The sequence below is a fragment of the Pyrus communis genome, chromosome 13, assembly GCF_963583255.1.
Source record: "Pyrus communis chromosome 13, drPyrComm1.1, whole genome shotgun sequence".
NCBI lineage: Eukaryota > Viridiplantae > Streptophyta > Magnoliopsida > Rosales > Rosaceae > Pyrus > Pyrus communis.
Genome location: NC_084815.1, coordinates 15,286,551 through 15,356,806, shown reverse-complemented (window position 1 = coordinate 15,356,806; position 70,256 = coordinate 15,286,551). Strand labels below are relative to the sequence as shown.

General features: G+C 39.2%; 4 protein-coding genes and 1 pseudogene across 4 annotated transcripts; 3 read left to right on the top strand and 2 right to left on the bottom strand.

Annotated features, from left to right (window-relative positions):
• Window positions 1-15,119: 15,119 nt before the first annotated feature.
• Window positions 15,120-17,220, top strand: LOC137712026 (myb-related protein 308-like). Its single transcript, XM_068451176.1, has 3 exons — window positions 15,120-15,252; window positions 15,389-15,518; window positions 16,437-17,220. The coding sequence occupies exons 1-3, from the start codon at window positions 15,120-15,122 to the stop codon at window positions 17,218-17,220; spliced, it is 1,047 nt and encodes a 348-aa protein (XP_068307277.1).
• Window positions 17,221-24,051: 6,831 nt separating this feature from the next.
• Window positions 24,052-26,184, top strand: LOC137712797 (small ribosomal subunit protein eS10z-like). The gene is made up of 5 exons (XM_068451959.1): window positions 24,052-24,165; window positions 24,295-24,343; window positions 24,519-24,795; window positions 25,320-25,452; window positions 25,878-26,184. Exons 1-5 carry the CDS (start codon window positions 24,163-24,165, stop codon window positions 25,956-25,958), a joined length of 543 nt encoding a protein of 180 aa, XP_068308060.1. The 5' UTR covers window positions 24,052-24,162; the 3' UTR covers window positions 25,959-26,184.
• Window positions 26,185-27,312: 1,128 nt separating this feature from the next.
• LOC137711851 (heat shock protein 83-like) lies at window positions 27,313-29,905 on the bottom strand (annotated as a pseudogene).
• A 2,555-nt stretch (window positions 29,906-32,460) lies between these two features.
• LOC137713163 (mitogen-activated protein kinase homolog MMK2-like) lies at window positions 32,461-36,379 on the top strand. Its single transcript, XM_068452429.1, has 6 exons — window positions 32,461-32,854; window positions 33,685-33,814; window positions 34,269-34,406; window positions 34,958-35,290; window positions 35,613-35,796; window positions 35,884-36,379. Exons 1-6 carry the CDS (start codon window positions 32,673-32,675, stop codon window positions 36,054-36,056), a joined length of 1,140 nt encoding a protein of 379 aa, XP_068308530.1. The 5' UTR covers window positions 32,461-32,672; the 3' UTR covers window positions 36,057-36,379.
• Window positions 36,380-36,793: 414 nt separating this feature from the next.
• On the bottom strand, window positions 36,794-39,611 carry LOC137713162 (probable polygalacturonase). Its single transcript, XM_068452428.1, has 5 exons — window positions 39,232-39,611; window positions 38,123-38,246; window positions 37,875-38,049; window positions 37,681-37,751; window positions 36,794-37,604 (listed from the first exon to the last, which is right to left on the bottom strand). The coding sequence occupies exons 1-5, from the start codon at window positions 39,586-39,588 to the stop codon at window positions 36,895-36,897; spliced, it is 1,437 nt and encodes a 478-aa protein (XP_068308529.1). The 5' UTR covers window positions 39,589-39,611; the 3' UTR covers window positions 36,794-36,894.
• Between the last annotated feature and the right edge of the window lie 30,645 nt (window positions 39,612-70,256).

Below are 70,256 nucleotides of genomic sequence, written 5' to 3'. Positions count from 1 at the left end.
AGTTAGTTGGTTACTGTGATGCTGACTATGCGGGAGATCATGACACCAGGAGATCAACAACTGGGTATGTGTTTAAGCTTGGTTCTGGAACCATCTCTTGGTGTAGCAAGAGACAGCCAACGGTATCTTTGTCAACCACAGAAGCAGAGTATAGAGCAGCAGCAATGGCAGCTTAAGAGAATGCATGGCTGGTACAGTTGATGAGTGATCTACATCAACCAGTAGATTATCCAGTACCATTGTACTGTGATAACCAATCGGCAATTCGCTTGGCGGAAAATCCAGTCTTTCATGCAAGAACTAAACATGTGGAAGTGCACTACCACTTTATCAGAGAAAAGGTTCTACAAGAAGAGATTGAGATGAGACAGATCAAGACGAATGATCAAGTTGCGGACTTGTTCACAAAAAGTTTAAGTACAGGCAAGCTCGAAAATTTTCGCTGTCTGCTCAGCACAGTGCAAAGAATGAGAGCTGACATTGAGGGGGAGTGTTGAGAATCAATGTCAATTGTAGGTGAAGTAGGTGGATGTTGTAGGTGAAGTAAGTGTGTGAGGTTGGTGAAGTAAGTGGAGGTTGTAGGTGAAGTAGGTGGATGTTGTAGGTGAAGTAAGTGTGTGGTGTAGCTTTCATTTGGTTTGCTATAAATACCCAAGTCCTCAAGCATTGTACATCATCCAAGGAAAAACAAGCCTAGAGCTAAATAAGAAAAGCTTTGCTAATTAGTTTGTTTTGTGAGCTTTCTTTAAGAGTGTGCTCTATTTTCTTCTTCTTGGGATCATTAGAGTTATCTTGGATACTCTTCTTATTCAACACTTAGGTCCAAGCGTCTTTCTCGGTTTGCAAGTGCAACGCATCTCTACTTGAATCCACATTTCACAAGCCAAATATGACCACGACCTGTTAAAACGTGCTCATATGCACGAACATAAACAAAGTTCAACACCAGTGGCTGCTAAACATTTTCTCTCTGCTCATTCTGGGGAATTATTATCTGATCCCACCGAATATCGTTGCTTGGTTGGTTGCCTTCAATATTTGACGCTTACTCGTCCAGATATCTCTTACAATGTCAATCATGTGGCCCAGTTCATGAGTTTCCACAGGCACCTCGTCTACTTTTGTAAAACGCATCCTACGATATACGTCAAAGGTTCCATAACTCATAGTTTATTTCTCCGCTCCCAACCTCCGTCCTCATAGATCATTGCCTATTCCGATGCGGATTGAGCAAGTTGTGTTGATACAAGATGGTCTACGATGGGTTCTTTGATATATCACGGAGGTAACTTGATCTCATGTATTCTAAAAGACAACCCACGGTATACAAACCAAGTGCAGAATCGGAATACCGAGCACTTTCCCATGCTTGTGCTGAAATGCTTTGGCTTTCCTACCACTTCTATGAATTGGGCACTTCCACTTCCTTTCCAGTCTATCTCTACTATGATAACATAAGTACAACCTACATGGCTACTAATCCAGTATTCCATGTCCGTGCACGTCACATAGAACTGGATTACCACTTTGTTCGTGAACGAGTAGTGTTGGACAGTTCATGATCGATTTCTACCATCAGTTGGTCAGCCTGCAGACTTGCTCACAAAAAGACTTCTTAAGGCACAACATCTGTTACTACGTTCCAAACTGGGCAGTCCTCCCACGCCCAGTTTGCAGGGGATGTTAAACAGAATTCCTAGTCAACCTTGGAGTCTATCCAACAGTTGAAAATCAGACGTAACAGATAGTCTGTTTTAGAGATAAGCATGTAATTCACCTTGACTAGGACTCTCTTGTATACATGTATATTTATACAATAAATAGCAATGAGAAGATTATCTCCTGCAAACATATTTTTCCCGCCTCTCACTATTCTTCCACCTTCTGCATTTCACTTTTCACAAATGTCATAACCTTGTATGGGTTTAGAATATCAGCATGCATGACTTCATATCTTTCTTTTTTTTTTTTTTTTTGGAGAAACAGTAGTATCTACGCTAAGGTGGTAGGGGAGTGCACGAAGCATTACAATGGGTTTGCCATAATAATGTGATTCACCTTTGTCCTTAGCGAGAATCAAACCTAAAAACTCTCACTTACAAATAAAGGGAAATACCATTAGACCGTAGTACTAAAATGCGATAGTGATTGATCTATTGATCATGGCATGTTGATCTGGCTAGGGTAACCTTTATTTCATTTTATTTACGCGTGCATGTGGGGAGTTGATCTTTATAAGATCCCAAAAGATTGTTCTTATTAATGAGCATAACTAGAATTAGAAACAATTTGTGGTTAGCCGGCCACCATGATAAAAGTATTGTTATGGAGATTGCCAAACCTTGTACATGATGTTTGTCATAACTCATAAATGAATAGCGTATATTCTAGTTATTTAGTGTATAGATTCCACCCTACGTGAATTAAGGACATGGGTTCAGTTATTGGAAAATTTTGATTAACATAACTCATACCTTAAATCATTCTTGCCATTGATACAATGAGTACATTTCTAGGCTTAACATATCGCATCCAATAACATACTGGACCCAACACATTTTAATTGGCTATAACCTATCCTATCCGTCCACCAAACGAATGCCTACAACAAATCCCTTTCTAACTGGAGGTGATAGTCTCTTTTCCCGATTCAGGGTCAACCAACCCTTCTTTATTCTTATCATTCCCTCTATTTCTCTATATAAATATTGAGCAACCCGCAATCAAATATGGTTTTTATGATGATTATCAATGACTTTCGTGATAAATGAAACCTTACTTTAGCCTTTGTAAGTTTGGATAATTAGCTTCCATAACTCTAAACCTCACAATTTACTTTTAACTTTTTAATGCTCAATTACTTGGATTTCTAGCCTTAGTTTAGGTTTTTAGTTCAAGTTGTCAAGAGAGGTCGCAAGCTCATATTATTCAAGTAACGAAGAACTTCAATCGCAGCAAGTTTTTTTTCTTTTGAGATTTAATTAGCCAACCGTCAATCCTTGGGTAACAAATGAGAGAGTGGCGGCTCAGATTTTGAAAAATGTTAACTAATAGTTATTAGATAATATAAATGCAACCGGTACCTTACAATGTCACAAATTGAAAGTTGGTTCAGAGGATTTCCTAAGGAAGATCTTGAGTTTCAGTCTCCCAGTCAATTTTGTTATAATTATTTAATTTCTATTTAAATAAAATTAATAAAATAAATAATATGAATATCGGTTTGGGCTGAACCGAAAGTTTGACTTTCATAATTCAATCCGAATCTGAGGCGAACGGTTTGGGATAAAAACCGGAAAAAAAAATTCAAGATAAATCAGGTCGATTTCGATTCAAATTGGGTCATGCCAATTATCTTATACTAGCCTCTCCGCACGCACTCACGTACATGCGAGAGGCATTTTTGCATCACGGGCGCTACACACCCCAAAGATATGTTGTTTTGATATTCTTATATCCTAATCAGCGTTAAAGAGCATATCTTTCAGCATACAACTACATTGACGGGTGTTACACATTTCTAAAGATCTTTTTATATTATGTCTAGTCCACATCTGTCATTTGGTATATGAAACTATTCAGCATTATACAAAAAGTTCAAAATTCTATCACCCATTTACATAAAAATTAAAACTCTATAAAAGATGCTAATTACACCATGTAGCAACTGTAAATTGACTACTCCCTTTGATGACATGCTTCAACATGAACCAAGGTTCTAGGCAGTTGCATCTTTTATATGCATGCCTCTTTTTCTCCATAGGCGAGTGAAGAAAAGCTTTCATTATCATATCTGTAATAGAAAAGAAATATGACATTCAAATGGTGTAGTAAAGGAATGCAAACAGTACAAAATGCAGAAAAAATATACCAAAATATAGTTTCATATAACAAATGACGAATGTGGGGTCGATATAATATAAAAAGATCTTTAACAATGTGTAATACCCATAATAAGAGGCTAAAAAGCTACAACATGACATGTAGTTTTGGCATAACGTAAAAGATCGTTTGGAAAAAATATCAATTGACAACAACGAAGAAAGCTAATGTATTTCTCGTTTATTCTTTATTTGTCCGTCTTCTCTCTCTCTTGCCTTTACGTTGGCTTCTTCAACCGTGTCATCCAATCTCAGTTCTCTATTGACAAATTTCACTGGGGCATAATAGTTAGACAAATTAAACAATGACAGCGATTTTATAAAAAAAATTCAGAAAACTGGAGGCAAAGGGATGAAACAAACTTACTCAGAAGAAATGAAAACTAATTTTCCTCTTTTTTCTGTCTTGTTTTTCGTTCTAATAAGCAATAGATGCAGCAGGGCAAAATTAAACACAATAAAGTTCACAGAGGCATAATATATCATTGCTAGAAAAGGAACCATTCGCTTTTAGGTTTACAATTTTTCCGTTAGTGTAACAGAAGCATTGAATTGGGAAGATCTAGAAACAAAATGCACACCCCAAATGTTAAAATCCGGAAATAACTTACATTTACTTCATCAATGATGACCAAACAAAAACCCTGAAGTTTGAATTGCAATAGAACCTAAAATGACTTTGAATTGCAATCGAACTCCATTAAAGATTCAACTAATTTAGCATCTTTAACTTTCCAAGTAATTGACTAAGCTCAGGTTGATGCAAAGATGAAAATATGTTGTAAATACACTCGCCCAAGATAATTAATTGTAAATGACACTATCCTAAGTTCCAAATTATATTCAAAATTTCAGTTGATTTAATGTTACTTTGTTTGACATATAGGCACTCGCACACAAAAGAATTAGGGTATATTGTTTACAATTTAGAAGATTGTAATTGACATATTGTGTGCTCTAACTATTGGTGTTTGTACTTTTCATGGTGGGAAACATGAATTTTATAGCTTGTGGTAAAATACAATATTACAAAAGGCCAGAGGAGATATTCGAATGAAAAGTTTCTTAAAATCATCAAAGAAGAACAACACAAATGTTAAAATTAAAATATAACTTTGTACATCGCACGTAGGGCCCGTGATTACAACCAATTTACACAAATCTTACAAAATTAATCATGTTTTAATTGAAAATTCTAAAACTGATCTCACTACGTAAACATAATTCATCTTTGTGAACTCAAATCCAGAATTATGTGAACAAATTCTTGCTTTAATGTAGCAAGACCAAAGAACTACCATGATCGAGCTTCATACCAAATTCCAAGAGAATTTAGATTCACAATTAAATTAGATTTTAAAACGCATAAATGAGTAATACTCACTCAAATTCAAAACATAACGTTCAACTCAAAACCAATATCTTCCCCTCCTCCCTATCTTTCTAGCAATCAAATTGAATAAATTCCTACATAACGGCTCCAACATTACTAATTAAAACAAAAACCTATTAGTAATACCGTATTAGCATACGTAGCTGAATCCTAAATAATTTTTTTCATAAAACTGGGTAATGTACCAAATCCGCAGCAGTTGATGATCAACCAAACAGGGGAAAGCAAACAACCCATCACCAAATTTCCCAAATCCAAATTACATAAATCATACAGTATATTGCTATACACTAACAAAAAGTTCCAATCTTTAATGTTCAGCAAAATGAATGCATAGCTGAAAGGTTAACAACAAATTCATAACGTTGTTTCATACCTTATTGAAATTGAGATCAGTAGGCCAGTAATGGAGGAACTTGTAGAAGTAGTCGAACGTTTCCAAAGACGACCCAAATGAAATAAGGCCCCCATTTGTGGTTCTCAATTTCCTTCAACTTCCAAAAAAAAACTTTGACCGAAATTGAACTCGGATGTCAACTGGGATAACATTATAGTTAAACGAATGATGATTAAGTCAAACAATTTACTACATGGGTAGGGTCTGTAACAATCCGTCCCGGATTTTACGTAAGAAAATGAGTATTTTTATATTTTCACTAAGTTTAGAAGATACTTTCCTTTTTAAAATTGTTTTTGAACCTTAATTGGTGAGCCCAAAGGGCCCACCCCCTGTTTTGTCCCCCAGTTCCTTCCCTTTCCCTTTTTTTTTATTTCTTCTTACTCTCTCTTTCTTTCTTTCTCTTTGTCTTCCTCTCCCTCCCTCCGAGCAGAACACACACACACCCATGTCCACACCTATAGCTCTTTTCTAACCCCGTGGTTGTGTTTTGGACGTCAAATCACGAAGAAACCACCCCGGAGACATTTCCCAGTTTTCCGGCGAGCACCGCCCCTTTCGAGGAAATTTCCGGCCAAACCACGGCGAGTTGGCCCGCGTGCAAGATATCAATCTCTTCGTCTCGCTGATTACTACAACTTTCCTTTTTGTTTCACCCAATTTCATTGAGTATTGAAGAAGTTATGCTCATTTGAATCTTACCCAGTTCCGGCGGACACCCGTGACTTCCAGGCTGTTTTCCGGCCAACTCCGACCACGATGACGGGAACCAAGGGTATATTTCGATTCCTTACCTTCGGGGCTTCAATTTGGTATATTGAATGACATGTTTTGGTTGAGTTTTGAGCTCCAACGGAGTTTGGGAATTCTCCGGCCGAAATCCGGCCTTCTCCCTCATTGGAATCCGGCGAACCACCCAAACCCAAGGCATTTGGGCCTTTCCTGCCAAGCCTAAAACCTTTTTTAATTGGGCCATTGGGCCGTGAGGTTCAAGCCCAAACCCAACCCACCTAAAACCTAAACCCATTTACCCTAACCCAAACCCTAAAGCCCAAACCCATGACCCTAACCCGTTGATCCGTGACCCTGACCCGTGACTTTGACCCGATCTGACCGTTGACCCGGTCAACGATCAGCGTTGACTTTAACTTGGACCGGTCAACGATCAGCGTTGACTTTGACCGTTGACTTTTTTGGGTTTTCGTGCGGGACCCCTCCTAGGCTAATTTCGATGTTCTGAACCCGTTTCCGATGTCCGTTTTCCCAAATTTAATCGTTCAAGTAGAGTTTGACTAAGTGTACCCTTTATGTGCTTAGGGGCGATTATCTGTGGCGTTTCCTTCTTCGCTAGATGGCGTGGCTTTTCGACGGCGAAGTACTGTGAGTGGACCCCTTCTAAAAATGCATGTTTTGATAGTATAAATGCATACATGAAAATCATGATTTGATGATTATATTTTATGAAACGTTTTACGAGATAACATGCTTATTGAGGCTAGTTTGAATTATTACTATTTTTCCTATAACCCATGTTCTTATAGAATATCTGATGGATGACGATATGATATTTAGAAAATGTTTAGAACACCTCTTTATAGTATAGATGATGGATGACTTTATACTATGAAGTTGATTTTCAATATATGTATGTTCATTGGTTTTGTACTTACCTAGTGGTCCTTTCAGCTACGGGACGTAGGGATAGATCCGGTCCGTCCCAGGCGACGGTTTGGTGTTGGCATAGGGCCTGGAGTGTGTTTTCCTCTGACTGTCTGCTCAGAGACGGGGAGCCGACAAGGGGCCTGAAGTGTATTTTCCTCTAACTGTCTGCTCAGAGACGGGGAGCCGGCATGGAGCCTGAAGTGTTATATCGGACATTCACTAGTGTTTATTGTTTATGCGAATTATGATTTGAGACATTGCACGACTTGCTAGGTTTCGGAAAACCTATGTTTATCATTATAAATGTGTTTTCATAAAACCTGGGGGTTAGTATGTTGATAACTGTTTTATTATATATATATATATATATATATCAACTTGGTTCACTCATGTTTGTTTTGCGCCCCCTTCAGGATTTAGAATCGAGACATACAATCCCGACGTCCAGGCACTTCCGCATCGGCATCTTCGAGTTCTCGTGGGGTAGGATCCACTCCTTTGTTTCATTCAATTTTATATTATTTTCTTTAGTATTCTAGATTAGAGGTGTGCTCTGAACACGGTCCTTATTTGCATATTAATTATTCTTTTATATTTATAAGCCTTATTTACCCCTTGTTTTCAGCATTTGCACTCAATAAATGGCTTTCGTCACCCTCGGGTGTCGGCCAGCACGTGCCTATCCTGGTATTCGGGGAATATCGGGGTCGGGGCGTGTCAGGGTCGGTGGGCTAAGTTCAAATTTGGTACTTCTTGTTGACCATTGGAAATTATGAGAACTTTCTCGGCGTCTTCGTCGTCGTTTGTGCTTCCGAATTGCGACAATGGTGTCCTGTCGTATGGCCAGCAGCAGCACCGAGTAGCCCTCGTAGCCTATGTACTTTTTGGTCAAGTTCACTCTCCTTGAATCCACCGTCCGGTAAAAAACTCAAACACATGCACAAAATCGAAAACTAAAAAAAAAATAAAAAAATAAAAAAAATAAAAAAAAAACAATGGTGTCCTGTCGTATGGCCAGCGGCAGCACCGAGTAGCCCTCGTAGCCTATGTACTCTTTGGTCAAGTTCACTCTCCTTGAATCCACCGTCCGGTAAAAGACTCAAACACATGCACAAAATCGAAAACTAAAAAAAAAAAAAAAAAAAAAAACCCTAAGGAGAGAGATAAAGAGGACCCACCTGAAGAGCGAGCGAAGAGCTGGGCCTCATCGAGTTGGGAGAAGTGGCCGTAGACGGCTTTGAGGGTGTCGTGAATTGGTTGGGATCGGAAGGTCTTTGTGTTTTGCCATTTGTGCCATCAACTTGATTAAACACGTACTGAAAGCTCCCCATGACGGTGACGCAAACAAACAAAAGCTTTAAGTTATCTAATTCGACAATATTTAGGACACTCTTTGATGAAGACGATGATGATTGGATTATATAGGACACTGAAGTGCATAAAATATTGGGTACCTGGAGGACATGGTAATGAAGACGACGGCGGAGGCGGTAGTGAGAGAAGATTCAGATGATTGAATGCTTAGAAGGCCGGAGACTATTGGTGGTGAGGGCAGCGGAGAAGGATGCGTTCTGGTACATTGAGCGGCTGTCTGAATTTCTCACTAGTTTGTGGGGATAGAGTGACCCGTTGCTCACTTTAAACGTGCGGTATATGGCAGTTCCATCTCTGCAGTTTGCAACCGTTGCAAGTGCTGTGGAGAATTTTGTCTCTGCAGTTTGCAACTACAAGTCTGCAACTGCTGTGGAGAGTTCCGTCTCTGCAGTTTGCAACCGCTGCAACTGCTGTTGAGAGTTCGTGGCTTCATGCCCATCTGAAGTATTTTTTTCCTTTTTTTTATTTATTTATATACTTCTTGTTTTTGTATAGCAAAAACATAGAATGTAACGAAGTAGTTATAGGATGATTAATTTATGGGATGAAAATGAATTTAAAGAGTGTGTGTTTTCATCTAGTGGTTCATAATTGTCATTGTTGTGATGGGTGCATATATTGTTTGCAACGGATAATTTTGTTTTTCAACTTGTAAATGATTTATAAATAGTAACATATTTACGAATTTGACTCTATTTTTGTGAGCAGTTATCTGAATGCTTTATATATGAAATGAGGGTATTCTTGGCATTTCCGAATGCTTCACCAAACTGGCATTCTCCCTATATATATATATATATAGATAAGGATATTAGTTGCATTTGAATGATTTTCTAGTTGTTACTAGAACCACTAAATTCTAGATTAACGAATTAGTTTGGTCTTATATTTTAACCCCACACAGAAGTGATGTATGTTTCCATTTGTAATTAAACAATTCAACGCCCATATTAACCGATCTGTGCTAGTTGAAAATTAGGCAAATTAACCTTATTATATTACGTATTAATCCAATTCTTCACAAGTTCATGTGAATCATGCCACAACTTTTTTCATTTTGAAAATAAAGTTTACAAAGAAAGAAAATATAAAATGATAACTAAAATTTTTTTGTGGCAACCTTCAAATAGTTATTCATCATTTAAGAGGTTGTTCATGTCTTTAGCGATTGTTTCTGGATAATTATTTCATCGTTCAAAGTTTAATTTACTTGGGAGAAAAACGAAAAAGAGAATATGAGGGCAACTAAGATGATTACCTGGCTGTGAGACTTTGAAAACAATAGTAAAAATGATTTTACGTTTAATTTATTATATAGCCCACAACCTTCATTTTCTTTATTTTTCTTTAGCTTTGTCGGCATGGTTAATTTGATCTTTCCACCCTCTTTTGGTTGACAAGGAGAATTTTGTTAATAGGTAGGTAAACTAAATTTGTAGATTAAATTTACAAACTAAATTATGCGTCATCAATAAAAAATAAACATGTTAATCAATACTTAAGTAATAATTCAATCATCAACTTTCATATCATTTTGTTTACAAAATTTGTCTACAAATTTAGTCACTCTAACATTACTCTTAGATTAATTAACAAAAAGAGAGAGGATGTTTGAGAACAAGGACCCTTAATACATTTAAGCAATCAAAGGAGATTATGGTAGGGACATTTCATCCATGACTTAATGAGTTAACCAACCAATGCTTATAAAGGCAAAGTCCCAATATCTTTTCTCACTAATCACTACTCAAAATCCCTAATGGTAGGCCCAAATATGCCACTCCATTGCTCCTCCTTAAAGCTAAGAATAATAATCATTGCTCCTTTTCGGCTCTTCTCCCAAAGGGTCCTTATTTAAAAACTTAAAAAAAAAAAAAATAATTAATTAATTAATTAAAAAAATTAAAAAAAAAAAAACGATTTTTATGTAAATATATTACTTTCGAAGTTTTAGCTTGCGATCCATCCAAGCAAAAGTCACTTCTTAATCTTCACATCAAATGTGGTAGATGTTTGCATCATCCCCTCGCTTTCGATACTGGTTCGCTGCATTTCGATGATCTCTTTCCATAATATATTTCAAACTACGTATTAAAACGTTTGGCATGCCATATAAAACCATGTAAAGAAATACCTAATCGTTTAATTTGTGTTCCACGTTCTAACTAATCGTTTGGATTCATTGCAGCCAAGACAAGGACCTTGTCTCCAAAATACGCTTTTTGCAAAAATATTTGACAAACGATTACTTAAGTTTTTTTTTTAATTGTTTCCCTTCAAAAAAGATTTTCTACCTTGCTAAAGATTTTTTTTTTTTTTTTTTTTTAAGTCTAGTTATTTTTAATGTTTATTTAAATCCAGAAACACCATCTTTTTTTGGGGCTGGTTTAGGATTGCTTAAATTTTTCTAAAAGAAACTTTTTAAAAAAGTCGGGACCTTATTGTGTTTTGTAAGGAAATTAAAAAAAAAAGTGTATTTTTTTCATAATCACGGGTCCAAGATAGCAAAAAGCAGAAGCAACTCTACACATGTTTCTCAAAAGAACTTTTTTTTTTTTCATTAGTTGTAGTTGAACAGTACCAATTAATGAAACTTTCATATTAACAATCATATCCCCATCTTTTCTTTTTTTTGCTAAATGTACTTTTAGCACTACAGTTTAACACACACTTATTTGCTTTTTTTTTCACAACCGTTTATTCTTACCACACAACTGAAGCAATTAAAAAAAAAAAAAAAAAAAAAAAACACAACCCCAAACTAGCTCGTAATGTGTTCATAATCAATTTAATTAATCATCAACAGTTCTTCCACATTTTTATTAACCATGCATAATCTGCTTTGGACAAGAAGTACATATGTAGAAGTTCATGAAGGAAATTAATAAGGATAATTAATACCTAGTATCTAATGGCCTGAGAACTAACATGGTTGTGGTAATTGGGAGAAAATCTCACACTGGGGAGTAGTATATAAAATTTTGGGTCTTTTCACTTATTACCATATTGTTTTCAGTCTCTAATGCTCGATATAATTCACGTGATCATCCATCAGTATATAGTTCTCTAAATAATTAATGAAATAAGGCTGAAGTGAAATTGAAGCAATTGAAGAAAGTTGAAGTTTCATCGTAAAAAACCAAATACATATAAACCTTCTTTCTATGAGGTGGGATTCACTCTCAACAACAATGCCAAAAAAATTCTAAATGTGTACCCTCTAAAGTTAAAAAAAAAAAAAAAAAAAAAAAACCTGTGAATGAGTTTAATCAGGGAGTTGTTGTAGGTAGGTCGACTAGATGAGGTCAAACATGTTAATTAATTAATCATGGACGCATAGACTTTATTTATACATCATATATATTTGTGATCTTAATTTGTTCATTTGTTGTTATTAAAGCAAAAAAATTAAACAAGTCGATAGAAAATTAATAGAGAGGGCTGTATTGGATCACTGTGTATTTAATTGTCGGATGATCTTAAGTCATGCATATAGCAACAAACTGGCTACATTTGTCCTTCTCAATGTCCATTGATTCTTTTGGAAGCCATGAGGAACTAAACTAACCCAGAGTATAATTTGATTTAATTAACTCATGAATTGCGTCATGCCTTCGTCACAAATGCATATTACGTACCAATAATGATACAAAAATCCTGTTAGTCGAGATGACGTCAGCATGCCTTTAGCAGTTTAGATGAAGCAATTATAATTAATCTATAAGTAAGCATTAAGGAATAGGGAAAATCAGAATTGACATGTCTCATTTTCATGAGGTCTCCATTGTCTCCTAACTAAACCAGAGAATATATAGCTGATAATTCGTATCATTTAACGTTAAATTACAACTTGGCAATGAACATCTGTATTCTTTGGTTATAAACTCTTTTTGTTTTTTGGAATTCAATTCTAATGGTATAGACGGATTAGTCCATTACACTCTTATGACCTCCTTGGTTAATTAATTTCTTTTGAGAAAAAGGCTCAGAACAAGTAACTTCCGTTACATAACATGAGCATTCAACTCAAAATCAATTGGTATTGTGTGAATGGGCTCAGTAGCACTTAGTCTGATATGCAATTCAATTTTACACTCCCAAAATGCTCTTTACATGGATGACTGGTCTTGAGATTTTCGAGACTCAGAGCCACAACAAAACGAAGGCCTCTCACACAAAAAATTAAGAATTCTTGAGATTTTTCCAGAAAAACATTTTAAGAGTAATTTGAGAGATATCAAATCAACCTACTTTATAATTAAAGATAAATTCAGTCTTACTATGTAATAGTTTTAGATTCTCAAAGAAATGATAAAATTTTCCAAATCAATTTTGCAAATCATGTGATGTGTCCTCCAATAGATGATAATCACGTTAATCAATACTTAAGTAATAATTCAATCATCAATAACCACGTCATATAATTTACAAAATATAATTTAAATATATGATATCTCTAACATTGCCCAAAACGAAATAAATAATACACACATAGAATGAAGTTATTCTTTAGTTTTTTGGTCAAAGAATGAAGTTATTCAAACATACAAAACTCACACACAACGCACCAAGCAACACACCGGATTAATTCCATGACATTTATGCTTTTGGCCAACTCTTTAAGCAAGATGACTTCCCCTCGTACATTTTTTTCCTTTTTAATTTCCTTGGGGGCTCCGAGCAGCCGTTCCAATTGCTCCATCCAAAAATTCTTGGATGCTCTGGTGTATTCGGTGCTTTGGTTTACTCAGTACTATAGATATTTTAACAATTAAATCTTAATTTTTGTACTTTTAAATAAAAATGTTACCGTTAAAATACTCAAAATGCAAAGTAATCCGGGCACCCACAAAATCACTGCTTCATGCAAGGGCGACGCTCCACATAGACTATTCATTTTAGGGGAGTCACATAGTACAACTGTTGCCCTAAACACGAGAAAAAGATTCAGTCATGTAATAACTTTGATTCTTGACCTCCTAGAGTACATTGCTACGTACGATGAGCTAAGAACATTAGCACTTTGCAGGGTGAAAATTTGCATTGCCATTGCATATCAATGCAACAATACAATATGAAAAGTATGTTACAAGTACTACAAAATACTATTCATTTTTTGTTTTTGTCCTCATATCTTTTCATAAAATATTTATGGGAATATACTTAAAACCTAAGTAATATATATTATAGTTGCCTTTGCCTAAATATTATAAGTTAGGTGTATATATATTTAATAAGCAAGTACTAGCTATCAAATAGCTAGTAAAGGCTGATGTTTTTTTTTTCTAAAGTTAATTTGGGCATTGATAATTATTAATTTATCTTATGGATCAAGTCAGTTTTTTCAATGTGTCGTGCTCAAAATAATTAATAGATTGTTCTGCAAAATGTGATACATGGAGCTGCATGCATTTTTAGTTTTGTGTGTGTCGGACAGATATTTACTTGTTTCTAATGCTAATAGTTTTTATTTTTACATTATCAATCCTGAATATCTACTAATCATAAATCATTAATTAAGTATTCTGCAATACTTGAGCTAACCCAAGGACTTTGAATTTCAATGAATGTCAAATGGTCATTTGTTCCGATAAATTGGATATATCTTCCTCGGTTTTGTTTAAGAATGGCACCCATATATAAACCATAATACAGATTATAAAACCGTAGTTATGTTGATTTAGTTATGAAAAAATGAAATGTAGAAAAAACTTGTAATTACAGGTTACAAAAACACAGATATTTTCATGACCAACAGGTTACAAAAGCATATATATCACATATTACACCAGGATGTCGCCTAATTTATTCGTAAAATTCCCTTTCTGTGAAATTTTCAACACATAAATACATTCCTTCCTGAACAAAAAGTTAGACAATTACAATGACTTCATTCTCCCAATCATTTCCAAGCATAAAGCCTCACATATATATCGTGACGTGGTACAAAGTGATTGGTTGAAATGACCAATTGCTTCACAGTAGCAGAACAAGAAGGACCTAGGTGTGTGGAACCACCAGCATGACTTAGAGTACGTGAAGTTGGTTACGCAATACACAAATATGTACGTAGAAAATAGTAACCAACAATGGAATATGATATAATTAAGGGAGAGAAAGAGGTAGCTGATGGAATGTCATTGTAGGGTTACATGGAAATCTGCTTCCCTTATGGACCCCATCATGTCGGCTTATATCTTCATAGCCTCCTACTGTACTTGTATTACTTTTAAAGGGAGGTAGAGAGAGAGCGAACTCTTGCAAAACATCAAATTTGGTGTTGGTGATTACCATCATCGCTATATCGAGTTTCATCGGTTCTGATATTCAAACGATATCAGAATCGATCAGAGTTCGGAGGGTTTAAGTTAATTAACAACATATTAGGAATTACAGATTAAGGAGATCAATAATGGGGCACCATTCTTGCTGCAATCAACAGAAGGTTAAGAGAGGGCTTTGGTCCCCTGAGGAAGATGAGAAACTCATCAGATACATCACTACCCATGGATATGGCTGTTGGAGTGAAGTCCCAGAAAAAGCTGGTCATGATCCTCTCTCTCTCTCTCTCTCTCTCTCTCTCTCTCTCTCTCTCTCTGTGTATTCGTTACTGTTGATTATATAATAATTTAATTAATTACTGATGTTAAAGGGTGCTTAATTGTTTTGTGTAATTTTCAGGGCTTCAAAGGTGTGGTAAAAGCTGCCGCTTGAGATGGATTAATTATTTGAGGCCTGATATTAGAAGAGGGAGATTTACTCCAGAAGAAGAGAAATTGATTATTAGCCTCCATGGGGTTGTAGGCAACAGGTTAATTTAACAAGCTGAATTATTAGCTAATTAATTTCATTAATCTATTTATTTCAGTGACTGCATCCTATCCAAATTTCAATTTTTTTTAGAGTGATGACGTTAGTAGACTAGACAGTTATTTCAACCCTCCAAATTTAAAGCCATCGCCATGTTCGAAAGCTCAATTGGGGTTTTGGGAAGCCTCTACTTTTCTTATACAATGGTATATACCTGAAGTTAATTTCTACTGTTTTTTTCTTGAACAAGCAGCGCTTTTGAAAATTTAAATTCATTTCACCATTTTCAAATTATTTCAAGATTTTGGCGAGTCTGTTTTATCTTAGAACCTGTAAATTTGAAGCTTGTTTTGTTGTGGTTGTACGTATGTACTTGGAAGAAGTGCTTTTGAAGCTTGAGTTCATATGCTTCATTGATAAATAAAATCACATATAATGGTCACGTTTATTCTTTCCCATAATAATATAGACTAAAAAACCTTCTTTCCAATGGTAAGTTAATTGGTTTCGGGTGTTTGGAAAGAACTTAAGTGAAATGGACCTCTAACTGAATACAAACAAACTTAATAAACAAGTTTTCGCAATCAAATATATATGTGTGTGTCAAGTTTATGTTTTAAATTTATAGTTAATCCAGAGGTTGTCTTCATCACCTGTACCGTAAGAACCATATTCCACCTAATTTTTTTGCTGAAAGACGTTAAGCAGTCAAATTCGGAGGTTGGCTTTGAACATCTCAGCTCATGATGAATTTAATGCAGACACACACAATCATATTGTTAATGTAAATTACAAGTTAATTAATTAATTGCTTATGGAAGTTAAATACACGGTTAATTTAATTGCTCTATAGTTTGTTTACTAATAATATATATGCACGACTATAACTATAACTATAACTATATTGTTATATATGTAGATGGGCTCATATAGCAAGCCATCTGCCCGGAAGAACAGACAACGAGATCAAGAACTACTGGAATTCATGGATCAAAAAGAAGATTCGGAAGCCTTCCACACCTTCAAGTGCTTCCACAATAAGTCCACCACCTAGTGTTGATCATCAGCAGCATATAATTCTCCACTTGGGTAATTACAATAACCAACTAGATTTTGCACACCAAGATTTGGGTACAACCCTAAAGCCTCAAGCTCAAGAAACCCTATTTTCTTCAACATGCCCTATGTTCATGTTTGATACAAGTACTACTGCCAATATTGAAGCAGCTCCAGAAAGTTACAACGCTCGCGGGGAGATTTTCCAAGACATGATTGTCGCAACGGGTTTGAATTCATCTGAGCCTTGGAATTTGAATCAGCATCAAGTCCAGGCTTTCCCACCTCCGGCAACAATGTCATTTAATACTACAAATAGTAGTACTAATAATGTTACCATGGACACAAACTATTTGCCACCGTTGATCGAGAACATGGACAACATGGTACCGAACGTTGATCATCATCATCAATCTTGTCACAATATTGATGAGGAGGGAGATCATGATCAGATGGCCTTGGAGTGCTTAATGCAAAGGCATGAGTTGAATGAATGGGTTGTTTCCCAGCAACAATGCTCTAACTTTCTATTTTGGGACAATCTTGTTGATGATCAAGCGATAGTACTTGTTGGACAAGATCATGGGATTGCACATCCTGCTTCATCAAACGCAGTACAACTGTCTTCTTTTCCTCCATCTCTATGAAATATTAGTGGTGGTGTGAACAACGTACGTACACTGCTGTCCCTTCTAACTTTACCATGCACCTCTCTCTCGCTCTCTCTCTCTCTCTCTCTAGGAAGAACTTTTTCAAATTGGTCCAGGCTTTTGAGTACAGAGTTTGTTTTCTTTAATTTTCGGGTGAGAGTGATCGATTGTGAAATTAAAGTGAGCTGTAAAAAGGGAGTAACATAAGAAAATGCATGCAATGTTTATTTAATTTGGATTTGGGAACAGAAGAGGAATGAATAATACATGCAACGTGACCTTTGATCCTTTGTCTTGGTGTTGAATTACATGTTCAGTACGAAATGATATTTCCTTTCCACTTATGCATGGCTTCTTAAATTCCAAGCTATGATACTCTTGAAAGATGAAGAAAATTAACCAGTTTAATTGGTTGCTTGGATCCTCAAGCACATAGTTACTCCATGCTTAATCAGAAAAGGTCACGAAAAATGAAAACTAAGAATATTATGAAAATAAAGGAAAGAGGAAAAACTAGCAATATTAGATATCTTATCTTATATATATGTGTGTATATACGTTTTAATTAAATTTAGTACACGTGTGTTCATGGAAGTGTTACTAGCACTCTCAAAATGTCATTTAATTTTTCACTCTTTCAGATTTTTTCTCCTTTACATTTTTACTATTTTAAAGTGTATGACAACTTTTTTGAAGTGCCAATAACAATGCCCAAGTACATTATATAACTGGTTTCTTCTGAAAGGTATTATACTGCAATACGAATGCTTATGGTCTGTGTGAATTTGAATGCATGCACGCAAATAAGATGAAAACTTACACAAATCTACGAAATTGATGGGGAGGCCATTCCGGACAAGGCATGCTTATAAGACTTGAAACTCACAAATGTACGTAGAATCTGATGGGAACACGATTAAAGTATAACTGATATTGTTCACATATATTAATATCAATTTGCATGTTGATTATCCGTAAGTTGACATGAACATGACATGAGTATATATAAGTAACCCGGTTACCATCCTTAAATATCTTAAACACAAATAACTAAGAATATGCATATTAATTTGCATCTTGTTTAGCTTGTAAGTTGACATAAACATGACACATATATAAGTAATCCAAACACCCGATTGCCACCTTCAAATATTTTAACACAAAGATTTGGGTATATGCATATGGCACCATAATTATGAAACTGATGACGAAATCCGCTTCCTTCGTCAACCTCTCAAATGATAACTTTGGAAATTATTATTTCGTCAAAAGGGAAAAGCCTTATATTTCCTCCCTTGTTTTTTTCGTCCTTCCTTGCTATGTTTTCCCTGTTCATGTCCTAATTAATTAGTAGTATAGTTTGAATGCAACATTCTCACGTACACATTAACAAAGACGACCTAGCTAACAAGGCTCAACAACCATATAATATTTACTACTCCAACAACCTCTTGTCTATCAAGAAAAACGTTGGCTATTCTTGTGTCTTTACACCCATAATTTTGAATTTGAATGCTCTTTAGAACATTATGGTGAATCTCATAGAGCAAATATGACAACTTACGTGGTAAAACTGATCGATACGTGCAGTGGCAAATTCAGGGGTCCTCTTTGGTCCCAAGACCTTACGAAAGTCGGGAAATATGGGAGATAGTCGCCGAAGGTCCTATGACCGTCTTGTTTGGAACTTGAGAATGCTAAAAAATTATTCAATTCTTAGGTAGAATTCGGCGTACCTTGGCAAGTGATGCACAACAGGCCTTGAGACGAGCCTTGACAGCATGCCTTGGCAAGTGATGCTCAGCATCAAGCCTTGGAAGTTGTTGATAGAACTAAGAAGATAACTCAACTAAGTACTCGACTAAATTCCCCAATGAAAAAATTGAAAAATATTTTATGTTGGAACCCACGAGGTTAGAATTTTGGATTCGTCACGAAAGCCGATTGCATAGACCGAAAACGTGATTTGAACATTTATAGAGTAAAAGAGTAACTTAAATTGCATTGAGGTCTGAAATTAGTATACGATTAATTAGTATCACATCAATGACCCATATACATATGATGTGACCTTGTTTCACTAAAATTCAAAAGTTAGATGCCATGGAAAGAAAAAAGAAAAAAAAAGTTCAGTCGTCCTCCTCGATATATATAGAATCATAGATGGACATGTAAAAATGGTCGGCCACTAGGGCGAATAGGAAATGATGCTATATGTATCACTGACACGACACCGGCCAATGTTTCCTTAATCACTCAAGAGTATATACACACATATATATCATAAATGGATTTTCTGTGATTCCAATATTTCTACATGGAGTTTTCTTTTAATGTGACAAATGTATACATGTTTCAGTAAGGGTCTTAGATGGTTTTTTTATGAGTTAATATACACACGCTCAACATGATCGACATCGACGGTATGATGTTGATTTTTATTCATATGTTGTTCCTGTTTGATTAATATTGTCAATGTTTGATCAATCTGCCGTTAATGTTTAATCACCATATATTGTTAGTTAGTGGAGATGTCGTTGAGCATGTATATAATAAAAAATAAAAAAATACAAAATATATTAGAGATAACGAAAAAGAGACTGCTTCCTTTTTTCCATCACTTTGGGTGGAATGGGGATGGGGAGAGCTTTGTCAGAGGGAAAGCATAAGGATATAGCTTTAGCTTTAGGGCTTAGGAACCGTGGTCAGGGAGGGCTTTGTGAAACAAAAACTGAAAAAAAAAAAAAAATTGTTATCAAATGACTTCTGAACAATTGAGTTTCGAGAAGTAATAATTATGATTGATTTCTCAAGAATGTATTGGTACACCGTATAATTAAAAAGGATAATGTTTGTGTACCTTGGGAGATAAGTAGTCCTCATACAGGAAGACAATTAGTGCCCCACCACTTACGATTAACAAATATTTACCATCCGAACATTATAATTAGAATATTTATTCTCTTTATCATCATCTAAAGATCTCTTATCGCTAAATGGAATAACATGTCTTTCTTAGGCACATTGACCTACCTAGTGGGCTTCAGTTTGGGTTTCCCCCCCTTTTATCCCCCTCACCTTTTATTGACTGTACTGATGACTTGGCAATCAACTGATGACATGGAAAAATTACAGTCAATGATTGATGACTTGGCATTTAGTTTGTTGGTATTGTTGTAACTGATCCAGGTTGTTACAATTGGTTGTTAAAGTTAGTTAGCACAGATAGACTATATAAGCTCATATGCTGGTGTAAGATTGATTGATTCAAGTGTATCATTTTCTTCAGAAATACAAACCCTCTCTCTCAATTCATTGCTTCCATTCTTCTTCGATTCTCTAGCTGTTCTTCATTTCCTGTTTTCTTAGTTTTATTATGATGGTATTAGTTTTGTTATGACTTCTAAAACACACACAAATATGTGCTCAAATTGGTTCACGGACCACCACCCACCACCCCCCCCCCCCCCCCCCCCAAAACCCCAAAAACCACTCTTTCTGAACGGGGCCTTCGGTTGATGGTGTGTAAAGATGGAATGGCAAAACCTAATTAAATAACACAAGCTTGACTGCTACATTCCACAAAACAACTCCCAAGTAAAGGATCGGTCCAAGGAAATTAACCTTTATTCAAATGGTTGAACTAAGAAAGAGATTCCCAACTCATCTGAGATTTCTGGGTCTTTGATTTGCTACAATAAGAGAAACAAAGATGAACTAGAGAAGGCCTCCTTATTTGCGCATTTATTACTTCATTTTTTCTTAAAGGGTAATGCTAGTGATACTAAAATTTTAAAATTAAATGATATATCACCAATAAGAAATAAACATGTTAATAAACTTTTTTTTTTTCAATGTATCAAAACCGTAAATTCAAACATATATATGTGAATTTTTTTACTAGCGTTGTAAACATTTTTTTTCAATGTATTAGAACATAAGTCGATACACCACATGTCACAATATTAGTGCGGGGATATTGAAAAATATGCCCTCAAAGACATATTAAACCACATTGTCACTTATATTATAATACTTGATATACCACCTTATGTTCCTAATGCACAAAAAATTGTAAAATTTTACCATAGTTGTTAGTTTTGTGATAATATTGTAAATTGTTGGATATCTCCCCTCCCTGTATCTGAAAATCAAAATTCTCTTTGTCAACCAAAAGAGGGTGAAAAGACTATTTAGCCTTCTATCACAACAAAAAATTATAGACAGTAATGTAATTTCATAAAACTAAATTTTAATGTTTTTTATTGAGTGTTGATAAATCCACCCAATTGTCCTATCTTGTCACACACCTTATATTTCCACCCACCATAAAAAGTAAAAATGAAATCTATATCATTTTCCCACCCCCACCCCCCCCCACCCCGCGTTATTCCCAAAGCACCCTTCCCCTCAACACCTTGCTCATTGGCCTTTTATTCCGATCAATATTGGCCACTTAAAGTCCAGGTCCTATAATATCAATGCTTGATTTCCTTCTCCTGTAACATGTTCTCCATTATATTTTCAATTCTTTGAATAATATTTCCAAATATGATGGAAGCGTTGGCTTTCATTGTTGCTTACGTCGGTATAAATAATTAGTTTGAGTTACAAGAGTCCTACTGGGATACTGAGTTCCCATCTATATCGAATACACAAGATTACAATTATCACATCCTTTGACAGATTACAATATACTTCTAATCAACATGGGACTATTGTTTAACAATTTTGAACAAAATAGAAAGGAAAATGCCAATCTCACTTGATACAACCATACACACTCTTGACCTCCATTGCAATTTGCATGCTTTGTTGGTGCCTGGCTAATGGGTTTGGTAGTGGCAATGGCAGTGGCATCTCAATCCGAAATAATTGCCTTCCCTCCAAATGCCTCATCCCATTCCTCTCTCTCCTCACCATTCACCGAAGGTAACAAAAACATGAGCCTCACTTGTGTCATCTGTCCACGAGATCCAATCCATCACATAACCTTGATCACAATAGCATGCTTAATCGTGTTGTCCATTCTGGAGGTTGGAGTTTTGAAAAAGACTAAAAGAGGTTGGAGGAGACAATAAAACAAGGATGCGACGGGTGTGCTAAATTGCTAGGGACAAGGGAACGATGCTTCCTTTTTTACTGTCCTTATATGTCATTTTATGTGAGGATAAATTAGTCATTCAAAATTTAATAATGTGAGTGTAGTAGCACTTTTTTTAATTTAAGTCTCACATACAAATGACTTTAACATATATCTAATATTAAAAATAATAAACAATAAACAAAAGCCTCTCTCTCCACTCCCACGCTCCTTCACCGTCTCATTTCTATTTTAAAAACAAAAATAAAAAATGTTCGCACAGAAAGTATGTAGGCATATACTAATATAAAAAAGAAGAAGTCAAATTTTCAATGGGAAAAAAAAAATGAAAATAAACGGAGAATAGGAATTTAATTTTGCTATTTTTTTTAAAAAGAAGGGTAAATTACACTTTACCACCTCATGTTTGAGATCTATTGCAACCTCATACAACATCTTCAAAACATTTCACTTTCATATCTCCAGTACTATTTTATTTCAATATAATACATCCGTTACATTTTTCATCCATTAATCAGTTAAAAGCTGATGTGGTTACCATATTTATGCCACGTGGCTGCCGAATTTATACGCATGACAAAAAAATAATTTTTATTACCCTAAAAAAAAGCCAGAAAACCCAGAAACCCATTCCCTGACCACCTCCACCCCCTTCCCCATCACCACCACAGCCCTTCCCCATCACCATTGTAGCCCCCAGACCACTCCTCCCTGCACCACTTGACCCTCAACGCTGAAACCTCTTCTAGTGGTGGTGCTGGTGGTTCATACTTTAGAGGGAGAGAGGAACAAAGGGTGGTCGTGTTCCGTCGTTCTCTTGCGTTGGATCCGACTCGGGTTCTCAATAGGTAACCCATTGCTCTCTGTTGTCTAATTTTTTATTTTATTTTTTGGTTTCTGTGCGATTTGTAGATCTAGGTGTGTTTGTTTTTGATGTTTTGGTTTCGAAAGTTGTGGGTTTTGAATTTGGGTTCGATAGGTGCATTGTGGGTTTCCTTTTTCTTGTTGAACAGTGTGATTTTTTGAATTTCATGATGCTAAATGCTGTTTGGTTAGTGAGAAATCATGGAAGAAAATGGGAAGAAATTATTGTGTGGGGCCGTTTTTTCATAGTGAGATTATTTGTTTGGTAGATAGGAAAGTACAGGGAAAAAGGAAAACTGGATTTTCATTTTTTCAAGAAAAAATGGATCTCCCCTGAATTGATTAATTTCAAAATGAGGCATTTGAGCGAAAATTTCCTTCGGCTAGGGGAAGGGAGGTGAAGAGAGAGGAGGAGAGGGAGAAGGTGGGTCCGGAAGGTGAAGAGGGAGGAGTGGTTTGGGGGAGGGAGTGGAGGTGGTCGGGGGATGAGTTTTTTTTTTTTTTTTTTTTTTGACCACGTGGTACAAATGTGGTAAACACGTCAACTTTTAAAGAATAAATGAATGGAAAATGTAACGGATGTATTATATTGAAATAAAATAGTACTTGAGGTGTGTGAAATATTTTAAAGATGTTATATGATGTTGGAATATATCTCAAATTTAAGGTGGTAAAGTATAATTTATCCTAAAAAGAAACCAAACAAGAAAGAAAAGGAAGTAACGGGCCAAGCTCATGAGTAAGTTGCAAGAACATAAGTCCCTCAAAGCCCACTAGATCACCAAATGCAAAGCTCGAAGCCCACTAGCGCACTACATTCAAAGCCCATATCTTGCTACCCGAAAACCTACTACAAATCGCACGCATCAGAGTTTTAGGGTTTTCTCCACACAGCAGACGATAAGAGTTTCAGAGACCCCAGACCTTCGCCGCCGTCTCTTCCTCTCTTCGTCGTCAGCTCATCCGAACCCATGGTATTTTCTCAGACCAATTTTCTCTTATCCTCTGTTTGGTTCCCCAGAAACTGAAATGATAAGAGAAGAGAATTTTTTTCTGCTTATTTCTCTGATCTGTTTCTTTGGCTTTTTATTTTTCTATCGTAGATAATTTCAGAGAAGAACCGTCGCGAGATCTCCAAGTACCTCTTTCAAGGTGCCCAATAAAGATTAGATTTTTGTTAATTTTTCTAATTAGAGTTGCTAATTTTTGTTTCGATTTTTTTTTTTTTAACTTTGTTGAATTTAATTTGATCAGAGGGAGTTTGCAATGGGAAGATTAGGTTTTATTTTTTTTTTTTTGAATTTTTTGTTGAATTTAATTTGAGCAGAGGGAGTTTGCTATGCAAAGAAGGACTATAACTTGGCGAAGCATCCCGATATCGATGTGCCGAACCTGCAGGTGATTAAGCTGATGCAGAGCTTTAAGTCGAAGGAGTATGTGAGAGAAACTTTTGCTTGGATGCATTACTACTGGTACCTTACCAATGACGGTATCGAGTTTTTGAGGAACTACCTCAATCTTCCTTCTGAGATTGTCCCTGCAACTTTGAAGAAGCAGGCCAAGCCGGCTGGCCGCCCAATGGGCCCGTCTGGTGATCGCCCACGGTAATCCATTTGTTTCCTATTCATTGTTGGTGATTGTGTCTGTTGATTTGTATATTGTTCGCATTTTAATTCTTAATGGTTATTTGAATTTATTGGGTTGTGTTCTTAGGTTGCTGATAAGTTGTTATATACAAGTATTTTGTGTAGGAAGTTTGTTTGATTGATTGAATTTGATACTCTAGGACTAAATCGTTTGGTTTGGAATACTGCAAAAAGCTGCAGAAGGTTTGCAATAGTTAATTAGTTCACAGAGAGTACTGCAATTGATTGTTACTTAATTTGGGCATAATGGATATTTGAAATGCTTATCAACTCGGTTGATCTTTGTTTTGCGTTTTAACTAACAGGCGAGTTAGTAGATATAATTTTGGTCATGTAAGTAGAAGTTGCTTTGTCCGATTAGCAATAGTTATTTTTATTCTGCCGATATATTTCGACATGGTTTTGAACTCTTTGTGTAGTTACTTGTTGAACTCCTATGATTTTTTGGAATAAAATTTGGGTTTGTTGATTATCTGTTCCAGTGGCCCATCTCGCTTTGATGGAGAGCGTAGATTCGGTGGTGACAGGGATGGGTACCGTGGAGGACCCCGTGCGCCTGGGGGTGACTTTGGCGATAAGGGTGGAGCTCCTGCTGATTACAAGCCTGCTTTCGGGGTAACTTTTTTGTTGCCAAATAATTTGTCTCATGTTTTACTGTTTACAAGGCTGTAGAGTAATTGCCTTTCAATGGCCACGGAGTTTGCTATTCTTTAAAGTTTTGAATTGTTTACTATCTATATTTTTTACTGATACCTCAATAAATTTACATTTAAACTGCCCATTTGTGTTTCATGATCAGATGATTTACTCACTTTAGGAATACGATCCATTTGCTTGCTTGAAATTTGACTCATCAAATTGGCTGCAATAGTACTCGTTGTGAACTTAGAATTATTTCTTCAGTTTTGCTGTTTAGTCATGGTGTAGAAATAGCCCCGTTTATCTTCCTTTCTTATTATTTGCCATGGCTTGGTCGATATTGCAGAGCATCGTATGAAAACCTTTAAAACTTATCTTTGCTTATTGCTTCTGAATTGCAGGGTCCTGGTGGAAGGCCTGGCTTCGGTCGTGGAGCTGGTGGTTTCGGTGCAGGCCCGGCTAGCGGCTCTAACCTTTCTTAAGGGAGCTGTCACTTGATCAGTGCTCGGTTTCCTGAGGGTGGATTTTGAGAACAAGATGACATTCTATATTAGGAGATTGTAGCAGTTTTTGTTAAATCGGTTACATTTGAAATAGTCGCGGGATTGTATTAGATGTTTACTTTGTTCTTCTTGGTCATTGAATCGCACTCTGCAAAATTGTTTCTTTTGCTCACCTATCTATATAAATCTTGGATCAGTTTCTCTATGAATGACTTATAATTATTTGCTTCAAACATGAGTTATAGATCAGAGTTTCCGAAGGTCTGTGAAGTCCTTGGTTTATACACCTGTAGAGTTTGGACCCCAAATGGTCGGAGCAGAATATACTTTGATTAGTTGGTTTAGCGAGGGCGTCATGTATCGATTGGTTGATTTTTACTTAGAGAATATGGTTTTGTTTGGAAGTGCTTTTAAAATTACTGAAAGTGTTTTAGGTAAAATTGTTTTTAGGTTTTAAAAACACTTAAAGTGTTTCCTGTAAAAAGTACCATTCATGTGCTTTCAGGATTCGCTTACATTCTTAGTTCCAAAAGCAACTAATCAAAAGTGTTTTTAGTCAATTTTAAATGCACTTAACGAGCTCCATATTTTGTTACTTGAGGAGTAAATTGTAGTAATGATCTATTAACTTTAACTCAGTAAGCAATGATCCTTCAACATTAAATTCATTACCATTGATCTCTCAACTCATCAAAATGGGCAGCTGTAGTATCTCAACTAAAAATCTATTACCATTGGTCCCTCAACTTTAATACGATTAGAGCAATGGTCTCTCAACTTTAACTCTGTTGTAGCAATGATCCTTCCAACATAACACATTTTGACAAATTTCTAACGAAGTTGACGGAAAGAACCATAGCTACACATTTTGATGAGTTGAAAAACCCTAATTGTTGCAATGGTCCTTCCAACATAACTTATTTTGACAAAATTCTGACGAAGTTGACAAAAAAAACCATAGCTACACATTTTGATGAGCTGAGGGACCAATGGTAATAGATTTTTAGTTGGCAGATCATTGCTCCAATTTGATTAAAGTTGAGGGACAATAGCTACAATTTACTGAGTATTTTGATTAGTTGGTTAGGTTTAACAGTATTCGGTCTTCAGTTGGTTGGAGACTTGGTTGGAGGTTTGCAGTTCGATTTACACAGAAAAGCAACAGGAATGACTCCGACTCGAGAAAAAGAAAGATCATTAACATTTAAACAGAAGGTTACCAACATTAGACAGATCCTAAAAGATCTTAAGACGTGCTCTACAGGAAACATGAACAAAAACACACTAGTAACATTCGATATCTACACGTAGGCTTCAGATTATTAATGAAAGCTCAGTCGACCTCCTCCATCTGACTCTCCTCAATCTTATTCTCCTCCGCCGGAGGCACGTCAATGTCATCGACTAGCTCGGTGTCATCCTCGTCCATGCTCATACCCAATTTCAGCATCCTGTCCCGGCAAAGCTGTTGGGATCATCAAGGCTGAAACCATAAGTCTGAAGAGCAGTGTCATAGAGCAGCAGCACAAGGTCCCTCACTGACTTGTCGCTCTGATCAGCGTCAGCCCTCTTCCTTAGCTCCTCCACTATGCCTTGGTCAGGGTTAATCTCCATAATCTTCTTGCTGGCCATGTAACCGCTCATGACGTTGTCCCTCAAAGCCTGAGCCCTCATGATCCTTTCCATGTTGGCTGTCCACCTGTATTCTCTGGTCACCAAGCAGCAAGGCGAGTCCACAATTCGGTCAGACACCACCATCTGCTCTACTCTCTCCCCAAGAATGTTCTTGATCATCTTGCACAGGTTCTCGAACGACTGTTTCTCCTCCTCCTTTTTCTGCTTATCTTCCTCTGATTCGTCCTCGAGCTTAAGCCTTTCCTTGGTTGTGGACACAAGCTTCTTCCCATCGTACTCTTTCAACTGCCCAACAACATATTCGTCAATGGCATCAACCATAAAGATCACTTCATACCCCTTCCGCTTGAGCCTTTCCAAGAAGGGTGAGTTCTCCACTGCCTTCCTACTCTTACCGGTGATGTAGTAAATGTGCTTTTGGCCCTCCTTCATCCTTGTAACATAATCCTTCAAGCTTGTCATCTCATCACCGCTCTTCGTGGAGTGGTGCCTGAGCAAATCAGCCAACTTACGCCTGTTCTGGCTGTCCTCATGGATTCCCAACTTGATATTATTAGAGAAACCCTTGTAAAACTTCATATAATCCTCTTTATTCTCAGCAATCTCGTTGAACAGCTCAATGCACTTCTTGACCAGATTCTTCCTAATAACCTTGAGAATCTTGTTCTGCTGCAGCATTTCTCGAGAAATGTTAAGTGGCAGATCGTCAGAATCCACAACACCCTTCACAAATCCGAGGTACTCGGGCATGAGCTCCTCACAGTTGTCCATGATAAACACCCTCCTCACATAGGGCTTGATGTTGCTCATCTTCTTCCTTGTTCGAAAAGATCAAATGGAGCTCGTTTTGGAACAAATATAATGGCGGTGAATTCGAGCTGCCCTTCAACAGAAAAGTGCTTCCAAGCAAGAGGGTCCTCCCAATCATTAGTGAGACTCTTGTAGAAGGAACAATATTCCTCCTTCGAAACCTCCTTGGGCTTCCTCAGCCAAATCGGCTTCTGCTTATTGATCAGCTCCCACCCATGCCTCACCTCCTTAACCTTCTTCTTGGACTTCCCTTCTTTGTCCTTGTCCTCGTCCACCTCCTCGACTTTGCCCTCCTCTTCCTTCTCCGCTCCCTCTCCGTCCTCACTCTCATGATCACTAATCTCTTTCTCGACAGTTTTTTCAGTCCACAAGTAAATAGGATAGCTTATGAACTCGGACTGCTTCTTCACAAGCTCCTTTAACTTCCACTCTTCCAAGAAATCCAACTGGTCTTCCTTGAGGAAGAGAGTGACTTTTGTCCCTCTACCGAGGCCCCTTGACATCCCTTCTGATAGTGAAAGAGCCTCCGGCATGAGACTCCCAGACATACTGGTCATCGTCATTGTGCTTTGTTGTGACAACGACCCTCTCAGACACCAAGTAAGCAGAGTAGAATCCCACACCAAACTGCCCAATCATGCTCACATCTACCCCTGCCTGCAATGCCTCCAAACTCCTTTGTCCCAGACTTTGCGATTGTCCCCAAATTGTTCACCAAATCTTTCACAAATTAAGCCCAAGGAAAAAAAAAAAAAAAAAAAACCCATCAATCATTTCAAAATAAATTATTTAGTCTCCCAAATTTTATTGTTCAAAGTTACATGAATACAGACACGTCATTATATTCAAAGGCGGAGCTAGAAAAGTTTATAGTAATGGACTAATTTTCTTTTTCTGTTCGAGGTAGGCTAATTTAAGTAAAAAAAAAAAAAAAAAACTCTGCTAGTTTCAAATTAGACAACTTTGGGTAATAAATTAAATATAAGAAGCTCGTAACCTTTGACTAAAATCGAACTTAAGACATCTCACTTACAAATGAGAGAAGAATACCATTAAACCGTAGTACTAAGTGGCAACATGCGCACATCATTAAGTACATAGTTTGGATGTGTAGTATAACTACAACGCATATACTGACACGTCATTTGGTAAATCAATTTGGCGACTCTGCTAATGTTTGATTGATTAGAATATGTGTAATATATATTTGTACCTGATTTGGTCATGCCAACACTAGTGTCGATGATGGAGAGGGTCCTGTTGGCCTTGTCAGGGACAATCCGAATGACGAGCTCCGGCTGAGAATCGAGCTTGCTCTTGTCAGTCAAGCTCTCGAACTGGATCTTGTCCAGAGCATCCGAGGCGTTGCTGATGAGCTCTCGGAGGAAGATCTCCTTGTTGCTGTAAAACGTGTTGATGATCAGACTCAGCAGCTGGTTGATCTCCACTTGGAAAGCAAAGGTCTCAGTATCTTCCATTGCAACTTCTTCAGCCCTGAAATATTACAGGCGCACACAAGAGTTAATGTCAAACTTGCAGTTTTGTAGGTTTAGTGTTTGGAGGTTCTGGTGCCTTGTTTACCGACCCGAAAAGTTCCAGAAGGGGTTTGAAAGTACCGAGTCGGTTGTGCATGAATGAAGTGGATCAATTTTGGTGACACTTGTTGGGGGGCTTATGTTGCTACACCTGTGTTATGCTGCTGTAAGTGGCATTCTGAAGCTTAATGCATGAATTATATACGACACAGTGTACATAAGCACTACGACTAGGTTAAATTACACTTTATCCTCTTAAGTTTATTTGATATTACAATCTTGGTTAAGTACACTTTATTCTCTTAAGTTTGGGTGACATTACAATCTTATACCTAATCTTTTACACATTGTTATATGCAAACTTACGAATTCATTGCATCTAGTATATACGTTACATATTTTATCAAAGAGTATTGTTATCCACACAACCATTTTTGCTTCTCACATATCATTTTGATTGAAGTTGTCTGTTGCAGGTGTTGAGGGACTGAAAAATACACTTCAAACTGATTATATTCTTAAGGTATTCTAATTATCTACGAAGTGTGTTTCAATTGTTGTAAGTTGCTGACTTGGTTCTAATACACACACGCTTTTTTTAAAAGTTTACATCTTTTTAAACTCATTACATTTTTTCTGTCTATCCAGAAAAAATCCATTGACTATGAATGATTTTGGCTTACTGTAATAGTTGTGTACATGAAGAAGCATTTCGATTTTGGTTTTTTTTTTTTTTTTTTTTTTTTTGCTTCTGTTTTCTTCGTCATGTATTCTGCATGTTCAATTCAATCAATCTCATTAATACGTGATATTGTATTTTGATTAATGTGTAAATCTATTTTATCTTAGGCTCACAAGCAGACCAATTACTGCCTCTTTAGCGATAGTCTGTTATGTATGTCTATTTTACTTATTATGTCTGTTTTACTTACTTATGTCTATCATGTATGCTTCACTTTGTGCGTCGGTCTGTTATGCTTGTTTCTCTTATCATTTTTTTTTCCTTCTAATTGAAATTGTTAAATGTTACTAAGGTGGGAAAGGGATCACCGAGTTGGAATCAACATTTCAAGTATATGTGCATTGATTCCCGATTCAATCCATTACTTCCATTTGGTATGTTGTTAGTTTTGCTGCTAACTTAATAGTGTTCTTACTTAATCATCATCGTTATAAAGTTGTTGTGCAATCCGAAATGAACAGAATCAGCAAACAAAGGAAATAAGTTTTTTTTTGAAATTCACCTAGGTGAGTGGACTATTCTGCTTTTGCTTTGCTTTTGGTTTTTTTATTTATTTATTTTCCTCTCTCTCTCTTAAAAAGGGGATATGTGGTAGCAAATCACGATTATCAATTCCTTACAGGCTTGGAAAGGTTGTGGAGAATTTTACTTTGCCCATTGTTACAGTGGAAAGGTTGATTAGATTGTGACAAATGTCAATTGTAAAAGAGTGTCATGTGTCAGCTTGTTATTGAAGTCTTGATGTTAGAAGTTAGTTATAGTGTGAGGTATTTATACTGTAAAAAGGATGGTACTCATTTCATACAGTAGTAAATGAAAGATTGTTTCCATCTCTCTCTCTTCTCTCTCGGATATACTTTCTCTCTCTAAGATTTCTTAGCTCTGTTAACACCCATGGTTGAAGTCAAACAAATTTACTAGTTTAGAGCATCGAACTCGAGACCTCCCACATTTTTTTATTGGGAAGCTTTTGCTTCTGTTTTGATTGGTGCATGATTTCGGATCTCATGTAGGGTTATTTACTAATAAGAACTTAAAGAGTGTGGGGTATTGAAAAGCATCACAATGGATTCATTTGATATCTAATCTGTCAGCTTAACCCGTTGTGTTATATCTATACGAACAGCTATGTAACATATTATATAAACACTACCTTTTGTTCCTTATTGAACATAAATATGTAAGTCAATAGATTTTAATATGGATGTAAATAAATTTAATATATTTCACACGTTTAACACATTTTTAAAACCCGCGGCATGGTGCGGCTCAATTGCTAGTGTTCTCTAAAGGAGATGTTCAATTTTAAACATAAAATTAAATTTGAAGGCTTATGTGGCATATTGATTTTTTTAAAATTTTGTTGTCAACCCGATATGTTAAATTTATACTATTATTTACTTTTCATAAGTGTAATTAGTATTTTTAAAACAAGGGATAATAATAAAAATTAATAAAAGCTTTTACTACCCAATAAATATAGATTTTCTTCTGCTGTTATTCTATATCATGCCATATAGGAATTGATATTTCAATTGAAAAACACCATTATTACCTTCTTCTTTTTACCGTTATTGTTGATGTAAACTTTTTGACATCTGCTAAAAATGCTCTAAAATGACTATACTTCCAAACTTCCTTGTATTGTTACTCTCCCAATTTCGTGTTCAAAATTTTGAACCAAGAAAAGTCCCGTTCAAAAGTCACGGATTTTGCAAACTGTTCTCACTCACGATCATCAAAAGCACTTCCTGTAAAAGCAAAAGCAGTTGGCTTTTTGCATTGCCTTGGATTTCACTGAAGAGTTTCACACAAAACCCATTACTTGTTATCCAAAAAATCCACCTACTATGCTGATTCCCTCGCTGCTGTGCTGATTCACGAGCGCCATTAAAGCCCCAAACAACCCACTCGGGGGTTTTTGAACCCTTTTGAGAAAAGCGCTTTTTTCACAAGTTGGAAGTTTGGAAAATGGCTGCCAAGGAGTCGAGCTCTGCAGCTGCTGCTGCTTCGTCGGACGGAAAAATCAAAAGGGTGCTCACCCATGGCGGTAGATATGCGCAGTACAATGTGTTTGGTAACTTGTTCGAAGTCTCCAGCAAGTACGTGCCCCCCATTAGGCCTATTGGGAGAGGTTCTTATGGCATTGTCTGGTAAGCTTTCTGCTTTCAAAGTTTTGATCTTTGGCTTCTTTTGCTATCTGGGGTACCTTTGGTTTGATGTTTAAATTAAATTTGTACGTTTACTTGTTGTCGTTCGATGTTTTTGTTGAAGAATCCAGAATCTCACTTCGAAAAATTGACAAAATTAAACATGACGTATATTGAGTTGTTTCATTCTAACTATATCGAGACGAGACCTTTTGTAATAAAACTGACACTCCTGTTGACCAAGTTGGGGACAATATCAGTTGGATAATATTTAGCCAATACGTCCACATGAAATCCTGATAGTTTTGCTATATTTTTAGAATTGGTTTTAATTTTTCAAGATGAGTTTGGTCTGTTGAATAGTTTGAGTGCTATTAATGATGTTCAGGAGTATTATGCAGACAATATGTTTGATATATTGTAAATCAGACGACATGATCGATTTATTTCGAGCCACTTTGTTGTCAAAATTATGTGATATCTCAAGAGGTTTTATTGGTGATGGCATAGAACAGGATTCCCATGAGAACAAATTCGAGGAGTATTTTATTTCGATTTTCAGATAGAGAACATATAGTTTCAATAATGCATTGTAGTACTTTTATTTCTCACCCTCTATGCGTATTTTAATATCAGTTCGGCTAACTGCTAACATACAACGAAGTTGGTAAGCGTTGTTTCATGCCTAGCTTCTGCTCATCATGTACTGTGAAGAGCAGTTTAGGCGTAGAAGACTGCTTATTGAGGAAGGGGAAAGCTTTTCCCTATTGTTCTTTTTACAAGTATAATCTTTGGCTAAAGAGTGGTGGATAACACAATTTCTTGCTTTTCAGTGCGGCTGTCAATTCAGAGACCCATGAGGAAGTTGCAATTAAGAAGATTGGTAATGCTTTTGACAATATAATAGACGCCAAAAGGACATTAAGAGAAATCAAGCTTCTTCGCCACATGGACCATGAAAATGTAAGTTTTATTTTTCAGAGTAATAACAAAACTTGAAAACAAGTCTTAAGACGTTTGTATGGTCGTATGTTGCTAAAGACTCTGGAGGATGCTTTACACCGTCTTCAATGTTTAGTGGGTCTAACATCTTATTGTTGTCTTGCTGGGTTTTCTGTGTGGAACTTCAGCAGTCTGGTTCGTTTCTTTTCTTCCGTTTCCCTTGGTAACCCTGTAAATTGAGTGGCGGTCTACAGCATATATCGTACTAGCCCCCCACCAAGAGTTACTTGTGGCAAACAGTTTTGTTTATCTTTAATGGCTATATATTAGTGAATGAAAATATGCTTTACGCATAGAAGGTATAAGTTTGACAGCCATATGCCAGACCCGGTTTCATTTCTATGTGCCTTTTGGACTGCATGCATCACTCTTTCTATTTGGGTCTGCTCAGAATTACAGTTCAGTCACTCCACAGGTTATTTCTATCAAGGACATTGTACGACCACCAAAAACAGAGACCTTTAATGATGTCTACATTGTTTATGAACTAATGGACACTGATCTTCATCAGATCATTCGTTCTGACCAACCACTAACAGATGATCATTGTCAGGTTTGGAATCAATACTCGCTTACCTTGTCGTTACAGTCAGATAGTTCAAACTCTTAAATATATTATATGTTCATTGCTTTTTTTGTTGCATACTTTGATTGCATAGTGGATTTATTTCTTTTTTTTTTCTCCGTCTCTAGAGGCTTCTAATTGACACTTTCTGTAAGTTTGATGCTTAATGAATCTGGACATTTTTAAGTGTAATGAAAAATGTAGATGGAAACTTAGACACGGACTCCTTCAAATCAGAGATCACATGACATAGGAAAGAGATAGATGTTGATTGAAGAGAATTCACGCAGTACTAAGTATTTGTGACTACTGTTAATGATAAATCTGATCAGAATGGGTTTTTTAGTACTGTTTAACCGTTACAAATCAATAACATCTGATCAGAATGTTAGTAATTATAAAAAATTTCTTCGCTTATCAAATGCGACTCTCTGTTTTGGACATTGTTTAGTATCATAGTATGGTATTGCGATCTGGCTTGTTTGCTTTTTGGGGTTCAAAGTCATACATGGGATTAATGTTTTGTGAATCGTGTGTAGTACTTTCTGTATCAGCTGTTACGAGGACTAAAATATGTGCACTCGGCACATGTCTTGCACCGTGATCTGAAGCCAAGTAATCTGCTTCTGAATGCTAACTGTGACCTTAAAATCGGAGATTTTGGACTAGCAAGAACAACATCTGAGACAGATTTCATGACCGAGTATGTTGTCACTCGTTGGTACCGAGCACCAGAGTTGCTACTTAATTGTTCAGAGTACACTGCTGCAATTGATATCTGGTCTGTTGGTTGCATACTTGGTGAAATCATGACGAGAGAACCTTTGTTTCCTGGGAAAGATTATGTCCATCAGCTGAGGCTTATTACGGAGGTACTAGTGGAACTTCCAAATGAACTTAAACGCTAGTTAAGCATGCTTTCTAGTTTTGATCTGCGGTTGAAGTTTGTTAGATTAGCTGGACATAAAAGGAAAAAGATAGATTTGTGATATGTTCCAAATATTGTTATGCAAATTGTTCATGGTCGTAACAATATGACATGCTTTTGGGTTCATATCACTCTTCTATCCTATCATTTTCTTTCGGAATAATGCTTCGTTCTCCTTTTTTATTTTTTTATTCGACAGTCTTTATATATTCATGCTTGTATGATGTAAATGAAACATAGTGTGTTTCTATTGTTTCTGTGTAAAGTTGATAGGTTCACCTGATGATGCGAGCCTCGGATTTCTTCGAAGTGACAATGCCCGAAGATATGCAAAACAGCTTCCACAATTCCAGAGGCAACAATTCGCTGCTAGATTCCCTAACATGTCTCCTGGGGCTGTGGATCTGCTGGAAAAAATGCTTGTGTTCGATCCTAGTAGACGCATTACTGGTATGAGAAATGAGTCCAAATTTTCAAAGTAAAGGATTTCATTTAGTCCACGCTTTTCCTGACTTATAGGTCTATATCTGTCTGCAGTTGATGAGGCACTTTGTCACCCATACTTGTCGTCCCTTCACGACAACAATGATGAGCCCATCTGCGCAAGGCCGTTCCATTTTGATTTTGAGCAACCATTATGCACTGAAGAGCACATCAAAGATCTCATCTGGCAAGAAGCAGTGAAGTTCAATCCAGACCCAACCCATTAAAGGAACATGTCGGCTAGGGCTGTAGATATATGTATTATGAAGAACTTACCATCTTTTAACAATGTATAATCGATCACCATTTGCCCTAAGAGGACTAGCTCCGGAGAACTTTTGCTTATAACTTAGGGTCAAGTTATTTGCAAGGAGCTTAAATACTCGAGGGAATTACTGTCCTATGAATATCGGTGAAGACTCTAAAGCAGTATTGAAGTGTGGTTGAAAACGATTTCAAGCTTGGCAGAAAGATTCTAAATGTTGTACTGATTTGGAATTGGGATATGAAATTTCTTTCTATTCACTAATCATATAAAATCAAAAGATTTGAAGAGCTGTTTATTGTGATGATGGTTCGGTTGCACCTAGTTTTGAGAACTTGACGCAGGTTTAGCTGTTATGCATCGGCATTTCCCTTTACAACGCTTCACTTCAGGGTGCTTGATGCACAGATTGCTATGGTAAAACTTGCATTAATAGATTACTGGCCGATAAATTTAGGGTGGTGCTTTTCCTCTCATGTTCTCTTTCTACACTTCTCCCCTTATTGTTGTCTCGCTTCCCTTCATTCTCTAGGGTTCCTAAAAGTATGGCATGCCTTGCACACCAAGTAACCAATCCAAGTTTTCGATTCAAACGTTTAATATAATGAGTGCAGGGGAGAAAGGGGAATGTTAAAATCACTTCCCTTCATTCTCTAGGGTTCCTAAAAGTAAACCATGCCTTGCACACCAAGTAATCGATCCAACTTTTCAATTTAAACGTTTAATATAGTTTTGTAATATAGTCCATCAATCTTCATAAGAAACAGATTCCCTGGTAGGGAATATGATATTTCAGTTTATCACCAGTGCTCCCTCCTGTAAGAGCACACCTGAACCTGAACATTATCAATTGGCAGGCTCTCTTCTGGAAAATTGCATGCTGTAACATTGCCTGGACCCTGGTCTGCCAGAGCCTGACATGGCTGAGGAACCACGCCGCTTGAAATCCCGGCAATATCAGTGCAATTCCACGGTAATTTCTTCGCCTTCTTTGCCAGTGTAATCGTAACGTTCGATATGCAAATCCCTGTAAACGGATCGCCAGGAATCCCCTCCAACTTAGCTGCCATTGTCACATTCTCAGCAACCATGTCATGATAATTTATATTCTGAATCACAGGAAGGGCATTCGGATCGTAGCCATTATCTGCATGGGATCCGTAGTTTCCTGTCATCCAAAACGCCCATTTCATTGTTTTCATAGTCATTCCTCTCACGTATATGTCTTTCACAAACCCTCCTCTTCCCACAGCAGTTTTGATTCGAACTCCTGATTCCGAGTCAATGGCAAAAATATCCTCCGCCCTCACATCTTGGATTCCACCTGACATCTCGCTCCCAAGTGCAATCACTGCACTGAATGGAGAAATGCATGTCAGCCGTCTGATCACAAGCTGTTTCGTAGGCATCCCGAAAGCAATTCCATACTCATCCCAACCGCTCTTTACTGCTATGCAATCATCCCCAGAGACAATGTAGCAGTCCTCAATTCGAGTATTTGTGCAAGAATCTGCACAAAAACAATGGCAACTTCATAAGCACTTATAGTAGTGTAACAAAGTTTTGCTTTTAAGAAAAGTGCTTACCGGGGTTGATCCCATCTGTGTTTGGAGATGTCACTGGTGCAAGGATTGTAATGCCTTGAACAAGAACATTGCTGCATTTTCAACTTCTTTGATTAGAAAAATCTTAAAAGGGTGCTTTTCACTTCTTTCACCAGTTCTTACCACATGAAACATTAACAAAAAGAATAAAAATTTGGAGAGATGGAGGAAAAAACCTGCTGTAAATGGGATGAACATTCCATGAAGGAGAATTAACCAAAGTGAGGTTGGAAATCTGGATTTTTTCGGAGTACATGATTTCGATCAGGTACGGTCGCGTGTAATTTAACAGTCCCTTTTTGAATTTCTGCCACCATACTTCACCTTGTCCATCGATGGTGCCATTGTCACCTGGTATCAAAATGTTCAACAACTTTCTGTACAGTATAATTCATAATTTGATTAAATTTCGTGGTTGTTTTACCTGTTATTACAACGTCAGTGAGATTGGTTCCAAATATCAGACTGATGAATCTTCCACCATCTGTGTTGTCCCTTCCTCGGCCGTACGACGGAAGGGGTTCAATCACCGGCCATTCGCTCTCGTCCTATGACAATTATTGTCAAATTCTGAAAGCCTTGGAATGCCTAGACCATATTATGTGTGACCCAAAAATGATGATACACAAAATGCAATGTGTCCTCACTCTCAGGATCTCATCTTGCACCTTTTCTTTGAGGGGATTTTAAATAAGAGAGGAGACTTTCGTACTTTCTTTTTTCTCCCTATGCACTCGGCACTCCTCCCCCTCTTTTATAGGCTTAAAGTTGAATAAATCAAACGATTGAAACAAAAGTATGAGTGCAAAAGGATATAATGGTTGTGCAAAGTAAAATCACTACCCAATGACAATAAAATGTTGCGCTTAAAATGCAGGACGACGGAATAAAAGTGTGAATAGCACAACAAACTCGAACGTGTGAATAGCAGTTGCCTGAAGTCTTCACAAAAATCTTATAAAAATCTGAAGGTTATTTTGGGCTTTGACTCTCTCCCTCTCGCCACATTCGCCCTGCATGCCTGCCACGGATTTGCTCTGTTTTTCTTGTTCTTTTTTACTTTTTCCCACATAATAACAGATGTAAAACTAATTTTCAGAACCACAAAGGAATGTGATTTACAACAAGAACGCTTTTTCTTCCACCCTTTTGTATTTAGTTTATTTAACAGGACTTCATTTTAAATAATATTAACGACATGCTTGCTTACTTGAAATGAGAGAAATCATAAATTGGAACATTGTAATAAAGAAAGAGAAGAAATGAGAACGAGATCAACTGCTCTCTCCTTCAATACAATTCTTAATGTTAGGCGAATTTGAACTACATTATTGTTAGCTTATTCTGAGATTAAGCCTAACCCATGTCTCTTAGGTAGATAATATTGTTTGTTAAAAAAAAAAAAAAAATATTCCTAATGTTTACATATTGACCCACATATGTTCCTTTTTGTTCATTTCGTATGCGTTGGTAAGCACAGTAATAAGAGAGAAAAAAAAAGGGGAACTTTTAGGGGAAATTTTGTGTAATTACCTGAGAAGCAAGAAGAACTGCATCCTTATGGAGATAAAGCGTGAAATGGCTGGTGAGGTTGAAGCTGCCAGTTAACCATTTACCAGGAGGGACAACGAGTTGTGACCCGCCTTCTGACTCGTACTGACTCAGATGAGTGATTGCTTCTTGAAAAGCCTTAGTGTTTGATGTCGTTCCATCGCCAACTCCTCCATAATCTGTCAGAGAAGCACTTTTGGCTCTGCAACTTATGGCGCAGTACTCGAAGTATTCTCCTCCTGCATTCTCCCTCCGAGCCTTGCGGCTTTCAACTCCTTTTGTTGTGGCCAATAAAACAACAAATACTACTGCCATCACCATCTCAGATAACTGCAACATTGAAAAAAAAAATGATGGAATTTCTGTAATTTTTGTTGTTATTTTATTATTGGATGAAATCGAAAGCAATGAGAGCCAATATTGTAAATTCAACAATACGAGGAACCCACAACAAAAAGGAAGAAAAACTATATAGAGCAAAAATTTGGTGGATAAAAATAATTTGTAGAATTAATGGAAGAGTGATTAATTACCTGAGTATTCAAGGAAGTCCTCCTCCTCATGGTACCAAAAAAATAATGGTTATTCAAACTTTGTCGTCTGTAGTTTAGTTTCTTGCGAAATGAAGTATGTGTATATATAGAGTCTGCAGTTTGTTGTGTACTGTATTTATTTTCTATTGTTTTTAGTTTGATCTGCAGAGCAAAATAGATGGAGATCATAAAGTTAGTGACCTTTTCACCCAAAAAGCATCATTCTTTGAGAATGCGATGTCAATATATAAAAAATAGAGTTTTTATCATAAATGATTTATGAAATTTATCCTTACTATCAAGATGACCTCCTGAAATTGAAAATCAATCAATTTAGTTCTTGAAAATAGGTGTTGCAAATTTATGTAATCATTTCGTCACAATTCCGTTAAAAATTCCTAAATGGGCCCCATAAGATTTATGAGTTCTTATCACAAATGGTCTCACACCATCAAGATGATCTCTAAAATTGACTCACACTATCAAGATGATCTTTGAAATTGACTCAAACCATCAAGATGGTCCCTAAAAATCGATGAATGTGTCCTTAAAAATAGATGTCGTAAATCAATATAATTCCTTTTGCCACAATTTTGTAAAATTTTTTGTTATGTGCTGATGTAAGTTTAATAATTAATTAAAAAAGTTGTCTAAATACCTTTTTGCACAATAGAATTTTTTTCTTATAGTAGGACCCACTTCGAAGAGAGATCCCTTCCATAAATTCTTAAAGGCACAAGGTTTAACCAAGGCCTAAGAGGGTTTGGAAATAGCTTTCAACCAACAATAGACGCACCTCGGTTATAACCTCATTATCTCAAGGCAGACCTCACTGTTCTTTGAGTCACAAGATCACCAAAGAACTACCAAATAAGCTCTCCAAGATTAAGGTTGTGAGGATGTTGATTGCCTAAATGTTAACGGTGATGTCCTAGAAGTCATTGCCAATCAGCCAAGTCGTCTCCAAAGGTGATCTAGATCTAGGTTCAATTCGGTGAATGGTGTCAAAGTGTGTAAAGATGGGTGTATTGCGTTGAGTGCGTTAACAAATTATCTTGATATTTTCTTATACGGGATAATAAGATGCAAAGTAAGTTTTCGAGCAAGCAGTACAATTCAAATGGACTTGGGACTCCTATTATCAGATTGAGCAGCAGCATGGGGATGGTGCATTAAGATGAGATTTGAATAGTCAAGATCCATGGTTTTGGGATAATGTTGAAGTCAAGATAATGATGCAAATTGGAATGTCAATGGTACATGGAATTTGGATCAAAGAGATCCACGACATTTAAATATTATAACCAATCTTTGGATTAGATTGGTGTTCTGCAAAGATGAAAGGAGCACACGACATTGACCCGAGGAATCTTGACTTTGAGGGATATTATCAAAAAGGTTCTTTATCACAATATATGGACGCTGAGAGTTATAATGGAACTGGAATACTTTATTTCAATGGCTGAGCATTACAAAATCTATAAATAGAGGCAGTGGCAACGACAAAAAAGACCTCTAATTCAACCCACAATTGCCCTGCACAAACCTCTCAAACAACTTGAGATTTTTTTATTTTCTTTTTTCGCCGACACACCTTCAGTTTGGATAAACAGCACCGTTGCCGTAGAATCAGCCATTCCCGAAGCACTTTCAGTTTGGATAAACAGTACTGTGAAGGCAATCGGCGAACATCTTCAGTTTGGATAAACAGCACCGTTGCCGTAGAATCAGCCATTCCCGAAGCACTTTCAGTTTGGATAAACAGTACTGTGAAGGCAATCGGCGAACATCTTCAGTTTGGATAAACAGCACTGTTGCCGTAGAATCAGCCGTTCTCGAAGCACCTTCAGTTTAGATAAACAGCACTGCGTCGAGGCCGACTGGTTATCTATCTAAGTCTCAGCCAAGAAGGATTTTCGAATCCTTATTGGCAAAGGTCATCTCATTAGTCTTCTCGGTGAAGTGAGGTATTACCAGGTTACTAGATTTGGCACCTTGAGAGCCGAATTTGAGATTGAACTTCGCAGAACTAGCAGCCTTGTCTTCAGGCTCGAGAATCCAAAGGCCGAGATTTGTTCCTTCCTCGGACGCAATCGCAAGATAAAGAAGTCAGCAACGCACTCAATGCAAAATCAAAAAATTTTACTCCTCGGCCGAGCTCAGCCGACGAGTTGGCACGCCCCACATTTAACCAAAGGACGTAGTTAGCTTATTAGTTACTTAGCCTACGTGCCACATAGGCTTTGTAATTTTTAGGGTCAAAATTTTGGCATGCCCAGTAGGACCCAGTGCTAAAACTACGAAGTTCATATGATATATCAAGATTCCAATTCGGCTCCACGTAGCCGATTGTACGAGCTCCTAGAGGAATTGAAAAAACACAATGAGGAACGAAAAAGATCTTTGGAAGTGGAAAAATTCTTCGTGGCCATACAGAGATGCAAAAGCCATTTGCTTACATGTTGAGAATAAAAACCCCTATTACCCTGCAAGAGCAATGGGTAAATGAAGACAGGGCTCGATTTGATACTTGGCTAGATGGAAAATATTTTCCTTACGTTTTCGACTACAAATCGATTCCATTTGAGGAATGGTTGGTTGAAAAGACCGGGGGGCAATTTTCCGCTTCGGCCATAATAAGACATTGGCCTAAAAAAATTGTTAATTTGGCCGAAGAACAAAGGCCACCTATTTTTTCGGTCGAGACTAAAAATATGGTCGGCCAAGAAGAAAAACCTAGACCACCTATTTTTTCGGTCAAGGCTGAAAGTGTGGTAGGCCTAGAAGAAAATGTTCAAGTTTCTGAGTCAAAAATTGACTCAGAAAATAATTCGTCAGAAAAGTGTTCCAATGACGAACAAGACCAATTCATGGTTTCAGTTGAACAAACCACACCAATCGATATGATTATTGGTGATAAAGCCGTTATGGAGCAACCCCGTTCGGCTCAGTTGTTCGGATTAAAAGCCGAAATTGGCGAAATTATTATGCCTAGGGGGCATAATAATTGTCCATCACATTCGGCGGTCGAAAATGAAAAATATTCCGCTGAGTCAAAAATATTTGGAGAAAAATCTTTTCTCGGCCTAGAGTGAAATCAATTTGAGAATTTTGATGTAAAAAGATCTCGGCTCGGAATAAAACATCATTGGCCTCCTCCACTTTATGGTTCGGCTACTTCTATTTTTCGTTTGCTAATATATATATATATATATATAATGAATAAATTATTTTTTTTACCCATTCGGCCTTTTAGGCCGATGCATAAGAAAATAAAGTGGGCAACAAGAGTGTGGCAATCCAAATATATATATATGCTCTACACCCAATTCTTCTCGGTCTTGGCCTCGGCCCACTTTACCAAACTATATATATAAAATAAAAAATAAAAAAAATAAAAAGGGGAGAAACTTTTGGCCGAAGGAATGGAAGGGCTGAATGAGTATAAAAATGTCATTCGGCTGTTGGCCGAAGGTGTAAAAAAAAAAAAAACGCAAAAGAGGCCGAGGATATTAACCCATTTAGCCGGCTCAGAAGGAATGCTTTTGACCAAAGTGACCGAAAGAATGCTTTTGGCCACAGGAACAAAAATCACATGCGTTGCTGACATTGGATATATATGCTGTTGACAATGGGTTGTGTGTGTATGTATGTATATGCATGGGCGTGGCCGAGGAACGAGCTGTCAAGGAAGATTTTTCCCTCAGGCCTTCACCCCCAACTGTTCTCGACCTGTATCATACATGCCGAGCTCGTCGAACTGTTGCTTGGTACATGTTATATATATATATATATATATATATATATATATAGGCATGACCGACAAATTATATTAGGTTAGGTAATCAGGTTACCTATATATCTCGGCCCTCAACAGCGTTCAATTTTCCTCAGTCCAAATTTTTTCGAGATGGTCGAAGAGGTTATTTATTAAGGTGGCCGAGCCTTGTATAGAATTGTGGCAGCCGAGGAAGACCATAGCGTTGGCAGTACAGAGATGTTGTTGCTGAGTAAAAAGTTTCATTATCGGCGATACGGGAGTTCTTCGACTGTGCTAATTTCCTTAACCATTCGACCTACAAGCTGAAGTTCAAGGAAATTGGGGGGCAATGTTTGGACCCAAATTTACACCATCGGCCTTTGCAATCAAGGCCATTGAGTGAGCATAGCTCTCAACCATCGAATGAAAAGTGAAGATAATTTTGTTATTATTGAAAGATAATATTATGATTTTTATCATAATAATTATCGTTTAAAAAATTATCTTGATATTTTCTTATACAGGATAATAAAATGCAAAGTAAGTTTCCGAGCAAGCAGTACAATTCAAATGGACTTGGGACTCTTATTATCAGATTGAGCAGCAGCATGGGGATGGTACATTAAGATGAGGTTTGAATAGTCAAGATCCATGGTTTTAGGATATTGTTGAAGTCAAGATAATGATGCAAATTGGAATGTCATTGGTACATGGAATTTGGATGACAGAGATCCACGGCATTTAAATATTATAACCAATCTTTGGATTAGATTGGTGTTCTGCAAAGATGAAAGGAGCACACAACATTGACCCGAGGAATCTTGACTTTGAGAGATATTATCAAAAAGGTTCTTTATCACAATATATGGACGCTGAGAGTTAGAATGGAACTGGAATACTTTATTTCAGTGGCTGAGCATTACAAAATCTATAAATAGAGGCAGTGGCAACGACAAAAAGGACCTCTAATTCAACCCACAATTACCCTGCGCAAACCTCTCAAACAACTTGAGATTTTTTTATTTTCTTTTTTCACCGACACACCTTCAGTTTGGATAAACAGTACTGTGAAAACAACCGGCGAACATCTTCAGTTTGGATAAACAGCATTGTTGCCGTAGAATCAGCCGTTCCCGAAGCACCTTCAATTTGGATAAACAGCACTGCGTTGAGGCCGACTGGTTATCTATCCAAGTCTTGGTCGAGAAGGATTTTCGAATCCTTATTGGCAGAGGTCATCTTATTAGCCTCTCGGCGAAGTGAGGTGTTACCAGGTTACTACATTCGGTACCCTGAGAGCCGAATTTGATATTGAACTTCGCAGAACTAGCAACCTTGTCTTTAGGCTCGAGAATCCAAAGGCCGAGATTTGTTCCTTCCTCGGCCGTAGTCACAAGATAAAGAAGTCAGCAACGCACTCAACGCAACATCAAGAAATTTTACTCCTCCGTCGAGCTCGGCCGACTAGTTGGCACGCCCCGCATTCAACCGAAGGACATAGTTAGCTTATTAGTTACTCGGCCTGCGCGCCACGTAGGCTTTGTAATTTTTAAGGTCAACAAAGCACATAACAAAATATTTGACAAAATTGTGATGGAAGGACTACATTGATTTGCAACACTTACTTGCGGGACTACATTGATCAGTTTTCAATTCCAGGGACTATTTAGATGTTGCAAGTTAATTTCAGGGACTATTTTGATGTTGCGGGTCAATTTCAAGGACTATTTGTGAAAGAAAAAAAAGACTTATGGAACCCATTTATGTGCCACATCAACACTTAACAGAATTTTTAACAGAATTGTGATGGAATGACCACATTGATTTGCGACACCTATTTTCATGAATTACATTGATTAATTTTCAATTTCAGGAACAATTTGTGATAAAAACCCTAAATAGAATATGATTGTGCTCCATTTTAGTTGTTTGAGGTCATCATTGTTCACGTGATCAGTTTCCATCCATATAGAAAAAGTTGAAGCACATTTGCTTCGTAGACTTCTAAAACTGGAAGTTGAAGAAAGGCCGATATAGGGGGTTCTAGAAGATATTATTATGATAACCTAATGATGGTGACGATGCCGAACACACTCACCATAAACTGAATGCCAGTGCGCACTATAGAAAGCGTTCTCATTTTTTACTTGTTATTTGTGGATGAGATTCATCCTCTTCTCCCTCAAAGTTGGTTCACTTCAGTCCCCACCTTGTTATAGACCTGAGAATGGAGAGAACCCTAAAACACTAGCGGTATTATAACCGCACACGGTAAAAAGTAGTGCACTACTTCCTCCATTTGTTTGAGAAATGCTAACGATAATTGCTCACGTGACATGTAAGTGTGTGACTCATACGTATTGTGGTTCCTTAATTCTGCTAACTTGAAAATCATTTACTCATGTATGAACGATTGATCGAAACATAATTTTGATTTGATTATTGTGTAAATGGTTGCTAGAACTACATTTGGTCAATGTTTTTTCGAATGAGATTATAGAATAGTATTGACAAAAAAAGAGTAATCAAGTGTTAATAATTTACCAAATTATACAAATCGTTCTATTGATACTTCAATATCAAACAATCTTTTCCTCTCTCATAATTGCTTTGAAAATTCTATAGTGCATGGCTTATGTGATGTAAGGGTGCATTGCGTGACTGGATTTTGATAGTCTCAATTTACCGGCAGTGCATTGAATGATTGAATTTTGACAGTCTTAGTTTGGTCGTTCGAACATCAGTACATTCCGTGTAAAGGTTCATGTGAGAAATTTGGTATCCCAAAATGAAAGTGGTAATGGTGAGGTCATGTTAGGCGGTTAGTGCTTGGTGGAGTAGAAAAACAAATGGGTTTGTTATAAGACCACCAATTAAAAAAGTAAAGAAAACAACGTAATCATGGGGATATTTAGCTGATTATGACGTGTTTGATTGGGGTCCATAATTTTATATATAGTACCTTGTCGTCACAACTTGCATGTATTTTTATGGCATATGCACCGCATTATGTATACCCGTGACTTGAGCAATGGCCAGCTCTTCACGGGCACTGCTCAACTAGTGGACTGGAGCGGAGTGCTGGGAAGCCAACTTATCTGCAAGTATCTGCACATGCACCAACTTTTCTCTGTTCCTAAGCTTGATCGCAGTCCAAAATCTCATGACCAGAATAATTATATATTTTTAATATTGATGATTATAGTATATATATTTAAGTATACACTCTCAAATTCTTAGTGGATTACACTAGACTAGTGGCTGAATCTTACCTGCTTAGTAGTTTTAGATTTATAGAATATTTGCCACTTGAGGAGAGTTCGAACATATTAAAGAGGTTTTCAAACACTTCTCAAGTGGTCTCATAAGTGTTCAAGCACTGCTCCAAACGGGCTCAACAGATTATGGCTTCGAGGGTCATCCATTATGAAAAGATCTTTCTCTTAGTGGATATGTGAAAGTATGCTATGATGATCCAAAGAAAGTATCAATTAGCCAAAATTTTGATCGGATATGAAATCATTGGTGCTTGATCTAGTGGTATTGTTATGGGGATTCTAGAGTGGCTGTATTTCTAAAACAGACTAAAAGCCTTGAATGTGTTCTCGCTATGTTGTGCAACGCAAGAAAATATGGCTAGTAATTCTCTTAACTTTCTACACTTCACTTGTGATATAAGATTAGGGGTGTGCTATCCACACACCTCATTTTACTTCTTATACACCCTTTATTAATTTCTATCTGTTGATTTTCTTCAATTCATCCGATTCGACGACCGAAAATTAGAAGGATGTGTGAAAAGTAAAATGGGATGTGTGAATATCACACCTCAAAGATTACGATGCTGCTCAAAAAGAATACCTTCTTCCTTTCTTCACATTCATATGGACCGAAATGTGAGAAGAAAATATTGGGCTAATTTTGTGAAGAGACTTGGCAAACGCAATGGTCAAAGGAAGCTCAATTGAGAGACCCAGTTGGGTCGAATCCCAAATAAAGGGACAAGTGGAAACTGTTGCTTGGCTTCTTTGCAATGTAGAAATCAGTTCCACGTCTACCACGTTATTATTTTAATGGAATCAGTTGAATAGACGAAAAATACAAATTTGTTATAAATAGGCAAAAGTTAGAGAGATAATCTTTGCTAGGAACAGGAGCGAAGCGGGTACAAAATATCACATTATTTAGTTTCATAATTATAATACAAAAGGATTGCAGGTAAAGAGAGAAAGGGAGGGACATTGATATTATTGATTTCACTTCTTTTTTTTGCAGTGTATTGTGTTCACACACATAGTGCTTTTATATAGAGCCACATCCGTAAAGGTTTACAAAAATGAAATGATTGCCTTTTCTTTTGAAAAACCTCACATATCAACAACAACAGAACTATTCTCAAGTCTTCCTCACTATTAGCTAAAGAATGTGGACATACATTTCCACAATTTTTACAACACTTCCCCTTAGATGCCCACATATCAGCATCAGTTGCCTTGTTAAAACCTTGATAGGAAAAACCCAGTGGGATAAATTCTAGTCAAAGGAAAAAGAGTAGAACATGCATGTATCATGGATACTCCCTCTGATATGTATCTCCCCTTAATTCCGCATTCTTCAAATTTAACTAATTGGTAAGCCGACCTAATCTGATACCATGCACTAGCTTCTGAAACATGCACTTTGGTAGAGATTTTGTTAATAGGTCTACCAGATTTTCATTGGAACGGATTTGTCTGACTTCAATAACTTTAGCCTTCTGAAGCTCATGTGCACTAATAAACTTTGGAGATATGTGTTTAGTCTTATCGCCCTTGATGAATCCTTCCTTCCTTTGGGTAACACAAGTTGCATTATCTTCATGAATGATAGTTGGAGTGTCTATCTTTGAAGGTAGACCATATGAATTCCAGATATGATGGATCATTGATCTTAACAAAGAACATTCACAACTTGCTTCATGTAAAGCAAGAATTTCCGAGTGACTGGAAGATGTAGCGACTAATGTTTGCTTTGTTGAGCGCTATGTGATCACTGTATCTCCATTAGTGAACACATATCCAGTTTATGAGTGGGCTTTATACGGATCAGAGAGAAAACCAGCATCTGTATATCCAACAAAGATCTGGTCATTTGTAGATTTCTCTAAGTAGAAGAAACCTATAACTGTTGTCCCACGAATGTATCGTAAAACATCTTTGACTCTCTTCCAATGATGAAGTGTTGGAGCAGAACTATACCTTGATAACAAGTTGACTGAAAAAACTATATCTGGTCTAATAAATTATGCTAAATACAATAAGGCACCTATTGCACTTAGATATGGTACTTATGGAGCAAGAATCATTTCATCATCTTCTTTTGGACGGAATGGATCTTTCTTAATGTCTAGAGAACGAACAATCATTGGCGTGTTGAGTGAAAAAGCCTTGTCCATACCAAATTGCTTCAGGATTTTTTCAATGTAAGCTGATTGATGGACTAAAATTCCATTACCACAATGCTTGATCTACAATCTGAAACAATATTTTGTTTTTCCAATGTCTTCCATTTCAAATTCGCTTTTTAGATATTCAGCAGTTTTATTGAGCTCTTCAAGGGTTCCAACTAAGTTCATATCATCGACATATACTGCCACTATAGCAAATCCAGAATTTGATTTCTTAATGAACACACAAGGGCAAATGACATTGTTGGTATATCATTCTTCGATCAAATACTCACTGAGATGACGATTATACCACATTCATCCAAATTGTTTCAGCCCATATAATGATCACCTTAATTTAATTGCGAGCATACCTCATAGTTTGTTAGTCATTTCAGGCAACTTAAGTCCTTCTGGAACCTTCATATATATGTGTTGACCATAAAAATTACAAAACCTACGTGGCGCGCAGCCCGAGTAACTAATAAGCTAACTACGTCCTTCGGTCGAATGCGGGGCGTGCCAACTCGTCGGCCGAGTCTGGTCGAGGAGTAAAATTTGTTGATGTAGCTTTGAGAGCGTCGCTGACTTCTTTAACTTGCGATTGCGACCGAGGAAGGAACACTCTCGGTCTCTGGGTTCTACAGCCTGAAGACAAGGCTGCTAATTCTGCGGAGTTCACAAATCGTCCGAGCCCGATTCGGTCACTGTGATTATATTCGTGAGAGTATAAGCACGTCGAATCGAGACCAAGGTGTATGGGCACAAGTACTCGAACGTGATGTATGTCTTGATGGTAAACGTAGTTCGGCCGTCGGAATGCCGAACCCTGAAACTCACTTGTGAGTATCCAATCATAAAACCACTCGGCGACCAGTACGCCGAGCAATGTAATTCGTAACACCTAACTATGCCGAGAAAGCTAGCAAGGTGACCTCTGCCAACAAAGGTTCGAAAACCTTTCTCGACCGAGACTTGGATAGATAATCGGTCGACTTCGACGCAGTGCTGTTTATCCAAACTGAAGATGCTTCTCGGTCGGCTGATTCTGCGGCAGCAGTGCTGTTTATCCAAACCGAAGGTGCTCGCCGGGCGCTTCCACAGTGCTGTTTATCCAAACTGAAGGTGTGTCGGCAGGAAAAGAAAAGGAAAAAATCTCAAGGTGTTGAGAGGTTTTGCGCAGGGCAATTGTATGCTGATTTGAAGGTCCTTTCTGTTTGCATGATTTCTTGTATTTATAATGCCCCATTCCTTGAAACTGACTCCGATTTGGGTTGGGAGTTCTTGTCCTATTTCGCTTCTTCCTCGATCAAACCTACTCCTACTGGGATTCTGAATTTTCCTTCTTTTCGGGACTTCATTCCTTGCTGGTCGAGAATCCTGGTTGCAACAAGACTCCCTCGACCTTTCTATTTACCTGGACTATTTATGATAGGATTTGGCCGACCCTGTTAGCTGGCCCGGGCCTTATTATTCGGCCCATAGTTTTTATCATCTCCTTGGGCCGAGCACATCCTGCTGCTCGGCCCAGCAATAATATTTTGGGCCCAAACATTGCCCCCTCGCTTCTGAGGTCGCTGACCATTAACTCTTGGTCGGGCCTCGACCTTGCAGAAGCGAAAACGTTTATTGCTTTTGGAACTTTACTTAATGACCGTTATTCCTGCGTATTTATAAGGCATGATTGCACTTTCCTCGTTGCCCCCAAAGCGTGGCCACGTGTCGATTCTACGCCGTTCTCAAAACTTTCAATCGTGGGCCTCGAAACCGTGCACTAACTAGAACGTCTTATCCTCATTAATGCCTTAAAACTGGCGTCGCACGCAATCGTGCATCCTGGATTTTCGACTCCTCGATCCCCTCTTCGCAGGTTCCCAAAATATTCGAAATGATTGGGAACTTTTCCCGGTTAAATTTTCCCCCAATTTCGAATTCTAGTCGTTTGATATTCATTCTGAAAAACCTATAAATGCCCACATTTCTGCCATTCACAACTTACGCTTTCAGAAACTCCAAAATCCCAATTTGTTCACACTTGTTTTAAGCCAAAACCTTTCTAGTGCTTCCTTCTGCGATTTCTTCCCCAGTTTTCCTCTCTGCAATTTCTTCTTCTTCAAATGGCCTCCTTTATCTCAAAACTCTCCGACGAAATCAACAAGTGCAAAGACTTCATCGATCAAAGCGCAATCAAAACCCTCCGCTTCGAGAATGACATGGCCACGACTCATCAGATTCTGGGCCCCCTCTTCAGAGATGCAGTGCCGATGTGCATCACTACCCTTCTCAAGGAGCAGTGCCTAGCACCCCTGCTTCAAGGGTTCGACTGGTCCAAATGGTGCATGGCTCGGCCTCAAGGAGCTTGGCCCTCGACCACCACAGCCTGGGCCGCCTGGGTGGATCGAATGAGATCATTCTTTGGCGAGGAGTGGAAAGCCCTCGGCATCTATGATGCCATCCTGCTCTCGACCATGGAAATTACCATGGACAAAGAGCTGCTTATGGCGGCCTTGACCCTATGGTGTTCGGCCACCAACACCATGGTCCTTCCATTCGGACCCCTCGGCCCTACGATCCTCGACATCTCGGCCATTCTTGGGACTCCACCATCCGGCCTCCCAATCGATGCCGTTCTCTCTGGATGCTCCTCCCTTCTCGACCTGAAGGCGCTTTTCGACGAGCGGGCTGTCGAAACGCTCAGCCGAGGCGGTCGGGAGCCTTCAAGAGAAGTAGTTCAGAAGCTTCATAAGAACTTCTTCAACTACAATACTCTGATTCTCCATTTTGCCGGCCGAGGCGAGGAGAGTCTCAGGAAGGGAGAACATGAAGCCTTCCTCTTCTATTGGTACAACAAATTTATTTGTTGTACCAGGTCGAACAAGTGCTTGGTCGAGAATATGCCGGTGGCCCAGGCCCTGGCTAGTGGTCACTCTCTGGCGCTTAGCCCGGCTATTCTTGCCAACCTTTTCCGTTGCTTGGCCGAGACGACCATCAACAAGATTGACCCGCACCAGAATGGGCCCCTCTGGGTTTTCCAACTCTGGCTGCAGGTCTATTTTTCCACTCTTCGGCCTGAGGTCCCCGCCTTCCAGCGCTCAGCCGCCCTCGGCCCCCAACTTGCCTCTCGACCGGCTCCTCCTCACCGGGCTGACGAGGTCCTCAAGCACTTTTTCGGTCTAGAAGTTCTTTCGGACGAGGAGTTCTTGGTGTGCCGGCGCCAGGAGTACCCTGCGTCAATCGGGCTCCCGACGGCAACTTGGGCCTCGGCCGAGGACGCGGGCCTTCGTCAGTCCTGGGGGTCAATCGTACTGGCTCGCGACCTTCCCCTTGGTTGCGACGCTCGCCGAGCCGGTTGGGAGGTCTACCAGCCCCACTTTGTCGCCCGACAGCTCGACTACCTCCAAGGTTGCCCTGTACCCCTGATCGTCTCTCGTTCCCTCCTGAGCCGGGGACGTCTTTCTGGTTCTTCCGAGAGGGAGTGCCGGACGATGGAGCAGGAGTTTCAGGATCGGTGCAAGAAGTTCCGTCTTCGGCCAACCGTTCCGGAATCCTTGGGCACTGACACGTTTGGGGACTGGTGGGACGAGTACGCTGGTGACTTCTTCGGTGCCTCGGCCGAAGACGTGGTGAGCAAAGTGTTTGGTGACCGGCCCAGACCAGTGCCCTCGACTCAACTTAAGGAATCAGTCCAAGGTATATTGTTGACTAATTGCTTTGCCAGTTCAGAAAAACTCACTTGTCCTTGTTTACTAATTGCTTTGCTATTTCAGGGGGTCGCGGGTCGAAAACTGTCGAGGTGGTCACCGCGGTGGCAAGGACGAAGAAGCTGGTGCCCAAGAAGGGGACCCTTGTCACCGAGCGGTCGGTCCCTGCCAAGCGCCCCCACCAAGAGACCGAACCGGCGAAAAAGGCCCCTCGCCCTTCTAAACGCGTCAAGAAATTGGCGAAGAAGGGCGACCGGGAAATTCATGTCGTCCCTAGTGACACTACTGGGACGCCTGCTCCTGCTGGCTCTCCAACTGTGCCGGCTACCCCGGCATCTCCAACCCCGAATCCTCCAGCCGTCTCCCCGGCCGATCCAATCGTCGCACCCACTCCAGCTTCGGAGTCGGTCGTGGTACCTGAAGTGGGGAAGTCGGCTGCGCCTGCCGAAGCACCCTTGTCTCCAACGGTGGTTTTGGAGGTATAATTCTGCTTCCAATTGCTTCTTTTAGGTTTCTGGTCGTAATGCTAACTGTTTTCTCTTTTTGTTCAGGATGTCGAGAGCGAGAGTGACGAAGTCCCGCTGCAACGCCGCAGTCGACCAGTCAACTCTCCTCCCGTCCATCCTCCTCTTGTAGTCGAGGTGAACGCTCGACCACATCCTACTGCGGCGGATCGTGGCAAGAGACCCATGGTCGATCCTGAGGCCACGGCCGAGTCACCGATCCACCCGCAGGACGAAGATCCTCCCATTCCTCCACAGGAAGTCTCTTCGGCCTTTGTAAGTATTGTTTCTTTTGTGTTTTTGAGTTTTTGTGACACATGTTTTTTTAAAAGATATTAAATGTCAGGTGCCTGAACATTCATTTCACCGGCAATTTTACGCGCCGAGGGGCGTTGTCTATATTTCCTGGCCGCCGTCGTGGCCATCAAATGTAGATAACCTCCATCGGCCGCGTGAATTGCGTAGCGGTCTAAGGCACTGGGCTCGGCCATTAAGCTCCCTGGGTTCGAGCAATGACCCAGAGGGCATGGCCGAAGTCTCCTCTCAGCAGGTCTAAAATAATCCCCTTTTTTTCTTTATGCACTATATCACGTCTTACTTTCCCTCACATTTTCCTTTTATGTGCACAGCCATCGTGGGAAGTGGAACTTGACGCTCTGCTTCAAAGCACGACCGGTGAGGTCGGCTCCTCTGCAGCTCCGGCCGAATCGGCAGGAGCAACGCCCGCCGAAGTCTTCGTGAAGCTGCACGAAGTCCTATCTCTGACTGCTTCCCAAGCTCTCCGGTGCAAGGGCCTTGACTCTGTTGGAGAGTGTCTCAATGACCTCGCCAGCGGTGGTTACTTGAGCCCGGAGGGTATCTCTTCCCTAACCGACCTCCTGGAGCGGACTCGGCAACACTTTCTTATCTTTGAGCGTGCCCTACAGGCCGAGGACGATTTGAAGGTGGCCAAGGTCGCGCATGAGGCTGGCCGAGTAGAGATGGAGGCTTTCAAGGCAAAGAAAGCAAAGCTGACCGAGTTTGATCTCCAGATTTCTGACCTCCAGCGTCAGATTTCTGACCTTCAACGCCAAAGGTCGGCTGCTGCTTCCGAGCTTGAGAAGGATTTTGAGGCTAACAAGGCTCGGCTGACGGCCTTTGCTGCCGGCACACGGCGTATCCAGCAACTGCAGTGTAACAAAAAGACGCGGCAGGCTGAGATAATTTTGAGCGAGGCGAAGTGGCTGGAGCTGAAAGCTGCCCTTGAGACTTTCCTCACTTCGACCCCTTAGGAATTTAATCATTGTATTTGTTCTCTTGTAATGAATCTTTTGTTATCAATACAATGGTTATTTTGCTATCAGTACAATGGTCTTACTCTTGCATTTCCCATGTAATTGGGTAATACTTCTTTAAAAACTTTCCATTAATCGGCAATTTATGAACTGAACCCGTCCGATCTCTTAGATGATATGCCCCCTTGCCGAGTACTTTGTGAACGATGAATGGCCCTTCCCAATTCGGCGACCACTTACCAAACCTGGGATCTTTAATCCCAACGGGCAACACAGTTTGCCAAACCAATTCTCCTTCGCCGAACGTTTTTTGTCTTACACGCTGATTATACGCTCGCTCGGCAATTTTCTTTTGTGCTATTAACAAGTTAACTGCGTCGATTCGACTTTCTTCTAAGTCTTCTAACTCTTGTCGCATCGCTTGACTATATTCAATACTGTACAAATCACTCTGCTCGATTACTCACAACGAACTTATACTCAATTCGACCGGTAACACGGCGTCGTGTTCATAAGTTAATGCGTAAGGAGTGGTTCCAGTGGCCGACCGAGGTGAAGTTCGGTATGCCCATAATGCTTCACTTAACTTCAAATGCCACAAACCAGGTTTCTCTTTTACCATTTTTTCAAGGATGCCGATCAACACTTTGTTGCTTGCCTCGGCCTATCCGTTTGCCTGTGGGTAGTAAGGCGTAGATTGCTCGAGTCGGATATTCAAACTTGCCGCATATTCCCTAAACCTATCGGCCGTAAATATAGTGCCATTATCAGTTATGATTGTTTCTGGCACGCCGAATCTGGTCACAATATTCTCCTCTACGAAGTTGCATACCTCTTTAGCCGTTAATTCGGCGTATGACCTTGCCTCGACCCATTTAGTGAAATAGTCAGTTGCTACAATTATCCATGCATGTTTCGCTGCCCCCGATGATGGCGTAATTTTGCCAATTACATCCATTGCCCAACCCCTGAATGGCCACGGTTTAGTAACCGAGTGTAACAACTCGGCCGGGGCTCTCTGAACGGGTCCATGAATCTGGCATGATACGCATCTCCGCGCATATTCGATGCAATCCTTTAATATATTGGGCCAAAAATAACCGTGTCGTCGGAGCAACTAGCGCATCTTTCGTCCAGATTGGTGCGCTCCACAAATTCCTTCATGTACCTCGGCCATTACTTGGGCAGCCTCGTGTGGGCCGAGGCACAATAGTAGTAAACCATCTTCGCCCTTGCGATATAATTCATTTTGATACGACACGTAATTCGTCTCGAGCACCTTCGTTCTTCGGTCGTGTTTCCCATTGGGGTTATTGAGGTACCGTAACATCGTCTTTCTCCAATCATCCGGTTCTACTTCGACGACGCATACTTCTATGGGATCTCCTCGTTCTAAAAGGGATGGGAGCGACATCACCCTTGTACGTATTACGTGCGTGTGTTGGAGAGTTTGCTGATTAATCAAAACGGGGTACGAGCGTTGACCCGTGTTCGCAATTTCCATAATTCGACTTAGTTTGCCCCCCATGAGTTGTGCTCCGGAGGCGATCTGGGCGAGTTCGTCAGCGTCAGTATTGTGGATACGTGAAATGTGTTCAAATGTGATTTGGTCGAACGACTCGGCCAGGTAAGTGGCGACCATGTGATAGGGAGCTAAAGTACAACTCATGCAACGAAACACGCCGTTCATTTGGTTAATCACAAGTTCGGAATCACCAAGGACGAGAACGCGGGGGGCCCGCAGATCGTGTAAAACATGGAGGCCGATAATGAGGGCTTCATACTCGGCCTGATTATTGGTGCAGCTGAAATCTAACTTGAGAGAAAAACACCATCGGCAGTGGTCAGGCGACTGAATTGCGATGCCGACACCTGCCGAGGTCGAAGTACTGGAACCATCAAAATGCATAGTCCAATGGTTATCGCGTGTGGTGACGAAACCGATGTCGACCTCGCCCCCGTCAAGACCATAAGGGGATGGGTGTTGTGCCAGGAAGTCGGCGAGGGCTTGCCCCTTGACGGCCTTTTGGGGTACATACTGAAGGCTGAACTCGGATAAGGCGAGTGTCCATTTCCCAATTCGGCCTTTGACCATAGGCCGAGTCAGCATGTAACAAATTACGTCGGTTTGGGCGATGACCTGCGTAACTGTGGGGAGCATGTAATGCCGAAGCTTGGATGCGGCGAAAAACAACGCTAAGCAAAGTTTTTCGACAGGGGAATAATTAAGTTCTGGTGAATTCAGGTTGCGGCTAAGGTAAAAGATAGCTTGTTCGCGGCCGACGTTGTTATCTTGTGCGAGTAGGCACCCAATGGATTCAACAGCTGCCGAAATGTACAATTTAAGGGTTTTGTTACGACAAGGTGGAACGAGCACAGGTGGGGTGGAAAGGGCCACCTTGATTTGCGTAAATGCAGCTTGATGCTCTTCGCGCCATTCAAATCGGTCGGTCTCCTTCAGTTTAAGGAGTGTAGAGAATGCTTTCATTTTACCGGCCGAATTGGCGATGAAACGACGGAGGAAATTGATCTGCCCGAGTAACGACTGAAGCTGTTTCTTTGTCGTCGGCGGTGGGGCGCTAATGATGGCGCGGGCTTTATTTTCGTCGACCTCGATGCCGCGATGGTGCACCAAAAATCCTAAGAAATTACCGGCCGAAACACCGAAAGCACACTTGGCCGGGTTCATCTTGAGGTTGTTTTTGCGCATGCGAAGGAACGCTTGCCTCAGGTCGTCAAGGTGTGTTTGACGACGTTTGGATTTTACGACCACATCATCGATATAAACTTCGACGATTGTACCGATTAAGTCGTGGAAAATCATATTCATGGCTCGTTGGTATGTGGCGCCGGCATTCTTGAGGCCGAAAGGCATGACTACCCATTCGTAAGTACCAAGTGCCCCCGGGCAACGGAAAGCCGTCTTGTGGACGTCAGCTTCGGCGATGAAAATCTGGTTATATCCCGCATGACCGTCCATAAAAGATAGCAGTTCATGATTAGCTGCGGCATCAATTAATAAATCTGAGATCGGCATCGTATATTCATCCTTGGGAGTAGCCAGATTTAGATTACGGAAATCAATGCAAATGCGAAGGGCACCGTTTTTCTTTAATACGGGGACGATATTGGCCAACCATTCGACATACCGAGCGGTCCTAATAAACCCGGCTTTTAGAAGCCGAACTAATTCTTCCTTAATGCCGAGTTGTACTTCGTTTGAAAATCGGCGAGGAGGCTGTCGAAAAGGCTTACACCCCTCCTTGATGCGTAGCTCATGCTCTACAAGGTTTCGGTCGAGGCCTGGCATTTCATGATAACTCCACGCAAAGCAATCTTTAAATTCGTGGAGTAGTTTATGGAGTTCGACCTTCATGGACGGTGGGAGTAACGCACTAATAAACAATGTTCGAGGATCCTCGGCCGTGCCGACGTTCACTTCCTCTAACGGGTCCTTGACTTGAGGTCGATGGTCTTCGAGTTCGGCCGGCGCAGCCTGAACTTTATCGAAAGATAGAACGGGGCCGTTATCTGCTTCGGCCAGAAATTTGATTAAATTGACGCTAGAATGTGGTTGCTTGGTAATGGCGTACCAATGGGCCAGCAGACGTTCCATTGTAGATGAAACCGCGGCCTGACGCCGTTCTTGTGTGGTGTGCTCAATCATCGGCATTGATAACCAAGTTCGCCAAGCCAAGTCTCGCCGAATCCTGTTGGACAGTCTCGGCGCCGACCTCAATCACTTTTTGTACTGAAATTCTCGTCGGCCGTCCGTCCTCGTTAAGGCCTTGGAGGGTGATGTAGCCGACGTGATCATCATAATAGCGAGCCTGAATCATGTTGGTTTCAAATGGTTGGTTATCGGCTGGGTGAACTACGACCGATTTGCCATCCCAAAAGATGAGGACTTGGTATAATGATGAAGGAATGCAGCTGGTTTGGTGGATCCAGTCGCGGCCAAGTAATGCGTTATAATCCGTCTTGGAATCCATGACAAAGAATGCCGTCATGTGTTGACGACCGGCAATGCTAACTTCCAACGGGAGCACCCCTTTGGTCTGAGATTTGTCACCAACAAAGCTGCTCATAATGATCCCTGACGGAATGAGTTCATTATCAGAACGGCGTAAAGCCTTCATGACGGATATTGGCATAATGTTGACTGTGGCTCCACAGTCGACAAATACTTTAGAAATGGGAAATCCTTCGATGTGAGCCGTGACGTACAACGGCTTTAGGTGTTGGAGATTAACCGAGGAGGAGCGGGGAAATAGCTCGGCCAAAGCTGCTTTGAGGTTATCTCCACTCTGGTTTTCTCGATCGTCGTTGTTTGCGACGAAGTCTACTTGTGTGGCTTCCTCGGCAACTACATCCCCATCCAAGAAGCTTGACTGGTGGGTACTCGGTTGGAATTCAGCCGGTAGAACGTGTACCATACTAATCTCCATATGTTCGAAGACCGAGGGGCCCATGGGGTCATGGTCGTCGTCTTCCGGAGAACTATCCTCTGTAGCAGTCGTCGGAAAATCCTCGATCAAACTTTTGAGTTCCTTGGTAAGAGCCGGTATCCGAGACGTGGGAACCAAGTCGAGTGCGGGTGAGCCATTTCCTTCGACGATGTGGACTGCCGAAGATTTCCGTTGGTCCTTTGTTACACGGGCTCGTTCTTCATATGCAATACGGGCATTCCTCGTGTCTAGATAGGTATCCAATCGTGCTATCCGTTTTTCCTCGTCAGCCGTGAGGCTGAAGAGCGATACAGCCGAGAAGACTTCGAAATGATAGCGTAAATGCTGAAGGTCTTCGAGCGAAAAGGGTAATTCGGCGGCGTCGATATCTGTATAAGGATCGACCTCAAAACCAAGGACCCGAGCCTCCCGTATATGTTGAAACCTAGCTTTAATGGCTGGATCAGAAGTTTTCTGGATAATTTGCTCGGCATCAGGGCAAGTTAGCGCTAAGTCGAGGGCTTCCTGACATGCCTTGGGGAGTCTGTACAAGTCATTTGCAGAATATTTCTTATGAAATTCTCGCATGTATTCCATGGATGCACCGAGAAATAGAGGGTGTAAGTTGCGCCGTATTTTGATAAACGGCTCGCGCGGTGGTAATGGAGAAAGTTTCCTTTCGGCCTCTTGTGTAAAGTACTCTAGACGAGCTCTCATTTCCCCAGGCCGGAGAAGGATCTTAATACGTTTCTCAGCCTCCTCAATGGTGGTTTCGAAATCAGCATCCGCTACTTTCTTCCCTTCGGCTAACTCGGTCATGATAGTCGGGGTTGGCCGTTCGCTACTATCTTCCACGGCCTTTTTTGGTTGCCATTGGTTGGCCGGGCTGGCCTGCGCTTCTCGTCGCCAAGCCATGCAATCTATCCGTTGACGACGACGTTTTTGGGATTTGGACAGCGCCGTATACAAACCAGTCGGAGAATTGTAACTGTACCAGCGTTGATCCGATGTCCTTGGTGGTTTGAACGTTTTGCGATCGGCTGGCAATCCCGAACTGTTGGCATTGCGCGAGTAATAATCCTCATTATAGAAAGGTGCGTCGAAATCAAGACGCCGCCTGACCGAGGTCTGGTCTTTCGGCTGTACTTGTGGGCCGAGTCGATCAAACACTTGACGTCGTGGACCTAATCCCTTTGATGATGTTGTAGGGGCCGTGGGTGGTGTTGAAGATTTCTTCCCAGGTTCGATTGGTGTTTTACAATGGTCACATAAAACCTTCGATCCACAAGTTCCGTCGGATTTTGACCTTGTCATCGGCTCATCGGCGGGTCGAACCGATTGTTCCGTTGGTGGTGCATTTGAAAAGATATCAAGCTTTAGTCTTGTTTGACCATTTTGTCGACGGATATGCTGCACCGGGACATATTCGGCATTCCCTTTGTTTTTGGGAAGGTGAGCATCCACCATACCAATCGTTGTTGAAGGGAAAGGATTAACGTCGACCGCCATCTTTTCCGGAAATTTCAACTTTCCTTTTTCAATCCAGCTTTGAATTGTGTCCCGGAACACAACACAATTATTGGTTGCATGCTTATTAGAATTATGATATTTGCAATATATCTTTCCTTTTAATTCATCGGCCTTAGGGATAGTATGCCCCGGCCGAAGCTTGATGATTTTTGCTGCCAATAACTGATCGAAAATTGCGTCAGCTTTGGTGATATCAAAAGTGTATACTTTTGATGACTTAGCCGTTTCCTCGGCGGTCAAACGTGTTTTAGCGTCTTTGGTATTTACTTGCGCCAAAGCCTTGCAAACATAGGGTTTGTCTATTATTATCTCGGCCGCATCCACACTAGCATACTGAGGGTCTTCACTTTTGGCCGATGCATAGCTCACCGTGGGGTTCTTATACAACGTCCCCCGGGATGGTGACTTTGATATCTTCTCTTCTCGGAGCAGATACTCATATTGTTCGACGTGTTGAGCAAGTTCGTACATATCTCGAATATTTGCCCCCAGAAACTTCTTTTTGTATTCCACGTCTAATCCGTTGAGGGCGATCCTGACGAATTCCACTTCGGGGAGTGGCACTCGGCACCAATTCCTGGCCGATTTAAACCTTGTTAGGTATTCCATTGGAGATTCATCAGATGCTTGAGCCATCCTGGCCAAGGATGATACGGACATCTCCATCCCTGGCCGATAGAATTGTTCGTGGAACTTTTCGACCAACTCTTCCCAACTCTGCACGGAGTTGGGTGGAAGATTAATGTACCAGGCGAAAGCTGAGCCTGTCAGTGAAAAGTTAAACAGTCGTAGTTTGTAAAAATCACTATTGACGTCCCCACACTGCGCTGTGAACCGAGCCACATGTTCTAGTGAGGATAATGATGATTCCCCGGCGAAGAGGCTTAAATCGGGGATCTTAAATCCTCGTGGGTATTCAAACCTTTCCACATAAGCCGGGTATGGGTGAATGAATTTTGGAAACTTCGGCCCTTTCTTTAGGGCCGAATCAATCATTCTCTGGACTTCGGTCACGTTTATGGAAGCGACTTCTTCTCCCTGCCTTGGTCCCTCGGATCTATTTCCTGGTCCTCTTCTTTCTAAGGGGATTGGTTGCGGCCGAGCGGACCCTCTCTCAGCTGGTATGGGCACATTCATCGGGAGCTGCCGCGGTTGGTCGACCTGGCCATCTTCGAAAGCTTTACTGACTAGTAGTTCAAGCATTCTGGTCTGTGTATCGCTGTTACTACGTATTGCGTCTAGCAAATCATTCATCTTCTGACCAATCGACTGCTCGACCTGACGATATTGTTCATCCAGTCGTCTTCGAAGGAATGTCCTAGTTGGTGGATCGGATCCTTCCCCACCATCGTCATCGCAATCTTCCACAATCCCTTCCATGAACATTCCAGCTGTTTGATTCGGGACTGCGGGGTTGTAAGGTTGCCCGCCGAGACAGACTTCATTCTCTCGGCGTGTTACACTTGTGGCCTCGGGCGGCGCAATTATGATCGGATTTTTTGTAGAGTGCAAATCCTTCCCAAGGCCTTGCACTGGTAAGTCAGTCGTTGACTTTCCCATGGTTGTTTTCTGCTTCGTAGACCGTGTCTCAATGGTCATGAACTCCGAAGGTTTAGCACAATGGTCCCACTGGGCGTGCCAAAATGTTGACCCTAAAAATTACAAAACCTACGTGGCGCGCAGGCCGAGTAACTAATAAGCTAACTACGTCCTTCGGTCGAATGCGGGGCGTGCCAACTCGTCGGCCGAGTCTGGCCGAGGAGTAAAATTTGTTGATGTAGCTTTGAGCGCGTCGCTGACTTCTTTAACTTGTGATTGCGACCGAGGAAGGAACACTCTCGGTCTCTGGGTTCTACAGCCTGAAGACAAGGCTGCTAATTCTGCGGAGTTCACAAATCGTCCGAGCCCGATTCGGTCACTGTGATTATATTCGTGAGAGTATAAGCACGTCGAATTGAGACCAAGGTGTATGGGCACAAGTACTCGAACGTTATGTATGTCTTGATGGTAAACGTAGTTCGGCCGTCGGAATGCCGAACCCTGAAACTCACTTGTGAGTATCCAATCATAAAACCACTCGGCGACCAGTACGCCGAGCAATGTAATTCGTAACACCTAACTATGCCGAGAAAGCTAGCAAGGTGACCTCTGCCAACAAAGGTTCGAAAACCTTTCTCGACCGAGACTTGGATAGATAATCGGTCGACTTCGACGCAGTGCTGTTTATCCAAACTGAAGATGCTTCTCGGTCGGCTGATTCTGCGGCAGCAGTGCTGTTTATCCAAACTGAAGGTGTTCGCCGGGCGCTTCCACAATGCTATTTATCCAAACTGAAGGTGTGTCGGCAGGAAAAGAAAAGGAAAAAATCTCAAGGTGTTGAGAGGTTTTGCGCAGGGCAATTGTATGCTGATTTGAAGGTCCTTTCTGTTTGCATGATTTCTTGTATTTATAGTGCCCCATTCCTTGAAACTGACTCCGATTTGGGTTGGGAGTTCTTGTCCTATTTCGCTTCTTCCTCGATCAAACCTACTCCTACTGGGATTCTGAATTTTCCTTCTTTTCGGGACTTCATTCCTTGCTGGTCGAGAATCCTGGTTGCAACAGGACTCCCTCGACCTTTCTATTTACCTGGACTATTTATGATAGGATTTGGCCGACCCTGTTAGCTGGCCCGGGCCTTATTATTCGGCCCATAGTTTTTATCATCTCCTTGGGCCGAGCACATCCTGCTGCTCGGCCCAGCAATAATATTTTGGGCCCAAACAATATGTTAGTATCTAATTCTCTATATAGATACGCAGTGATGACATCCATAAGTCGTATGTCAAGTTTTTCTGAAACCACCAAACTTATTAAGTAACGGAACATAATTGCGTCCATTACAGGAGAGTATGTCTCCTCATAATCAATTCCAAGTCTTTGTGAAAAACCTTGTGCAACGAGTAGTGCTTAATATCTTGCAATCTCGTTTTTCTCATTGCGTTTTCTTGTGAATACCCATTTGTAACCCACGGGGTTTACACCAGGCGGGGTTTGGACTAACGGCCTAAAAACACTTCGCCTTTCTAAGGAATTTAATTCTACCTATATTGTAATTTTCCACTTAGGCCAATCTTGTCTCTGTTTGCATTCATCAACCGAGCAAGGCTCAATATCATTGCTTAATATGATTTCAATGGCTACTGCAAATGCGAACATGTCATTTATGATTATTTCATTTTGATCCCACAATTCATGAGTACATGCATAATTTATGGAGATTGCTTTGCTTTATGTACTTCTGTCTCTTTAAGGATATGTGTCTCATCAAGAACATTTTCTTTTTCTGAAAGTACAGAATCCTGAATTGTTGATTTGCCATTCATTTTCCTTTCCTAAATGATTTCATTTGGATTCAGCTATGCCCTCATCTTCTCTTTCGAAGGGTTGAATCTTTTTAATCTGGGGGTTTACCACACTTCAGGCGTACACCGGATGAATCATTTGCTGCCACTTTATTTTGTCCAACAAGGACATCATTAAATGCATCTAGCATTTGATTAGCAATACTTTGAAGATGAACGATCATTTTCACTTGATTTTCACATTAAGTGTTTCGCAGATCAAAATGAGATAAGGTGGGCATAACCCATGTCAACTTTTGCCATTCTTCTGGAACGGTTTTTTCTCTCCCTAACAACAGGAAGACTGTCTCATCAAAGTGACAATCCGCAAAACGAGCTATAAACATATCACCTGTCAAGTATCTAATGATAGATGGTAAATCAAAACCCACATATATTCTGAGTCTGCGTTGAGGTCTCATTTTAGTGCGTTACGATGGTGCAATAGGCATATAAATAGTACAACCATAAACTCGTAAATGTGAAATGTTTGGTTAATATCCAAACACGAGTTGTACTGAGGAGTATTGATGGTTGACTATAGGTCTTAATCGAACCAATGATGCAGCATGTAAAATGGCATGTCCCTATGTAGAAACTAGCAATTTTGTTTTCATTCGCATAGTGCGAGCTATTAATTGAAGCCACTTGATAAATGCTTCTGCTAAACCATTTTGAGTATGGACATAAGAAACAGGGTGTTCAACATCAATGTCTAGTGTCATGCAATAATCATCAAAGGTTTGAGACGTAAATTCACCAGCGTTATCAAGTCGGATTGACTTAATAGGGTAATCTGGGAACTGTGCTCGCAACTTAATTATCTAAGATAGAAGTCTCATAAAACCTACATTTGGAGTAGACAAGAGGCAAACATGTGACCATCGGGTTGATACATCAACCAAAACCATAAAATATCAAAATGGTCCACAAGGTGGTTGAATAGGCCCATAAATATCCCCTTGAATTCTTAGTAAAATTGATGGGGATTCAGCATCAATCTTTAATTGTGATGGTCTAATTAAACTTCCCTTGAGAACAAGCCTTGCAAAGGTTATCATTTGAGATAATAATGTGTTTGCTCAATAATGGATGTCCATTAGAGTTGGTAATGATTCTACGCATCCTGGTGGATCCTATATGACCCAGACGGTCATGCCAAAGCATGTAAATTTTTGGTTCAATGAACTTCTGGTTCATGATAGTATGTGCTTCAATTGTCTTTATGTATGTATAAAACAATCCACTCGATAAACCACGCACGTTCTCCAATGTACGCTTCTGGGCATCATTGGAGGTAATGCATAAATATTCCACATTTTCTGCATTTTTCATTTCAATGTGGTATCCATTTAAACGTATGTCTTTAAAACTCAACAAATTTCAAGTAGATCAAGTAGCATACAACACATTTTGTATGGACAATATTGTTCCATTTGGTAACATGATTTGGGCTTTTCTTGAGCCTTCAATTACATCTAATTGGCCTGATATTGTTGTTACCTTTATTTTTGTATGCATCAAGCTTGAGAAATATTTTCGATCTTGAAGTATTGTATATGTGGTTGCGCTGTCTGCAAGACAAATATCTCCACCATTGCTCTTGTTTTGAGAATAACCATAGTTTTTATCCATGCTTTCTGAGTAAGGGAATCATAGGTAAAAACCATTTATTCATAATAAAAGGAAATTGAAATGCCACTTCTATTGAATTGCAATGCAAGCTTTAAACTACAAGTTCAGATAATAAGAGTACATCGAACAAAAATGATTCAATCGAACCGATACACTTCATTCCCTCTTTCCATAATGAAATCAGAGACACCCATGTGGGTTGTGTTCAATTGCCCTAATGAATCAAACACTAGATCAAGTATATCCATTGGTTTAGCCTGGTCGAGAAAATTAGTTTGACACCCTACTTCTTGAGGAAGGCTTGATGCAGGTTCACCAGATGTTTTGGGGTACGACAGGTACGCGCCTAGTGCTCATTGCCACCACACCTATGGCAGGCTCGTTCAGGATTTCTGGGAGTGTTATTCATATGAGCTTTACCTTTGTGGCGATTTACATTTTTGAAGCTTGGGCCTAAATTATGTCTTGGACCCAGGTTGTAAAACTGGACACCATGATTCTTGCCTTTCTCGTTCCACCGGCCTCGCCTATGGCTAGGCCTGGCAATTCCTGACACGACCCAATAACACGACACGAAATTAACAGGTGTTCAGGTCGACATGCTAGTGAATCGGGTTGTTATCGGGTAACTCGATAAGCACCTGTTAAGATGACGGATTGGTTCAGGTATACACGTGGGTAACACGATACACGATAAGGAAAATATTAATTTTATAATTTTATAACTCTAAAAAAATACTATAATAATTATATATTTCAATTTAACAATTTTATACCCCTAAAAACTATAATAATTATATATTTATATATATTAAATTAAATTTAAAAAATTTGTGACCATTGGATCAGCTTAGATTTAATCTCAGCTGTCCATTGTGCATTAGGTTGGAGGCTAATATATTTTTATATGGTATAGTACTGTTGTTTTATTTCTTTTTATAATTATTTTGGTAAACTTCTCATAATTTGAATGGTTTCTAATGTTTGGTTTTTTCATACTTAGTTTATGCGGAAGAGAGTTATGAGGTGAAAAACCTTACTGAAAACATCATCAACAAACTCTTGAAGGCAATAGATCAAGCCAAAATTCCAATACAATTTCCTCATGATGATCGATGAAAATTGAGGATTTTGTAAAAGGAATAACATGCAAGCTTTGAGTTCAATTGGCAAGGTTTAAACTTTTGAGAAAGGTTTCACAACCTTGAAAACAAAAACTCTTTCATTTTGCATATCCTTGCACATATAATATTTTGTAATAGACTAGTAGTGTATGGATGTTTTTTTTATTAGGCTCTTATTTTCGAGCGTAGATGTAGTACTTAAACGACAAACGTGTTTTAATGTTTTGGAGTAATATTTATGTGGCAATGTGTGATATGTACAAATTTAAGAAAAAATATATATTTTTCTTAACGTGTCATAACAGGTCAGGTCACTTTACCCGTTGGGTAAAGTGACCGGACCTGTTAAGGACTCGTTAAGATAATGGGTGTCATACGACACGACCCGTTAAGATAACAGGTGTTACATGAAAACAACACGAACATGACAGACATGACCCGTTTGCCAGGCCTACCTGTGGCCACGTCTTTGTTTGTAATTATTGTCACGACAGGATGTGGTGTTCACTTCAAGGGAAGCAGCATTCACTTCCAGGAGTGGCGCCGATCCAGTAGGTCGAGATTGATGATTTTTCATCAGAAACTCATTATTTTGTTTAGCCATAAGGATCACCAATATCAGCTGGTTGTACTCTGTAAAGCCTCATTCTCTATACTGCTGCTGCAAGAGCACGTTGAAGGTATGAAAAGTGCTGAAAGTCTTTTCCAGCATATCTTTCTCAGTGATGGTCTCCCCATAAAGCTTCATCTGGGAGCTAATTCTAAACATTGCAAAGTTGTACTCATCAATTGACTTGAAATCATGGATCCTCAGGTGTGTCCACTCATAACGAGCCCTTGGAAGAATCATCGTTTTCTGGTGATTGTATCTATTTCTCAATGCCTTCTAGAGGGCTGATGGATCTTCAACCGTTATGTACTCGCTCTTTAGTACTTTATCAAGGTGGCGACGGATATAGGTCATGGCCTATGTCCAATCTTGAGAGGATGCACTGTTTTTCTCCTTGATGTTTTCTTCAAGATTTCCTGCCTCCAGATGGATCTTGGTATCCACTACCCAAGTAAGGTAGTTCTTCCTAGTAATATCCAGGGCAACAAAATCAAGCTTTGCTAAGTTTGTCATTTTCTTTTTTAAAAGAAAAATGAGATGTATAAGAACTTGCAATAATATGTATTCTGGAGATATATAGTATTAGAACTTCTGGCTGTTACAAAATTTTCATTTTGACCTTCAGGCCATAATGATAAACACTCGAAACTTCAGACTTGAAATTTACATGATTAATGAGGAGGGCGATTGTACCGCACCACTCTCATTGAAACAATATAGCATATGATGAGCTATTATACTACACCACTTAAGTAGCAGAGAAATTTAAATATGCAAAGCAGCGTGCGCGATTATACCGCACCACCTAAAATTGCAGTAAAATTAAATTTGCCATTCAAGATGAGGGATTGTATTGCACCATCTTTGATCGCAGTAAAATTAACATAAATAAGCACTGGGTTAGTAATCACGAGCTACACCAAACAAGAAATCAAAAATATAAGTAATTGTTATATTGAGAACTAGGAGCAGACATGGTGCTAGTAGATCTTGGCGAGGGTACATCAAGCAGGATAGGCAGATGAGGAAGAAGAACATTAAAATCCTTGGAGGAAGCTTTTTTCGGCGAAGGGAGATGAGAACTGGTTAAGGTTAGAGAGTCGTGCTGATAACGTGTTATAAATAGGCAAAAGTTAGAGAGATAACCTTTTCTAGGGACAGGAGCGAAGCAGATGCAAAATATCACATTGTTTAGTTTTGTAACTATAACACAAAAGGATTGTAGGTAAAGAAAGGAAGGGAGGGATACTGATATTATTGCTTTCACTTCTTTTCTTGCTGTGTATTATGATCACACACAGAGTGCTCTTTATATAGAGCCACATCCGTGAAGGTTACAAAAATGAAATGATTGTCTTTTGAAAAACCTTCTATATCAACAACAACACAACTATTCTCAAGTCTTCCTCACTATTAGCTAAAGCATGTGGGCGTGCATTTCCACAATTTTTACAACAAAATTGGTATAATTTTATATATTAAAATTCTTCTTTAAAAAAATTGAATGCTCGTGGCCTATTTCAAAAAAATATCTCGAAAAAGGCATTGGATGTTAATTCTAAAGTTCATTGTCTACAGATTTGCGCTTAACCAAAGAACTTCCTTCTTTTTTTTTTTCTTTTTTTTTTTTTTTTTTTTTTTTTTTTTGTAGTTTAGATGATTTTAGTGTAAGATATTACTTATATCATAAAAAGAATAATAGAATAACCCTTTGATATTCAATATTTTTTAATTGATTGTAAGACAATAAAACTTAGAAATTTAACTTACAAAGCCAAACATATAATTCATGATCAAATTAAAAAAATTAAGTAACTTTTTTTTCTTAGAAACCAATCAGGCATGACATTTAAAAATGAAAAACGAATTAACAAGGCAAGATGATGCCTAGTAAACAGTTTTAGAGTGAAAGGTATATAGTTGAGGATACTTTACAATCAGAAATCAGTAATATCGAGCCTTGTAAAGTAAAATTATAATTGTATATGATATTGAAGTGATTAATTGTATATATGAGCGAATTGAATATATTGGAATATAAAACAATCAATTTCTGTTAAAGAAGTTTTAAGTTTAAAAAATATGAATATAAATCATATAATTGTACATTTACGTAGCTAATTATCCCAGGATTTGTTTGCTTAAGTATTTAGAGAGCCTTTTTTTTTCCTTTTTTTTGTAATGTCAGGAAACATGGCATTTCTGCTACCAGAATTCCTGTAAACTGAGCATGCAAAGACAACAACATTTGCGTATCTAGTCAGGAGCGAATCTAGAAAGTTAGCTCACTGGAGACATAACTAATTAAGCAGTGACGTATGCATGACTCTCTTCGTTGCGTCCCAAAAAAAAAATTTCCAATGTTTTTGATGAGGCATTTTGTCGAGCATTTGGTTGATCCATACCATTGTGTGCTTACTGTATATCCCGCTCTTTAGTGCTCTTATGTCTTTAGGTCAATATTGTTATAGGTCAAACAAATAGTGATCATATAGGTATAGGGCAGAGCTCAAATTTATAAGAGGATTGGGAAAAGGGAGGGTTGATGAGCCTTTTATTATTTTAAGAAAGAACGGCTAACTTTAAACTTAATTGAAAAACGGTGTTATTTCACTAAAAACATATACATTTTTCTATTGGTGGTCTTCAATGAGGATCGAGTGATAGAGTTGCACTGGAAAAATGTCAATGTTGCTTAGCTTTTGTCGAACTCGTCTGTTTCACCAAAAAAAAAAAAAAGTGAAAAAGTGATATTTTGAAGGTAGTTATTTTGACAAATTACTTAAAATTATATATATATATATACACATTTTATTTTTTTTCTTTAATCCAAAATACTTAGGGGAGCACGTAGCCCTTCATCAAATTCGCCCTTGTATCTAGTGGCGAGGGAGGCTGGAATATGAATTAATATTAAGTTAGATCAAGGGTTAAACAAGAACAAACAGCAATTGCATTTGAACATGTTATTTGTTAATCAGGTAATACGCTTGAAGCCACATATACGATATATTCATGCAATAACAAATTGAAATCTGGTTGAAAGTTATGTTTCCTTACCTAGCAAATAGCAGCGGTACC

Excerpts from the sequence above, each read along its gene's own strand:
- LOC137713162 (XM_068452428.1), bottom strand. The coding sequence starts at position 39,588 with ATGTTGCAGTTATCTGAGATGGTGATGGCAGTAGTATTTGTTGTTTTA. Across the intron at positions 38,247-39,231 it reads CAGTTCTTCTTGCTTCTCAG|GACGAGAGCGAATGGCCGGT; the intron begins GTAATTACACAA and ends TAATTGTCATAG. Across the intron at positions 37,752-37,874 it reads GTTCATCCCATTTACAGCAG|CAATGTTCTTGTTCAAGGCA; the intron begins GTTTTTTCCTCC and ends TTGAAAATGCAG.
- LOC137712026 (XM_068451176.1), top strand. The coding sequence starts at position 15,120 with ATGGGGCACCATTCTTGCTGCAATCAACAGAAGGTTAAGAGAGGGCTT. Across the intron at positions 15,253-15,388 it reads TGAAGTCCCAGAAAAAGCTG|GGCTTCAAAGGTGTGGTAAA; the intron begins GTCATGATCCTC and ends TGTAATTTTCAG. Across the intron at positions 15,519-16,436 it reads CATGGGGTTGTAGGCAACAG|ATGGGCTCATATAGCAAGCC; the intron begins GTTAATTTAACA and ends TTATATATGTAG.
- LOC137713163 (XM_068452429.1), top strand. The coding sequence starts at position 32,673 with ATGGCTGCCAAGGAGTCGAGCTCTGCAGCTGCTGCTGCTTCGTCGGAC. Across the intron at positions 32,855-33,684 it reads GGTTCTTATGGCATTGTCTG|TGCGGCTGTCAATTCAGAGA; the intron begins GTAAGCTTTCTG and ends CTTGCTTTTCAG. Across the intron at positions 35,797-35,883 it reads TCCTAGTAGACGCATTACTG|TTGATGAGGCACTTTGTCAC; the intron begins GTATGAGAAATG and ends ATCTGTCTGCAG.
- LOC137712797 (XM_068451959.1), top strand. Across the intron at positions 24,344-24,518 it reads CTCCAAGTACCTCTTTCAAG|AGGGAGTTTGCTATGCAAAG; the intron begins GTGCCCAATAAA and ends TAATTTGAGCAG. Across the intron at positions 24,796-25,319 it reads CCGTCTGGTGATCGCCCACG|TGGCCCATCTCGCTTTGATG; the intron begins GTAATCCATTTG and ends TATCTGTTCCAG.